Raw genomic sequence first — 72,089 nt, 5'->3', positions numbered from 1 at the left:
AAGCCGCGTCGCCATCAACGGAGAGCGCCGATTCCTTCCTGAAACTAAAGATTGACAACTTCACCCGTGAGTAAGAACAGGAGAATAAGATTACCGGGACACTAAAATTTTTTGACATTCGGCTGAAAACGGGAAAGGTATAAATCAAGGAAGTCTGCCTTCCCCATCTGCATGACTAACAAAGCAACGAAAAAGCAAGCTGTATTTAAAAGGGAAACTTTTCTCTAATCCAGCAAACCTGACATCGAACGTAGACCTCCCCCCATCCGGCAGGAGAAGGGGGGAAGATAATTGGGACATTGTTTAACCTGCATTAAATAATTTGGATGGGAAATCTTTCACTGTCAAATCCTCTGACTCGGGCTGCCTGAATAAGGCACCGGGAAAGCGATCTGTCAGACGGATCTTGGATACAAAGTGGGACTTTATCTGTAACAAAACTATGGGACTTTAGTGGATTTACACTGTTGAATTTTGAACTGAAACAAAGTAAGGATTTACAATTGGACTTTTGAACTTTTTCGTCGCTCTACGCTTTCTTGTTTCTTTGTGGCTTATTCCTATTTGGATACAAGGTGCTCCCTCTAGAGGGTTTCAAGGGAAACAGTTCCATTGAGGAAGAAGCAGTGGGATTTTCCACTTGTAAATCTTTCCTGTGAGAACGACCTTGGATATGAGCACCCCAGTGGAGGAGATATCAACTAGATCAAAAACAAAGCAAGCACAAGCACAAAAGAAAAGGGGCTCTATGTCAGGAGCAGTACCAGCTGCACAGGAAAAAGTAACAACTGCATCAATGGATTCTATGACACAGGCACTGCTTAAGATAAATCAATCGTTGGAAGCATTGACAAAGCAGTCTACTGAAAATTCTAAAAAATTGACAGAACTGACAGCGAGATTGGACTTGAACACGGCAACTGTGACAAGTAACACAGATTCCATAAATCGATTAATACAAGAAAGTTCAGAAACAAGAAAAATCGCTGAAAGTGCTAAAAGTACTGCAGAGGAGACAAGGGAAAAGTTTGTGCCAATTGCAAAAAAAGTGAATGAGCATGATGCAACTTTGGCCTTAATGGAACTGGAGAGGAAAGGGAAAAATCTGAAACTAAGACTTGTTCCTGAAAGTGAGGGGGACAACCTTGCGGAATTCCTTACAGAGAACTTTGAGGAATTTTGGCAAGACAAATTGGAGAAAGAGGAGGAGTTTGTGATAACTACAGCCTTCCGGTTGGGCAGGAGACAGGGCAAGAAACCAAGGGATTGCCTAATCACGTTGAGATCCAAGGAAGAAAGAGATAAAATATTGAATCTACATTATCAAAAGGCACTGGTGATCCAGAATTGTCAAATACAGATCTTCAAGGACATCCCTAAATACATTTTGGAGGTGAGAACCTTCTATAAAGACCTAGTCGACCTGCTGAAGGAAAATACTATCCCATTTAGGTGGGAGTTCCCACAAGGACTGTCCTTCAACTTCAAAGGTAAGAAGATAAAAATAAAAACAATTCAAGACAAAGAACAGTTCTTGGAGAGATATTTAGAAGACCTGCGGAAAGGAACGGCAGGAGAGAGAGAAACAACTGATATTGCAAACTTATCATTTGGACTTAACCCAATACCAACCGAGGAGGAACAAAAGCTTGGAGCAGTCGGTGGAAAAGGTACCCAGTAACAAGATGTCTCTGCAACTGCTGAGTTGGAATTGTAACGGTCTAAACCTTCCCCGAAAAAGAAATCAAGTTTTTCACATTTTAAAGAAAGAACAGTTAGATATAATATGCCTACAAGAAACCCATATCGCCAGGATACACAGGAAACTTTTGACAAACAAGAGATTGGGACAAGAATTTATATCATCAGACAAAGTCAAGAAAAGAGGTGTGGTGATCTATGTAAAAGAAAAATTGGTTCCAAAAATGATATTTAAAGATGAACAAGGAAGATACCTGGCAGTTGAAATTCAAATTCAAGGAGAAAAAGTTCTGATAGTAGGAGTATATGCACCAAACGAAGGGAAGGCCGAATTTTTTAAGAAGCTGCATGAGACATTAATGGACTTCTTGGACTATAAAATTTTAATGATGGGAGATATGAACGGAGTTGTCTCCACAAACATGGATAAAGCACAGAGACAAGTGATTTCTAAGGAAGGGAGACTACCAAAGACTTTTTTTGAAATGACTGAAACTATGGATTTGATTGACATCTGGAGAACAAGGAACCCTCTGGAGAGGGAGGGAACCTTCTTCTCTGAAGCAAAGATGACATGGACAAGAATTGACCAAATATGGGTTACTAGTAGCCTGGCGCCAAGAATAAAAAAAGTAGGAATCTGCCCAAAAACCTGCTCCGACCATAATGCTGTAAAGATGGAGATGAAACTAACAACAACTGGATCCTTTAGATGGAGAATGAATGACACCCTATTCAAAGATGAAGAGATTTACAAGAAGGCCCAAAAAGCAGTGAAAGATTATTTTGAGGTAAACTTGAGAACAGATGTGGAGAAAAGAATAATTTGGGACGCTAGTAAAGCCGTGATGCGAGGTTTTCTAATTCAACAGAATTCTATAAAGAGGAAAAAACAAAATGAGAGGAAAGAAAAAATCTTAGGAAAAATAAAAGAAGCAGAAAAGAAATTGAGGTCCAGACCAAAGTCTCAGGAGATTTTGAGAGAAATAAAGTATTATCAGACGCAATACATGGAACTGATGAACCAAGAAATAGAATGGAAAATAAAGCAGATGAGACAAAAGACATTTGAATCAGCAGACAAATGTGGGAAACTTCTGTCATGGCAACTGAAAGAAAGGCAGAAACTGAACACTGTGACAAGTTTAGAAATGGATGGAAAGATTATCCACAAACCCAACGAGATAAGTAATTGTTTTCAAAGCTTTTTTAGGAAACTGTATGCACAAGGGCCAGTAAATGAACAAGAAATAGAAGAATTTATTAGAAAATATGGTTTACCAAAAATTTCAGAACAAAGCAAAATGATTCTGAATGAAAAGATAACAGATCAGGAAATAGAGGGTGCCATTCAGAACATGCAATTGGGAAAATCTCCAGGACCAGACGGTTTGACTGCTAGATATTACAAAGCGTTGAAGGAATGGTTAATACAACCATTGAAGGAAGTTTGTAATGAAATTATGGAGGGGAAAAAGGCACCTGAATCGTGGAAAGAGGCTTTCATCTCACTTATACCGAAAACAGAGACTGAAAAGAACCAGGTTAAAAACTACCGCCCTATATCCTTACTTAATGTGGATTATAAAATTTTTGCAGACATTTTGGCAAAAAGACTAAAAAAAGAAATACCTATAGAAAAAGGTACACGACAGGGGTGCCCAATATCCCCTTTGCTTTTTATATCTGTCCTGGAGGTTTTGTTAAACATGATTAGAAAGGATCAGTTGGTTAAAGGAATATAGGTCGGAGCTAAACATTATAAATTAAGGGCATTTGCAGATGACTTAGTGTTAACGTTGCAACAGCCAGATACTAGTACCAAAAGAGCATTAGAATTAATTGAGATATTTGGTCAAGTAGCAGGATTTAAACTGAACAAACAGAAAACGAAAGTGTTGGAAAAAAATTTAACAATGGAAGAAAAAGAGAGATTTCAGAGTGAAACTGGTTTGGAAATAATGAAAAAAGTGAAATACCTAGGGGTGAATTTAACATCTAAGAATGTGAACTTATTTAAAGACAATTATGAAAAATGTTGGACAGAAGTTAAGAAAGATCTAGAAATATGGTCTAGGCTGAGACTTTCCTTGTTAGGCCGAATTGCTGTTATCAAGATGAACGTATTGCCTAGAATGTTATTCTTATTTCAGACCTTACAGATTCTAGACAAGATGGATTGCTTCAAGAGGTGGCAGAAAGATATATCTAAATTTGTCTGGCAGGGCAAAAAGCCCAGAATAAAATTTAAGATCTTAACTGATGCAAAAGATAGAGGGGGTTTTGCCCTGCCGGACTTAAGACTCTATTATGAATCAGCGGCTTTTTGCTGGTTGAAACACTGGCTACTCCTTGAAGACACAGACATTTTGGACTTAGAAGGGTATGATAATAACTTTGGTTGGCATGCATATCTATGGTATGACAAGGTAAAGGTGCATAAAGGCTTTAAAAACCATATTATTAGGAAAGCTTTGTATAATGTTTGGATTCGATATAAAGATTTGTTGGAAAGTAAAACCCCTAGGTGGTTGTCACCAATGGAAGCCAAGGCGGTGAAAAAATTAAACATGGAACCTAACTGGCCAAAATATTGTGAAATCCTAGAACAAGATGGTGAAAAGTTTAAACTCCAGACTCATGAGAAGCTAAAGTTTAAAGTTCGAGATTGGTTACATTACTATCAGATAAATGAGACATTTAAGCAGGACAGGAAACTAGGATTTCAGAAGGAGAGGTCAAAGTTAGAAACAGAACTGCTAGAACCCAATACTAAGAATCTATCTAGAATGTATAACTTGCTGTTGAAATGGAATACACAGGAGGAAACGGTTAAATCAGCTATGATTAAATGGGCACAGGATATCGGTCATGACATTATGTTTGCTGACTGGGAACAGTTATGGACCACCGGCATTAAGTTTACGGCATGTAGTGCCTTAAAAGAGAACATAATGAAAATGATCTATAGGTGGTACATGACCCCAGTCAAGCTTGCAAAAATCTACCATTTGCCCAATAATAAATGTTGGAAATGTAATGAATCTGAAGGTACCTTCTATCATCTTTGGTGGACCTGCCCAAAGATCAAAGCCTTTTGGGAAATGATCTATAATGAAATTAAAAAAGTCCTTAAGTGGACATTTATAAAGAAACCGGAGGCTTTTCTCTTGGGCATGGTCGGCCAGTTGGTGCCAAGGAAGGATAGGACTTTTTTTATGTATGCGACCACAGCAGCAAGGATCCTGTTGGCAAAGTATTGGAAGATGCAAGAACTACCTACTCTGGAAGAATGGCAGACAAAGGTGATTGACTTTATGGGACTGGCAGAGATGACCGGCAGAATCCGTGACCAGGGGAAAGAGACAGTGGAAGAGGACTGGAAGAAATTTAAAATATATCTTAAAAATTGTTGTAAAATTGAGGACTGACAAGATGTCTAGGGGTAAGAAATAGAGAATTACAGCTGTAAACATTAACATTAAATTTAAAGAAAACTATTAGAGAAATTGACTGAAGGGTTGCTAAAGAGTTGTAAAACAAGGATGCAGTGAAAGGGAGGTATGGGGAAGTCATGTTTTAAATGTTTTTTATATGTTTTTGTTTTGTGTTTTGTTTGTCTTTTTGTTAAAAAACCAATAAAAATTATTATTAAAAAAAATGGATATTATTTGCTTACAAGAAACACATGTGACTAGGCTCCACAGAAAAGTGTTAATAAACAAAAGACTTGGCCAGGAATTTATATCTTCGGATAGAGTAAAGAAGAGAGGCGTGGTGATATATGCAAAAGAGAGCCTGTCACCTAAACTTTTATTTAAAGATGAACATGGAAGAATTTTAGCAATTGAGATACAACATCAAGGAGAGAAGATCTTGATATTAGGAATTTATGCACCAAACGAGGGGAAATCGGAATTTTACAAGAAGTTGCATGAGACTATGCTGGATTATCTGGACTATGATAACATCATCATGATGGGAGATATGAACATGGATAAGTCACAAAGCCAAAATGTTACAAAAGATGGCAGACTACCAAAGACTTTTTTCGAAATGACAGACAATATGGACTTGATTGATATTTGGAGAACGAAGAACCCCTTGGGAAGAGAGGGAACATTCTTCTCTGAAGCCCAGCTGACTTGGACAAGAATCGACTAAATATGGATAACTAGAGGTCTGGCACCCAAGGTCAGAAAGGTGGAAATCTGCCCAAAGACCTGCTCCGACCATAATGCAGTGAAGATGGACATGACACTACTACCAACCGGCTCCTTTAGATGGAAGATGAATGACAATTTGTTTAGAGATCAGGAGATTATTGAGAAGGCCCAAAAAGTTTTGAAGGACTATTTTGAGATAAACATGAGCACCACGGTGGAAAAAAGAACTATCTGGGACGCAAGCAAGGCGGTGATGAGGGGTTTTTTGATACAACAGAATGCTGTAAAGAAAAGGATACAAAATGAGAGGAAAGACAAGATATTGGAGAAAATTAAAGAATTGGAGAAGAAGTTAAGATCAAATCCGAAGTCACAGCTGACTCTGAGAGATATCAAGCTTCATCAAGCACAATATTCTAAATTGATAAACCAGGAAATAGAGTGGAAGATTAAACTAATGAAACAAAAAACTTTTGAATCGGCAAATAAATGTGGGAAATTGCTAGCTTGGCAGTTGAAGAGGAGACAAAAACTAAATACAGTTACAAATTTAGAAATTGAAGGAAGAAATATTCAGAACCCTGTGGAGATCAGAAAGTGCTTCCAGAGATATTTCAAAAGACTATATACTCAAGGGACGCAAGATGAGGCTGAGATTAAACAATTTTTGGGAAAAAATGGACTAACAAAATTGTCACAAGAAAATAGATCAATCCTGAATTGCAAAATAACACGACAAGAGATTGAACAAGCCATTCAGAACATGCAACTGGGCAAATCTCCAGGGCCAGATGGGCTGACCTCCAAGTATTATAAGACTTTAAAAGACTATTTGATACAACCACTGATGGAGGTCAGCAATGAAATTATGGAGGGGAAGAGGGCGCCGGAATCGTGGAAGGAAGCTTTTATCACATTGATACCAAAATCGGAAGCTGAAAAGACACAACTTAAGAACTATCGTCCCATCTCTCTTTTAAATGTGGATTACAAAATATTTGCAGACATTCTGGCAAGTAGACTTAAAAAAGTATTAAATGAAGTAATTCATAAAGACCAGGCAGGCTTTCTCCCAGGTAGACACCTGTTTGCTAACACAAGGAACATCATTGACATTTTGGAACTTTTGCAAACAGACATAAATACAAAAGCAGTGTTAATTTTTATAGATGCGGAGAAGGCCTTCGACAATATCTCTTGGAAATTTATGAAGGGGAATTTAAAAGAAATGGGAGTGGGACGGGGTTTTGAAAATGGGATTGATGCAATATATTCAGAACAAAAGGCTAAATTGATAGTTAACAATGTGGTTACAGAAGAGTTTAAAATTGAAAAAGGAACACGACAAGGCTGCCCTATTTCCCCTCTGTTATTTATTTCGGTTTTGGAGGTGCTCTTGAATATGATCAGAGGGGACCGGTTGGTGGAAGGAATCCAGGTCGGAGCGAAACAATACAAACTTAAAGCTTTTGCAGATGACCTAGTTTTGACCCTGCAGGAGCCAGAATCTAGTACGAAAAGAGTATTACAACTGATTCAAGACTTTGGTCGGGTGGCGGGATTTAAATTAAACAAACAGAAAACTAAGGTGTTGGGAAAAAATTTGACAGATTCAGAGTCAGAACGGTTTCAGAGAGAGACAGAACTAACTGTGGTTAAAAAAGTAAAGTACCTAGGGGTAAACATAACAGCAAAAAATCTGAGTCTTTTAAAGGATAACTATGAAAAATGCTGGTCCGAAATTAAGAGAGACTTAGACAGTTGGACAAAATTGAAACTTTCTTTGTTAGGCCGAATTGCTGCTATTAAGATGAATGTATTGCCAAAAATGTTGTTTTTGTTTCAAACACTACAGATTGTGGACAAGACGGAGTGCTTCCGGAAGTGGCAGAGAGACATCTCTAAGTTTGTCTGGCAGGGCAAAAAGCCCAGAATTAAGTTTAAGATATTAACTGATGCGAAAGAAAGAGGGGGCTTTGCCCTGCCAGACTTAAAGCTGTACTATGAGGCCGCAGCTTTCTGCTGGCTAAAAGATTGGCTACTTCTCGAGGACACTGACGTTCTGGATCTGGAAGGTTTTAACAATGCTTTTGGTTGGCATGCATACTTATGGTATGACAAGGTTAAGATCAATAAGGCCTTTAAGAACCATATTGTCAGAAAAGCAGTGTTTAATGTCTGGACAAAATATAAAGACTTATTGGAAAATAAAACTCCAAGGTGGCTTTCACCGCTGGAAGCTAAGGCCCGAAAAAGACCCAATATGGAGGCCAAATGGCCAAAATATTGGGTAATATTAGAAAAAGATGGAGACAACTGGAAATTGCGGAGTTTGGAGAAAATGAAGGATAAAGTGCGAGACTGGTTACACTACGCTCAGATTAATGAAGTTTTTAAAAATGACAAAAAGTTAGGGTTCCAGGTGGAGAAATCGAAATTGGAAACAGAACTGTTAGAACCTAAGACTAAGGTACTTTCAAGAATGTATAACTTGCTGTTAAAATGGAATACACAAGATGAAATGGTTAAATCGGCTATGATAAAGTGGGCACAGGACATTGGGCATAATATCATGTTTGAGGATTGGGAAAGGTTGTGGACCAACGGGCTGAACTTCACTGCATGTAATGCTTTGAAGGAAAATGTAATGAAAATGATATATAGATGGTACATGACCCCAGTTAAACTTGCCAAAATATACCATTTGTCTGATAACAAATGTTGGAAATGTAAAGAAAACGATGGAACATTCTTTCACCTCTGGTGGACCTGCCCTAGAGTGAAGGCCTTCTGGGAAATGATATATAATGAGCTGAAAAAGGTATTTAAGTATACCTTCCCTAAGAAACCAGAAGCCTTCCTTTTGGGTATTGTCGGCCAGAAGGTGTTAAAGAAGGACCGAACATTCTTTATGTATGCAACAACGGCAGCAAGGATACTCATCGCTAAGCACTGGAAAACTCAAGATCTACCCACACTGGAAGAGTTGGCAGATGCAACTGATAGACTATATGGAACTAGCCGAGATGACCGGCAGAATCCGAGACCTGGGAGAAGAGAAGGTTGAAGAAGATTGGAAGAAATTTAAGATTTACTTAAAAAAGCACTGTAATTCGGTTGAATGTTAAGATGGAGGCTAGATCATAAATAATTGACCACCACTAAATTAGATGCAATTAGGATGATAAGTGAGATTGAGGAAAAATCATAAACCTTTGGGAGAATTATTAGATTATATTCTAAATGAATGGGACATAAGAATGTAAACAAGATGATAAATTGCGGGCAAGAATTGACAATGATGCAAGTGGGAGCGGGAGACGTGAGGGAGTCCAAAGAAGTTAAGAAATTATGTTGTGATATATGTTACATTGTTCATTATATATGCATTTATGTTTAAAAATCTTAATAAAAATATATATATATAAAAAAAACAAAGTTTATTTCTTCACTCCATAGAACAGAATCCCAAAACTTCTGTGTTCTATTTGTGCTATTGTGAGGGATTCTATTCAGGGGACTGAATAATAGCGAGACTGGAGAAGCCAGTATAAGTTGCAATTTCAGCTGAATTTGGGGAAACCACTTGAAGCATCCGTTGTGTGGAGCCATTTCCATTGCTTTTGATTGATTTGCTCATTGCAAATAGCTGAAATTTTGTAGATTTTGATAGTATAGTGTTGTATAGTATTGTAATTGTTAGCTCTTATAATGATATAGTATACCTTTTCTTTATTCTCCCCCCCATTCTATTTCTATTTTTTGTTGTTCAATTAAACTGTTCTAAAAAATAGAAATAAAAAATAACTCATTTTTCACATGTGTCCTTTGGTCCACCTTCACTTTCTGTAGGAATAACCTCTGAGGGACATCCGGGGGAGGAACATGGTGGACTGAACGTCTTCTGTTGGCAGGCTAACCCTAACCCTAACCCTACGGAGAGAATTACGTGGTGATGGATGATAGCCAAGACATAATCTTTGCTATTGAATTCACTCTGGAGACAAGAGTGAACAGGGGATTAACATCTGATGCTCTGAAAAAGTTGTTTTCTATGTTGGGAGACTGAGAAGCTGTCAGCTCCTGGAAGCCCAGATGGGGGTTAGCAACTTGACAACAGAGGAATCAACATGCTGCCCAAAAGCCAAGTATGAGCCCTGAAGGGCGTAAAGTCTGAAAAAGCCTCACTTTCTCTCATTATGTCTGAGATGGTTATAATTTTCAAATGAAAGATTTGCTTGTCTGCTGATTGAAATTTACATCTGGTGTGTGAGCTACTTTATGACTTTAATCATTTGATAACCCACTTTATCACTACCCAAAAGAGTCTCAAAGCGGCTAACAATCTCCTTTCCCTCCCCCCCCCCCACAACAAACACTCAGTGAGGTGAGTGGGGCTGAGAGACTTCAAAGAAGTGTGACTAGCCCAAGGCCTGTTAGAGGGGGATTTTCCACTGGTGGCAGATGACAGAAGCTATGACACCACGAGACCGGTGTAAAACCAAATTAAATAAAGGTTTATTACAAAACAACAAACAGCAAAGCTTGTAGGTGTTTTTCCTGCAGGCAGAGTTCAAACTGCAGCTTTTCTCCTTTTGTAGTCATGGCCAGCTGTACCCAATCTGCCTAGAGCTTACAGAAACTGTTCTTAAAGGTACAAACATCTTTACTGTTTCTGTGCAGAATGGTTCCCAACACCCCCCCTCATTCAAACAAACAGAAAGCAAAACAGTACTTTAAATATATACAAAACATATTTATACATCATGCACAACAATTCATAATTTTGTCACTAGTTGTGCATGTTTCTCAAAAGTTAGTGCTTTCGTAAATATATCAACCACATTTTGCATACTCTCACAATATTTTAGTATTATCAGGTTTTGTTTAACATTTTTGATTACATTTTGATACTTAATTTCTAAATGTTTGGATTTATTTTTAAACTGCTCAGACCCAGCCAAAGTTATTACAGCTTGATTGTCTTCCCATATTTGAACTGGATAATCACATTGTATATCTAAATCACTGAAGATTTGAACGTAAAATTTTATTTCATTACACAACTGCGATAAAGCACAGTATTCAGCCTCTGTTGAAGATGTGGACACCATTCCTTGCTTTTTGGACTTCCAACCTATCAAGGAATCCCCAAATTGAAACACCATGCCAGAAATTGATTTTCTGTCAGGCAGGTTGGCCCAATCGCTGTCAACGTAACACTGCAATTTTGTAGACCCTGAAGATGGTAATCTTAAACAATAATCAAGTGTATGTTTTAAATACCAGAAAATACGTTTTAAACACTTCCAGGCATTTTCTGTGGGATAGCTTACTAGTCTGCTCAGTATTCCAACTGCATAACTCAAATCTGGTCTGCTCCACAATGAAATGTGGAATAAACCTCCAACTATTGAATGGTACATTTCAGGATTTACAGGTTCTGTGCATTCTCCTTCATTCTTGAAAAACCCTATTTCCATTGGGGTTTTTACTCCCTTGCTGTTTTGCATATTGTTTCTTTCAAGTAATTCCATTATTTGATCTTTTTGACTCAACAAAAAACTTCCATCATTTGTCCTTTGAATTTCTAGACGGAGATAATTTTTCACTGGCCCCAAATCTCTTACTTTAAATTCCTTTCTTAGTTGTTTTGCCAGCTGTACCCAATCTGCCTAGAGCTTACAGAAACTGTTCTTAAAGGTACAAACATCTTTACTGTTTCTGTGCAGAATGATTCCCAACAAGGTCACCCAGCAGCTGCATGTGGAGGAGCAGAGACGCGAACCCAGTTAACCAGATTACGAGTCTACCGCTCTTAACCACTACACCACACTGGAAGGGATATATCAAGGCTATCAGAATAGTCAGCTGGCTGCTACAGTTCAAAAGCAGGCAAGAGACTTAACGGGCAACAGGGCTGTCTTTAGCATATGCGGCACTGGGGTGCAAAGATTCACCCAGTGCCCCCAAATTTAGTTCAGCCCAGCCCCGGCACCACTGAGAATGACAAGTGCCACCACTGTGTGTGTGTGTGTGTGTGTGTGTGTGTGTGTGTTTAGTGGGTGCAGGGGAGGATTGTGCTGCTCTCCCCCCTGCCTCCCCCACCCCGTGTGCCCCTCCTGCCCCCAACCAGACCGAGCAAGTATTACAAATGGATCACCATATTACAAAGTATCACCATATTACAAATGGAGGTGATGTTTCTGACAGTCACGAGTTTAAAGGTTGCAGTGATCCCACACTGCCATCTTTATGAGGTAAAAACCGGAATGGTCCTGGCTGGGGAGGGTTGAGAGGAGCAGGGAGAGGCGGCAGCGGCGGGGGGAGTGGAGAGAACCAGAAGCTCTGCCGAGGTGGGGGGGGAGGAGGAGGGGGAGGGAGGGGGAGAGAGAGAGAGAGAGAGAGAGAGATTGGCTGCTCCACCTTGGGGCTCTGCAGGATCGGAGGCTGCTTCCACCACTCCCAAACCTGTCCAGGAGCCACTGAGGGTGGCCGGGGTCTCCCTCTCAGCAGCAGCTGCACAGCATTTCTGGGGGTGATCGGCTTCTCTTGTGGGCGCGCAGCCTCCACCAGGTGAGCGGATCAGCGACGCTTGTTTCCAGCAACTGGGACAGACGCGATCTCCACCCTCCTGCTTTCCTTCCTCCTCCTCCTCCGGCGGTCAACTTTGACAACGGCCAGGGAAGGGGAGGTCAGGGTCGGGTGAGTGATGTCGCCACGAGCCATACGCCCAGGGGAGCTTTGGTGGCTTCAGCGGCAGGCGCCTGGTGCCCCCCAGAATTTGGCGTTCGGGTGAACTGTGAAAGGAGGCAGAGAAGGGCTTGAAACAAGACTGTCCCTCTGCAAAGCAGGAAACACAGGTTCTGCTTCTTCCCTATGAGAGTCAAGATGGAAAACCATGGCAAATACAACAGGAAATGGAAACAGAAGATATGCAACTGGATTCGAACTAATGAATACATAAGTAAAGCACTATGGAATATTATTTTAATATATGATCTCAGTGGAGACTTGTGTGGACAAAGATGGAAAGAAGAATTATTGTTTAATATGGAGGAATGGTTGAAGTTGTTGGAGACAAATTTAATATGTTTGATTAAATAAAATTTATTGTGGATATTTTTGTTAATAACAATTAGAGCACCCCTTTTGGACTTTTTGTGGAAAAAGAAAAATTAATCTGTTTCAGTTGGAAGATTGGGAAAATACTGGCTAACAGAAAGTAGATTAGTTGGGTGTCACTCTAGAGTGAATATTTCTTTTATGTAACTGACAGACAGATAATCTTTTTTCTCACTGTTTCTATTTTTATTTAGATTAGTTTCTTTTATCTTCTTGTATTATGAAAAAGCTTTAATAAAAAGCTCTCACCTGGAAGAGCTTCCCCATTCCTCAGACTCACATCCTGAGGAAAACCATTTTAGCCTGCCTCTCACACACGTCTCTTCCTCTTCTATTCATCACTTCTCCATACACATCTTCATTTATCCCAAATGTAAGTCTTCAGATAGTAAAACATAGCTCTCTTTTCACATTATTTATATCTATCAAGAATGAAATATCATAAAAAGCCCATATAAAAAGAAAATACAAAGATAAATGAAAAAGAAAAGAGGTACTTTCATTTCTCTATCTGCCAATTATATGTATAACAATTATTCAAAATATTTAGCATATGCACTCCAGAATACTTTCTAGCTGTAATTAATATCCATCTTTCCCCCATTCTGCTATATGGTATTTTCCCAAACTTCCCACTCAGACCTCCAGAATTCAACTTTTTGCCACCCAGAAAGTCCAATATAACTCTTCATTAATTAATATCTTCTAGTTTCCCAAATTAATATTTCTCCAGTTCTTTGTGGTGTGTTTCTCTTTAGGGGTTCCACCAAATCCCAGTAAAGTAGTAATCCATATTTATTTGCCTGTTTTCCCCCCCAATAATATTTATTCAAATTTTTAAAGGTTACCAAAAAAATCTCAAAAGCAAACAAACCGATGCATAAATCCAGAAAAAAATAGAAGAACAAAAACAGATAAGAAAAAAGAAAAAGAAAAATCAAACAAAAAAAAATAGAAATACATTAAAAATAGATACAATCAAAAAGAAAAAAGAATAAATCGAACCTTTACATATTTTTGTTTCTTTAGCTTATTTCCTTGACTTCCTCACGCCTCCCCTCTTTGTATTCTAGTTCAGGTATGTATTTCAGCAAATCCTTCATCTTTGTTTTCATCCTAATAGTTAATCTTGATATACTGTAATTTTTCATTCTCTCTTTCACCAATTATCCATCCATTTTTACTTTATTTAATCTTATTTTTCATTAAAACTAATATATTTGTACTTATTCTCTTAAGACATTTTCCCTAGGGTTATAAAAATTTCATTCCACAATTTTTCCACTACAAAAAAAGAAAAAGAAATCTCAGTATATACATTTTAAATTCCCAATTTTCTTCCACTGTCCCCCTTCCCCGGTCTCGGCCCCAACCAGCAGTTCCATCAACCTCCAACAGTCCATCAACCTGGAGATCTTAAATCCGAGGCTCTTAACTCTTCTTCCTGTCCCGTCTGTCGATCTTCTTGATAAACTTCGATATTAAAAAACAGTTCTCTCCAACCCAACGATGGTCAAATTCCTTCTTAGCAGGTCTGCCAGATTTCCATAATTAAAGGTAGGGCCCCTAAAATATTCCAAGCCTTGCTTCACACTTCTTTCCAGTCCAAAGGCCCCAAGTACTCCAATCTCCTCCTGGTTCAAATTCATATCCCCAAAGTCATTTGATCCCCACATAAGGTGATCTCTCGACCTTTCATTTTCCAGTTCAAGCCAGGCTCCCATCTCCAAAACCTGGCTTCTCTTAATTACATTCATATAAGGCCTCAACTTATAATCCTCCATTTGCCTCTGTAGGGTTAAGGCTCCCCCTTGCTTCACTTTCACAACAACTCTCTCCTTCTCTGGTTCTTCAATATGTTCCATTAAAAAGGGTTCCTGTGCCAGATTCTTTCTTTTTTTTCAAATTCTTTTTATTGAATTCTTGAAAAACTACATCGAAAAGCAAGAAAGAAACGAAAAGAAAGAAAAAGAAGGAAAACAAAAAAAAGAAAATCGGAATAACACATATCAACATAAAACAGACAAACTTACAAACATTTGACCTCCTTCCATCTCGGTTTAGGTTAGTATTACAACTAATTCAAGAGTTTGGTCGGGTGGCGGGATTTAAATTAAACAAACAGAAAACTAAGGTACTGGGGAAAAAATTGACAGTTACAGAGTCAGAACGGTTTCAGGAAGAGACAGAGTTAAATGTGGTTAAAAAAGTAAAATACCTAGGGGTAAACATAACAGCAAAAAATCTGAGTCTATTTAAGGATAATTATGAGAAATGCTGGTCAGAAATTAAGAGAGACTTAGAAAGTTGGACAAGACTGAAACTTTCCTTGTTAGGTCGAATCGCTGCTGTAAAGATGAATGTATTGCCAAAAATGCTGTTTTTGTTTCAAACATTACAGATTGTGGACAAAACAGAGTGCTTCCGGAAGTGGCAGAGAGACATTTCTAAATTTGTCTGGCAGGGCAAAAAGCCCAGAATTAAGTTTAAGATCCTAACTGATGCGAAAGAAAGAGGGGGCTTTGCCCTGCCAGACTTAAGGCTGTATTATGAATCAGCAGCTTTCTGCTGGTTAAAAGACTGGCTGCTTCTTGAGGACACTGATGTATTAGATTTGGAAGGTTTTGACAATGCGTTTGGTTGGCATGCATATTTATGGTACGACAAGGTTAAGATTCATAAGGCTTTCAAGAATCATATTGTCAGAAAAGCAGTGTTTAATGTCTGGACAAAATACAAAGACTTATTGGAAAATAAAACTCCAAGGTGGCTTTCACCTTTGGAAGCTAAGGCCCGGAAAAGGCTCAATATGGAGGCCAAATGGCCAAAGTATTGGGAAATATTAGAAAAAGATGGGGACAATTGGAAACTGCAGAGTCAGGAGAAAATGAAATACAAAGTCCGAGATTGGTTACACTACGCTCAGATTAAAGAAGTTTTCAAACTTGATAAAAAGTTAGGATTCCAGGTGGAGAAATCGAAGTTAGAAACGGAATTTTTAGAGCCTAAGACTAAGGTACTTTCAAGAATGTATAACTTGCTGTTAAAATGGAACACACAAGATGAAACGGTTAAATCGGCTATGATAAAGTGGGCACAGGACATTGGGTATAATATTATGTTTGAGGACTGGGAAAGGTTGTGGACTACTGGGCTGAACTTCACTGCATGTAATGCTTTGAAAGAAAATGTAATGAAAATGATATATAGATGGTACATGACCACAGTCAAACTTGCAAAAATATACCACTTGTCTGATAACAAATGTTGGAAATGTAAGGGAAATGAAGGAACGTTCTTTCACCTTTGGTGGACTTGTCCTAGAGTGAAGGCTTTCTGGGAAATGATATATAATGAGCTGAAAAAGGTATTTAAGTATACCTTTCCTAAGAAACCAGAGGCCTTCCTTTTGGGTATTGTCGGCCAAGGGGTGCTAAAGAAGGATCGAACATTTTTAATGTATGCAACAACAGCAGCAAGGATACTTGTAGCTAAGCACTGGAAAACCCAAGATTTACCCACACTGGAAGAATGGCAGATGCAACTGATAGACTACATGGAACTGGCCGAGATGACTGGCAGAATCCGAGATCTGGGAGAGGAGACGGTAGAAGAAGACTGGAAAAAATTCAAGATTTATTTGCAAAAATATTGTAAATTGTGTGAATGTTAAGAAGGATGCTTGATTATAAACAATTGGGCACCATTAAAACAGACGAAGTGAATTATGAAGATAAGTTAAATTTAAGAAAAAACAAATTTTTTAGATAACTATTAGGCTAAGTTTAATTTGTTAAAGAGTGAAATAAACATATCTAAAATTTGAGACATAACATTGGAAAAATAGACAGTCAGGATGGAGACAAGATGATAAATTGCTGGTCTAATTTTTATAATTTGGAACGCAGGAGCGGGAGATGTGAGGAAGTCCAAAGGAGATAAGAAAATATGTTATGATATGTAACATTTTTGTTTGCTTATTTATATTGTAATTAAAAAAATTTTTTAAATAAATATTATTTAAAAAAACAACAAAAAACAAAAATGCCACTAGGTGTCCCTTTTCAAACATTTTCCCCAATTCTCTATATTTTGATTTAAACCCCTTCTTCCTTGAGCTCCTTATCTGTATTATAGTCTCCTATTGGCTAATTCTTGTTTTTAGATCTAATATTTGTTGGTTTCTGCTTCCTTCACTGTGCAGCGAAGTGCTTGTCACAAGACAGGTGTTTACATTCCACAGTCAGCGTACTGTTGGGCTTCCCACGGGAAAGGGAGACTGGATGTGACGTACACTGGTTTCCTGTTTTTCTCTGTTCTCTCTGTGTTTCCGAAGAGAGAGGATGCTTCTCTGCTCGCAGCAGAGGCAAGATGCGTGTATGTAATCTCTCAGCTTTGAAGTGTAAATAAAGTAATGTAGAGTATGTGGCACGTACTGCTCATTATTCCACTGCGTAAAAGACTCTGCAAAAACAACATTTTTGGTTCCGGGCCCAGGACCAAACGCGATCAATCTGATGGTTATGGACTCCAGAAGTCGGATCGGAACAGCGGCAGAGGGACGGATCGCTCTGCGCGTCAAGTTGATTGATGAGAGGTATGTGCTCATGCTCCGGGCAGCCTGCCAGCTCCTAATGAATGGCTTTATGGCTGGACTTTGAACTTTTAGAGCCGTTTGCCGGGCACAGGCAAAGGCTCAAAGGCACAAGCTCCTAGGCTTGGGGGAGGCTTGGAAAATCGAAAGTACTTTTGAACTTGCCTTTGGAATGAGGTTTTGAAGCAGCTGCAGCTGTACACAGACGCAGCTTGTATAAAGCAGCTTGATTTAAAGCAGCAGAGATGCAGCAGAAGGCTAATGCCAGAGTCATGATGGCTAGCTGCAGAAGGCTGGCTGATGCAAGTGGGGAATCTGATGCCAATCAGCCACATGCTCAGCTCAGAGTAGCCTGTGATACTGCCGTGATTCAGAATGAAGCAGACCGCCGGGGTGCTAGCTGCATGGGTAAGGGGGAGTCTTCACAGACGTCGTCCCAGAGTGCAGTGGAACCACCAGATGGCGCCAAAGCTTTGAGGGCAGTGAAATGCTACTCGTGTGGACGTCTAGGCCATATGAAGAGGGAATGCAGATATCCCAGGGCCAAGACAGAGCAGCGGAGCGAAAGCTCATCGCGTGGAAAAGGCCGAGGCAAAAGCAAAGGTCCGGTGTCCAGGACAACGCAGCACAAGGCTATGGTCTCACGCTTCACTCCAAAGGTTGCAAAGGTCCAGAAGACGTCTAGATCTTTTTTCGTGGTAGATTCGGCTGCAACGCACCACATGTGCAACGATAAGCGACTGTTCGTGTCTTTTACACCGCAGGAAGGTGCGATTCACCAGGCGGATGACCACACAATCCCCAGTCAAGGCTACGGAACTGTTGTTCTTCACAGTTTGGACTTATCGATAAAAGATGTACTTTATGTACCAGATGCCAAACATAATCTACTCAGCGTTGCGCAGCTGAATGAACGGAACATTGACGTTTCCTTCAAGAACAAGAAATGCACCATCACAAAGAAAAATGATTATGTATTGCATGCTGAATATGTTGATCGTTTGTTTGTTTTGTATTATGATGTTGTTGTGCAGGATGAAACTTGTTGCATTGCAGGTTCTAACAAAAGTTTGCATGCACGATGTATTCACGATTTTCACCGGAAATTTGGTCATTTGCATTTTGAGGCAGTATCTAAAATGCCTGCCTTGGTTGAAGGTATGACTATTAAACCCTGCAGGTACCACATGAAGTGCAAGGCATGCGCAGCAAACAAGGTGAAAATGGCTGCGAAAGGTAAGGTGTCTAGTAGGCAAGCTACAGAACCATACCAGGTTGTTCATGCTGATTTGGTTGGACCACTAGCGCCCTCTTTGGGTGGAAATAGGTACTTCATGGTTCTCATTGATGCATTTTCCAGGTATATTTATGTGTACAATCTCAAGCAGAAATCAGGGGCTTTTCCAAGGTTCAAGGAATTCTGTGCTTGGTTGGAAAATGTGCATGGTAAGAAGATAAAGACTTTTTTCAGTGATCGCGGGGGAGAATTCACTTCTCAGCAGTTTGAAGCTTTTCTGACTGAGAAAGGAATTCAACACGATTTGTCTAGTCCTCGCTCGCCATGGCAGAATGGACTTTGCAAGAGGGCAAATCAAACATTGCTTCAAGGGTTAAAAACCTTGCTGCATGATGCAAATCTTCCAGAGAGTTATTGGAGCCGAATCTCTCTCGTGTTTTGTTTACAGTTATAATCGCAGGTTATCTTCAGCGATTGGTTGTACCCCCTATGAGAAGATGTTTGGCAAGAAACCATACATCAAACACATGAGAATTTTTGGTTCTGACATGTGGGTTCATACACCACAAAACTCCAAGTTAGGCAAGCATGGATTGCATGGTATCTTTCTAGGTTATCAGAAAGGTTCTTACAGAATAATGATGTCTGACTCTAAGACAATTAAGCTCACAAGAAGTGTTGAGTACAATGCCAAGTGGGGGGAGAATGTGGGAATTTTCCAATGTTATCCTGATGACAGTGATGAGACTGAGGATAGTCAAAAGCAACCGCAACAACCCACACCCACTGATGAAGGTTCTGATTCTGAGTCTGAAACTGAATCAGGTGATTCAGAGGATTTCAAGAGTGCGAAAGCCTCTATGCGACCCTCTGAAAGCTCTGATCAAGAATTGGAGGAACCATTGTTCACAATAGGTCACTTTTCTCCCAAGAAGGAAGAGGAGAGTGTTGAAGACTTAAAGCTAATTCGTAGGTCACAAAGAGCCACAAAAGGCAGACCTCCAAAGAGATTTGCTGATGAGTTTGCTAAGATAGCAGTAACAGCTGTTAAAAGCTCCAAGAAGGTATTTGAACCTTCAAGTTTCCAAGAAATCCAGGATTTGGATTCAAAGGAAGCTGAGCCATGGTTAAATGCCATGAAGGCTGAGCTTGATTCCTTAGAAAGGAACAAAACATGGGAGCTTGTTCTAGTAGTTCCAGGAATGAAACTGCTTGGAAGCAAATGGGTCTTCAAAGCAAAGACTGATCAAAATGGCAAGGTAGTCAGACACAAAGCCAGATTGGTAGCCAGAGGTTTTGCACAGGTACCAGGTGAAGACTATCACGAGACCTACTCACCCACAGTGAGGTATGAGAGCATTAGGCTTATGCTCAAGCTAGCTGCAGAGGAGAATCTACACATTAGTCACCACGATGTGAATACAGCTTTTCTGTACAGATCTCTAGGTGAATCACTTTATATGCTTCCACCTGATGGCGTACAGGTAAAACAGGGATTTGTTTGTGCTCTGAAAAAGTCCCTTTATGGTCTCAAACAAAGTGCACGGTGTTGGCACACAAAACTCACTGAAGTATTGTTTTCTCTAGGTTTTCAGCAAGGGAAAGCTGATCCATGTGTATTTGTCAAAGAGGAGGGGCAAAAGAAACTGTATTGTTTGTTTTATGTTGATGATATTTTATTCTTTTGGGAAGATGTCACAATGTACAATAACGCCCTAGCTCAACTGAAAGAGCACTTTGACATGAAAGATCTTGGTGAGGTAAACAACTACCTATCTCTGGAAATAGAGAGAGATCAAGATGGTAACATTCTAGTACACCAGTCACGGAAAATTGCTGATGTGTTAAGCAAACTAAACCTGATGGATGCTAACCCTGTAGACACACCGATGACAACAGGTTATCAGGTAGATGACACTGAAGAAGCATTTTCTGACACTACACTGTACAGAAGTGTGCTAGGCAAGCTAAACTTCATTGCCAGATGTTCAAGACCAGACATTGCTGTTAGCTGTAATTTGCTAGGCAGACAAGTCAACAATCCTACTGTTAAGGATTGGAAAGCTCTGAAACGCATAGCGCGCTATTTGAAAGGCACTATGCATTACAGACTGAGATTTAACAATCAGAAGTCTGGTGGTCTTGAGATATTTGCAGATGCAAGTTTTGGAAGTGACACTACAGACAGGAAAAGTACGTCTGGAGTTTGCTATATGTACAATCAGGGTCTATTTGATTGGTCATGCAAGAAGCAAACAACAGTTAGCTTAAGTACTTGTGAAGCTGAACTGAATGCACTGTCTTATTCACTTAAAGATTGTGAATGGTTGTTACAATTGTGCAAAGACATGAAAATTCCTGTCAAATGTCCAATCCAGGTTTACCAGGACAACAAAGCATGTTTGGCTTTGCTGAATTCTGAAGGTTGTAAGCAAAGCACGAAGCACTTGCAATTGAAGTTGCAACATGCTAGGGAACGTATTCAGAAGGGACTCGTAACGGTGCCCTACATGCCACGTAATGAAATTCCTGCTGATGTATTGTCCAAGATTGTATCAAGGGATCAACACTGTACCTATGTGCAGAAGTTGGGTTTGTACTGATATTGTACGAACACGCTGCCCAGTGATGTTCACAGAAAGGGGGAGGATGTTGGTTTCTGCTTCCTTCACTGTGCAGTGAAGTGCTTGTCACGAGACAGGTGTTTATATTCCACAGTCAGTGTACTGTTGGGCTTCCCACGGGAAAGGGAGACTGGATGTGACGTACACTGGTTTCCTGTTTTTCTCAGTTCTCTCTGTGTTTCCGAAGAGAGAGGATGCTCCTCTGCTCGCAGCAGAGGCAAGATGCGTGTATGTAATCTCTCAGCTTTGAAGTGTAAATAAAGTAATGTAGAGTATGTGGCACGTACTGCTCATTATTCCACTGCGTAAAAGACTCTGCAAAAACAACAATATTACCAATAGACCACTTTTGTTAACATGTTTCCAAAAACCCTATAAACAGTTATTCCGAAGGGACCAATACCTTAATTTAAAAGGGTTCAGTCCAAATTAGTAAACTCAGTCCAATTAATACAGTTTAGTACTCCTTCTGTCCGATTAACCCACTTAGTCTAATTAGTGCAGATGTGTCTTTCAATTTTCAATTTTCAGCCACTTGGCCGCCTAATCCAGATTGAACCAATCTATTTAAAAGTTTTTAGTAGTCCAAAAATATGTATTTATAGTCCAAGAGGTCTCTTTTGTTCTGCCTTCTTATTAAGGAGTTATGGTATTATAATCCAAATCAGAACATAGATTTCAGGAAGAAGGCAGCAATACATTACAAGAGAAAAGCAAGAAAATGGCTCCCCACTCCTGAGTCACTGTACTTCCAGAAGGTCACAAGTAAAGCACAAAAACTTGCTGCAGTGTATATCCGATATTCAGTTTATTATAAGGGAAAAAAAGGAGTCCAGAAAGAGGAGAATTTTTTATCTCTTGGAAAAACCAAAAAAGAGGGAGTGTGAGCACTTAAAGTGGAAGGACTCTCCGTATACTTGCAGCCATTAGTAGTCTAATAATCTCGTAGTAGTTTAAAAGTCCTTTAAACTCAAAAATATTGTTGTTATTTTTAGAGCTCAGTTCATAAATCTCTGCTGTTGTTACTTCCCAGGTCTTATCTTTGCTTGTCTTTTTTCTGTAAGGCTTTCTTTGGAAGACTTAAATTTATGACTTTAAACCTCACCCCTTCCAGAGAAGGGGCAGCCTTCGCATTTCTTTCTTTCTTCCAAAGCCCAAAAGATAAAATAAAGTTTCAGTTCAGCTTTTCTTGCAACTCTTTGTCCAAATTAGCCCTCAGTCTTTAAACAAAGTTGTGAAAAGCTTTCCCTCCGTACTCACTCAGCAGGATCGTTAATGTCTTTACTTTCCCTTGCTACTTCCTTTCTCTGCGCCATTTTTTCGCCGGTGCAGAAAAGGACTCCGTAAATCAATCCCTTAACATCCAAAGATCTCTCAGTGTTTTTCCCCAGATATTAAGATTAACGTTCTCTCCGAACACTGAGAAATCTATCTGTTAACTTTGGAGATTTACCGCTTTCCAGTAGAGGCAAAAAGACATCGCAAACGCGGGGGTGGTGGTGCATCCCTGTCACGTCCGCAGCTCCGTCCGCTCTCGAGCTTCTTGATAAAAAACCTGAAAAAGCAGGGGTGCTGCTTCAACGTCGCTGGGTGCCCTGTCCCTCAAGGCTTCTCCCCTTGAGGTTTGGGGGAGCGCAGTGCCCTTGCGTCGCCCCTAAACCCCCGCGCTGCTCAGAAAACCGCAGAGCGATTTTCCTCACTCCTACTGTGTCTGCGTGTAAATCGGAAGTCCCTGTTGTAAGTCCTTTCTTGACTGGCCACTAGTAGTCACTGTGTTTCTCTCTCTCCTCCTCTTCACTTCCTTTGTTCTGCTAGTTTGTTTTGCAAACTTGCTCTTTGGCATCTTTCCCTGGTTGTGTTTGCTGGCACTTCCGCTATGGCGGCACCTCACTATGCCTCACTATGCTGACTCATTCATTCCTCCACACAAAGCCCGGCAGTCTCCTGCCTTGAAGTCTCCTAAAGTAAGGCATTACGTAACCCAGGAATTTATGCCTTAATTAAAAGGTTTTTGTTTGAGGCTGTAGCTTTCAGGGGAGTACGGGAGGTCGATTGAGTTTATTTTACTGGTCGCTGAAACTTTGGTGTGCTACTCAAGTCTTTTAGGGACCCCTCGTGAAGCAATGTGACAGATACTACATGCGTTCTGGGGAGTGAACCCCTCACAGCTTTCAAAGCTTTCACAGTGTTTTTGAATCTTTTACTCTGCCCCCCCCCTTTACTCCGCTGCATCTCACTGTGTTATTTCGTTTGTATATTAAATGGGGGGGGGGGCTTCTTTGTTGTCAGTTTTAAATTAATGGAGAGTTCAGTGCTGACTTGCTGGGTTTTGAGGCACTAGCATCGTAGAGTGGTTCTGCCCGTTTGCACTGAGGTTCTCCCCCGTGCCATCTCCACTGTCTGAAGGCAGCCCTTTTTAGGGAAGTTTTTCATGTTTGATGTTTTATTCTGTTTAATATTCTGTTGGGAGCCACCCAGAGTGGCTGAGGAAGCCCAGCCAGATGGGCGGGGTATAAATAATAAATTGTTATTGTTATTTTGCCATCCACTCATTTGTGAACCAATAACCTCCTTTATAAGGGATGCAGGTGGTGTTGTGGGTTAAATCACAGAGCCTAGGGCTTGCCAATCAGAAGGTCGGCGGTTCGAGTCCCCGTGACGGGGTGAGCTCCCGTTGCTTGGTCCCTTACAAACATTACAATCAAGGTACTTGTTACAACTCTTTAAATTAACCCCATCAGCCAATTCAGACATTTTTAGTACACTTTTCCAGCCAGCATGCCCCATTTTCCTATGCAATAAGTGCACACAGTTGTCATGTATAGCTTTGTTATTCACTGCAGGCTGAGATTTACTGACTACTGCTGCAACTTGAGATCCTGCTTTAAGCCAAAACAAGCCTCCCTCTGACTTAGCAGTGCCTAAAATCTCACCAGCCTTCTTAATAATGCAACTGTCTCCTTCAAAATACACTTTAAACCCAGCTTTTAGCAAACAATCTACAGACATCAGATTGCTCCTTAATGAAGGCACACAAAGTACATTTTGCAGGCATTCACGAAGACAAGGAACAAAAACTGCACCCCCCGAAATCACTTCGGAAGTACTTCCGTCTGCTAGAGCCACTTGGCTGCGCTGTGCTGAGTTCTTGGAAACAAACAATTCATCTGAATTTACGATGTGCCGAGACGCTCCCGAATCAACCACCCAGACAGCTTGTTTCTCATCAGCAATCTTGACCTTGGGGGTCACCAGCTGAGCCGACTGTTTTCGTTTGAAGAATTTCTTTTTTCGCTGCTGCTGCTGATCTCGTCTCTGCTCCTGCACAGGCAACTGAGACTTGACCAACTCTGGACATTGTCGTTTTAGATGCGCTGAAGACCCACATCGGAAACAACGCCTAACAGCAAACGCTGACTCCTCACAGGTACGCTGCTTTTGCTTCACCTCTGGCACGGCATGAGAACTCCTTCCAAACCGCCCGCCTGTAGAAGCCTCTGTGTGATGGCCTGGGATTCCGATTCAGAGGATGAACCAGAGGAATCCCAGCCTGCACAGGAGTCCCCGCCTCCAGGGCCGGCTGAACTGGGGCAAGGCCTAGATTCGGAAGAGCCTGCACCTGTGGCAGAGCACCAGGAGCTGGCCCCAGGTGAAACCCTTCTGGCCCCAGAGGTGCTTGAGGACTCAGTGGCGTCAGGTGAGCCTCCTCCAGGGCCCAGTAACCCTTCGGCCTCTCCTGATCTGCAGAGGCTTAGGGCAGAGAGGCGAAGGGAACTGGTTGCTCCCAGGAGGAGTGCTCGCCTTAAGCCCAGAGGAGGCGGGACTCCTGGGGGCCGGGACCGCCCCCGGCCTTAGAAGAGGATAAAAGCCTAGTCAGCCCGGTCCCAGGTTGCGGGAGCAACGTTGTTGTTGGCTTCGGACCTTCCTGTGTTCCTGACCCCTGCTCGGCCTCCTGTTCCTGACCATCCGGTACTCCTGTTCCCTGCCCGGCCTCCTGTTCCTGATCATCCGGTGTTCCTGTTCCCCGCTCGGCTCTCCGCCTCGGACCTCGCCCCTCTTCGTGTGGACTCTGCTTACGCCCACGGTACCTTACCCCCGGGACCAGCACACTCTGCAGCAAACGACCTTTCTTGCCTCTTCTGCCATTCTTCAATCAAACGCCCAGTAACATAACTGACTGATAAATCACGCTCCTGTATGCCTTCTAGAGACAAAACTAAATTATCCCAGCTTTCCGGGAGAGAACTCAAAATAATAGCCACCTTCTCCTGCTGGTCTAACGCACAGTCTCTTTCCTGTAGCGCAGTAAACTTTAACTGTAAACTGTGTAGGTGTTCCTGCATTGTAACCCCAGGCTGCAACATTGCCTTGTACAATGCCTTGCGAATGAACAGCTTGGAAACCGCTGTCTCACGCACATGGAGTTCTTTAAGTGCTTGCCACACACCTCTAGCTGTCTTGATTCCCCTCACATACGGCAACTGGGAATCTTCCAGCCCCAAGACAATTGTGGCCCTTGCTCTTTGGTCTTTATCAAGGTCTTCATCATCAGGCTTCACAGGAAACTTACTCACCACTTGCCAGAGACGATCCCTCTGCAGCACTGCCTGCCTGCGTTCCGACCACAGCAAGTAATTGGAGTCATTCAGACGCTCAAAAGCCATCTGAACTGGTTGTGAGGCCAGCTTGAGAGCGATGTCCCTGGAACCCGGAACCAGCTACTCACGACCACCGAGAGAGAAAACAGGAACCACAGCACCCAGCACAAGCACGCTGCAGCTGTTGTCTTTGTGTCCACTGCGTCACCAGCTCACAGCAGTCAGGAACCAGCCAGTGTCCATCTGCTGCACCAACAGGAACAACAACTTCTGGAACTACTGGAACCAACACCGTTGATGCTGACACCACCACAACTCAGGCTGGCAGCACAATACCCATAACCTCATGGAACTTTGAAGTGCCAGGCATAGCTCTAATGGCTTTAGCCCAAGCGTAGCAGTGTTTTCCTGCACAGCGAAGAAGCTAGTTGAGGTGGAAATGACTAGTCAGCTAAACTCAGAATAACTATTTACAGGATTTATTAAAAGGAAAATAAAACCAGCAGAGTTTCTGCATACAAAACAAAGCAAAATAAATCCTTTCTTTCTCTCTCTCTCTCTCTCTCTCTTAACCATACACAGCACTTCTACTCCTAACACACCCTGCACAAACTGTGCTAGCATTCCTAGATAACAGAGTTGAGTGCTGGTCGTTAACCAATCAGAGTAAGTAGTTTCTAGGTCAAGCAGACCTTGGCTTTCTGCCAAGAGTAAATTGACACTGCCTTGAGTTAATTGTGTGAAGCCAGAATCTGTAAGTTTTCATGAGAATCAATTAACAGAAACTGAACAGTTTTGATGTTTGTGGACGCGGAGAAAGCCTTCAATAATATTTCTTTGAGTTTTATGAAGAAGAATTTACAGGGGATGGGGGTAGGTCAAGGTTTTGAAAATGGTATAGGTGCAATTTATTCAGAACAAAAGGCAAAATTAATTGTGAACAATGTAGTGACAGAAGAATTTAAGATTGAGAAAGGAACACGGCAAGGTTGCCCAATCTCTCTATTACTTTTTATATCGGTCCTGGAGGTTCTGCTAAATATTATTAGAAAGGACCAATTGGTTAAAGGCATACAAGTGGGAGCTAAACAGTACAAACTGAAAGCTTTTGCTGACGATTTGGTATTGACTTTACAGGAACCAGAATCTAGCACTAAAAGGGTATTGGAATTGATTCAAGAATTTGGTCAGGTAGCAGGTTTTAAGTTGAACAAGATGAAAACTAAGGTTTTAGAGAAAAATCTAACTGTGATTGAGAGAGATAAGTTTCAGAAGGAGACAGGATTAACATTGGTTAAGAAAGTGAAATACTTAGGGGTAAACATGACTTCCAAGAATGTGAATCTATTTAAGGATAACTATGAAAAATGTTGGATTGAAGTGAAAAAGGATTTAGAAATATGGTCAAATTTGAAGTTATCATTGTTAGGCGGAATTGCAGTGATAAAAATGAATGTATTGCCAAGGATGCTGTTTTTGTTTCAAACATTGCAAATTCTAGACAAAATGGACTGTTTCAAGAGGTGGCAGAGAGACATTTCTAGATTTGTCTGGCAGGTCAAGAAGCCTCGAATAAAATGTAAGATATTAACTGATGCTAAAGAAAGAGGTGGATTTGCCCTGCCAGACCTTAAAATTTATTATGAATCAGCTGCATTTTGCTGGCTGAAAGAATGGCTGCTTCTTGAAAACACTGATGTGCTGGATTTGGAAGGTTTTAACAATGTATTTTGTTGGCATGCATATTTGTGGTATGACAAGGTTAAAGCACACAAAGCATTTAAAAACCATATTGTTAGAAAAGCACTGTTTAATGTTTGGATGAGATACAAGGATTTGTTAGAAATTAAAACCCCAAGATGGTTGTCACCAATGGAAGCGAAGGCTCAGAAAAAACTCAATATGGAGGACAAATGGCCGAAATATTGGGAAATTTTGGAACAAGATGGAGACAGAATAAAATTGCAGAGTTTTGAAAAATTAAAAAATAGAGTGTGAGACTGGCTCCATTACTATCAAATAATGGAGGCATATAATATGGATAAAAAACTGGGCTTCCAGGTGGAAAAATCAAAATTGGAAATAGAATTGTTAGATCCCCAAACTAAGAATTTGTCAAGAATGTATAACTTGCTGTTGAAATGGAACACTCAGGATGAAACGGTGAAATCTACTATGATTAAATGGGCACATGATGTTGGACATAATATTATGATGGCTGACTGGGAACAGTTATGGACCACAGGTATGAAATTTACGGCATGTAATGCCCTAAGAGAGAATTTAATGAAAATGATTTACAGGTGGTACATGACACCAGTCAAGCTGGCAAAAATTTACCATTTGCCCGAAAATAAATGTTGGAAATGTAATAAGACTGAAGGTACATTCTTTCACCTTTGGTGGACATGTCCAAGGATTAAGACATTCTGGGAGATGATTTTTAATGAAATGAAAAAGTTATTTAAATATACCTTCCTGAAGAAACCAGAGGCCTTTCTCCTTGGCATGGTTGGCCAATTGGTGCCAAAGAAGGATAGAACTTTCTTTATGTATGCAACAACAGCAGCAAGAATACTCATCGCAAAGTACAGGAACAAGAGGAAGAGCTCATATTACACTCTGAGCTAATTCCGGTGCTTCGCACTGTGAATTGACTGTCCCTCTGTTTCCCACGGAACAGTCCCAACATTCCATCATGTGATGTTTTCAAGCTAGCAGCTCGCAGCTGCATTACTTCTATATCGTAACATACTCCCCCATATGAATCAATGTGAGCTGCGAACAAAGCCTGATCCAGAGAAGAAAACAAACAGTTGTTATACATATAACACTCCCCTGTTGTTTCAGTTCCACCCTTGGAACTACCCGCCACTGGTTTCCCCAGTGTACCTCTCTGGTTGCCTGACTTCCAAGGAATGAGTGCATCTGCATTACCTTGGCTAGAGAATGTAGTGTGACACTTAGCAACTCCCTGTTGTTGTTGGGATACTGCCAGGGAGACAAAGGCCACCACTGCCTCCACGTCGACTCCAGACATCCATCGATCTCCCGTAGATACAGTATCAGCGATTAGCGACACCAGCTCCAGAAACAGATTGCCACATTCCTGGGCTGATGCACACTCTGTCAGCAGAATTCACACACAGCAAAAGTTGCACTCAGGAGGGTATCATTTAGAATGTTTATTCAGCGTTGGTCAGAACAAAGAACAAACATGACCGCCTGCTAGCGTGTTCTGGCGCAGAGAGAGAGAAAATGAAAGCAATAGCAAACATAAACATCCTGTGAACAGGAAATACGCAGACTCTGTGACTCACAAGCCTGCTCCCTTTTAAGGTGGAACGGAAATATCCTAACATCCTCCCCCTTTCCGTGTAACCTGTAGTACCTGTGGTTCAACTCAATTGCAACTTCTGTACGTAAACCTTAAGTTGTTCTCTGTTAACAACCTTAGTCAACAGATCAGCAGGAATTTCATTTCCTGCCATGTAGGACACCTGAATCAGTCCTTTCTGAATACACTCTCTTGCACGATGTAGCTTAATCTGCAAGTACTTGGTTCTTTGCTTGCAACTCTCTGAGTTCAGCAAAGCCAAACAGGATCTATTGTCTTGATACACTTGTATAGGACATTTCACAGAAACTCTGATGTCCTTAAACAGTTGCATCAACCATTCACAATCCATGAGTGAAAATGACAGAGCATTGAGTTCTGCTTCACAGGAACTTAGGCTCACTGTCGTCTGCTTTTTGCACAACCAGTCAAACAGACAGTGGTTGTACATGTAGCATACTCCAGAAGTGCTTGTACCTGTTAGGGTGTGAAACCTAAGACGCTGGCAAGTTAGCAATGTCATGTGACTTTAAGTAGTCAAGCTCGTTAAGTTGTTAAGTTGCTCAGTATATAAAGAGTGTTTGTTTTCTCTGCCTACAGGGCGTGAAGCAAAAATGTCTGAAAGCTCCGGAGGTGTTTCTGTTATCTGTCTGCAATAAACCTGTCTTTGGAAAGACAGGCTTCCCTGTGTTGTTATTTCTTTGCTGCTGAGACTCTGAAGCTTGTACTGCAACAAGAATCTCTGCACTGGACTTAATTAATACTCTGCAAAGAGAACTGTTGCTGGTTGCGCAGCGGAAGCGTTTACTGGACCAGTACACAGACTCTCTTAGGTTATGGCTCCTTCTACGTTTCTACAGCTGTATTGTGTGCAGAGAAAGTGAAAGCAGCTTTCGGATGAGAGAAGACCGGCTTGGTCGTAAATCCAGCTCTTAAAGGAACTGAGAGGCTGCAGAAAGTTGAGAGAGCTGCGTAAGTGAAGATTTACAGCTTCATTAGCTGCAAAAGGCTAGCTTGACCTCCCGTTCTGTTTTTGTTTTGTTAATAAAAACAGAGGATGGTGGTAGGTTGCTAGTGAAGAGACGGAGGGAAAAAAAGTTTAAAAGGCTTCAGAGGAGGCTGGAGGCGTCTGAAAAGTGAGTAAAACAAATCCCAAGGGGAAAGAGAAGCAAGGGCACACAGAGGGAGTAGCAGCAGACCCCAAGAATGGCAGTGGAAAATTTCCAGGTTCCCTTTACAAAGTTGAACTCTGCTAATTACGTGCAGTGGTCTAAGAGGGCTCAAGTCTGGTTGGAAGCCAAAGAAAAGTGGGCTGACTATGTCCAGAGGCGAAAGCCGTTTGTGGCTGTTGCAGCAGATGCCACAGCAGAGCAAGAGGCTGCTGCACATGCTCAGAACAGGGAACATGATAAAATGGACACTAAAGCTAGATGCATGTTGATGGTATCGATAGACGATTCCCAATTACCTCATGTGGAAAATTTAAGGTCTGCATTTGAAATTTGGGAAGCTCTTAGGCGAATTCACCATAGAGCCACCATAGAGCGTGGGGGAACTAGCAGGCAGAGCTGTAAGGAAGCCTCATAAGTGTCTGCTATGGCCAGCAAGTCATGTTTTCGATGTGGCAGCAGGTTTCATTTGATAGCAAAGTGTCCTGAAAAGCAACAGGAATTTCAACAGTCCAAGGTCAGTTTCCGGAGCTACAGGGGAAGACGAAGTGAGAGCTACAAGAATCAACGATCCAGAGGGGGAGCAGGTGCTGATAAGGGACTATCTGCAATGGCAGCACAACAGAGTCCTAAAAGGAGCCAACAAACCTTGAAATGGATAATTGACCGTGGAGCCAGTCACAGTTTAGTTCCAGCGACATCTAGTGGCAGCTTGAAGAACTGCAAGACATTGCCAGTTGCAAAAACTGTGACTATAGCAGACAATAGTAAACGAGAAATGAGCCTTAAAGGCACAATTTATGTTAATTGTTTGCAAACTAACCTTCCTGTTTTTGTTCTTCCAGGAATGAAGAATGGACTTTTGAGTGTGTCATGCCTGGTAAAAAGTGGTTTTAAGGTTGAGTTTGAAAATGATGTGTGCACCATTTCGAAACAGGGGAAGGAGCTAGTTAAAATTCCCTGTGAGGATGGGCTTTTTGTTTTGGATGAAGAGCAGTTAGCAGCAGGTAGATGTTCAACAGGTGAAGCGCAAGCTAAGTGTGTAAATAAGGCTCCTCATACAGGTTGTGCACATCTACTACACAGAAGGTTAGCTCATATATGCTTTAAGTATGTAAGCAAGATGCCAGATTTAGCTGAGGAGTGTAACATTAAACCCTGTCCAAATTTTCTGGATTGTTGTGCTTGTAAACATGCTAAGGTTAAGACATGTAACTATCCTAGATCTGACAGAGTAAGCAAGAAACCCTTTGAACTTGTGCACACAGACGTGTGTGGCCCTATGCCAGTCAAATCGCTTGGAGGTGCGAGATTTATGCAAATTTTGGTGGATGATTTTTCAAGGGCTAGTTGGGTTTTCTTTCTGAAAGAAAAATCGCAAGCAGCTTCCATCCTGATGGATTGGATTGAAGAAGTCGAATGTAAATTTGACACCAGGGTGCGTAAAATACAATCAGATCGTGGTGGGGAATATGTGAACCACACGCTGGAGACGTGGTTAAAAAGGAAAGGTATAGTTCATAGACTTACCAATCCCTATTCACCACAGGAGAATGCAGTTGCTGAAAGAAAATTTCGAACATTACAGGAAGCCATTGCTGCTTTGCTGTTTGATTCTGGACTTCCACAGCGGTTTTGGGCTGAGGCTGCACTGTATGCGAATTATACTTTTAACAGAGTATACAATAGCACAGTAGGCAACACTCCTTACTTCATGCTATTTGGGAAAAAACCAAAAATTGATCATCTAAGAGTTTTTGGATGTCGTGCTTATGTGCTGGTGCCTAGGGCACAACGTAGGAAAGGCGATCCTAGATCTAAAGAAATGCTTTTCTGTGGTTATCAAGCAAACACAAAAGGTTGGAGATTTGTGAATGTAGAAGGCAATCAAACGAAAATCACAATCAGCAGAAGTGCAGAATTTTGTGAACAGGATGGTTGGAATAAAATTCATGGAAATCCTGACATACTATTTGACGTGGTGAACAGTAACAATGAAACTCAGGCCCCAGGGCAGGTATTAGTTCCAGAACAGGCTGAGGAATTTGAGTCTAAGGACGAGGGTGAGAAATCGTCTAGTTCACCCAAGTCTGTAAAGTCAGAATCTTCTAGCTCTAAAAGTTCACCTGTACAGCAAGAGAGACGTGTAAAGTCAGAATCTTCTAGCTCTAAAAGTTCACCTGTACAGCAAGAGAGTGTAAAGTCAGAATCAGAAAGTTCTTCAACTACTAGTGACAAACAGGTGACGACTAGTGATTCTGGGTCAGAGGAGGAAACTGAAGGAACATCACAGGAACTGTTAAGGCGTTCCAAGCGTGCCAACAAAGGTATACCTCCTGAAAGGTACCAAGCTATTAGTGTTTGGGCTGGTTTGGCAAATTGCGAACCTGAAAGTTTTGAGGAGGTTGAGCAATTACCCCAGGAGGAGGCCAGTAGGTGGCGTGAGGCCATGCAAAAAGAGTTGAATTCTATGAAAGAACTGGGTGTGTTTTCCATCACCAAACTGCCAGAAGGTACCAAGGCAGTAAGTTGTAGGTGGGTGTACAGGATAAAGACAACAGCGATGGGGAAACCAGAGTACAAAGCAAGGCTTGTAGCTCGAGGTTTTACGCAAAGAAAGGGGTTACATTATTCTGAAGTCTATGCGCCCACTTCAAGGAGTGAAACCCTACGGGCACTATTAGCAGTTGCTGCTCAGAAAGGGTTCAAAGTGAATCAATTTGATGTCTCTACAGCTTATCTTCATTCAGACTTGGCTGAAGAGCTCTATATGGAGCTACCGCCAGGGTTGAAAGTTGGTAAATCAAATCAGGTATGGAAACTACATAAATCTATTTATGGACTCAAGCAATCTGCTCATAATTGGAATGAGTGTTTGAATGACGTTTTGGTAGGCATTGGTTTTAGCAGGAGCAAGGCTGACAATTGCTTATATTTCAGAGGTTCAGGAGATGCTCAAGAATCTTTGCTTGTTTATGTAGATGACCTGATTTATACTTCAAAAACACAAGAACAAGTAAAAAAACTAGCCAAAGAGTTAAATAAACACTTCAAAGTTACGAATCTTGCTGATGTGAAGGTCTATCTTGGTGTTCAGATAGATAGGACCAAAAATGGCAGTTTTCTACTGAATCAAAAAGGCAAGATATTGCAAATGTTGAAAAAGTTTGGCATGATGGAGTGTGCAGGTGTTAGAACACCAATGGAAATGGGTTTTGTAAAAGACAAAGAGTTCAAGGATAGTGCTGAATTCAAGAGTGCTGAAATCTTTCAGTCAGCACTGGGAAGCTTACTTCATCTTTCGCAATGGAGTAGACCAGACATTGCTTACGCTGTTAACTTACTCAGCAGAGCAGCTTCAAAACCTAGTGTAAATGCATGGAAAGGAATTCAAAGAGTGTTAAGATATTTACAATACACCAAAGATTTTTGCCTTGAATTATCTTCTGAAGGACAAGCACAGATTACTTGTTGGGCAGATAGTGATTGGGGAAATTTAAAGGATAGAAAATCAGTGTCTGGCTGTGTAATAAAATTTGGTAACTCTCTGATTGGGTGGAGATCCAAGAAACAGAACCTGATTGCTTTGTCGTCAACAGAAGCTGAGTTCTGTGCCTTATCTGAGTTATGTAGAGTTCTAGAATATTACAAATGCTTGGCACAAGAGATGTATGAAAAGGCCATCACTCCAATCACTGTATGGGGTGATAATCAACCGTGTCTTAAGTTAGCACAAAATGGGCAGTTTAAAGGTCGTACAAAACATTTGGATATCCGCTTTCAAAATGTTTGTCAAACGGTAAAAGCAGAAATTGTTAAATTAAATTACTGTCCCAGTCATGAAAATCAAGCTGATGGTTTTACAAAAAGGCTTGGGTTTCAGCGGCATGAAAACTTTTGTGAAGAAATGGGTCTGAAGTAATTTTGTTTTTGTATTGCCAGCGAGAGGGGGTGTTAGGGTGTGAAACCTAAGACGCTGGCAAGTTAGCAATGTCATGTGACTTTAAGTAGTCAAGCTCGTTAAGTTGTTAAGTTGCTCAGTATATAAAGAGTGTTTGTTTTCTCTGCCTACGGGGCGTGAAGCAAAAATGTCTGAAAGCTCCGGAGGTGTTTCTGTTATCTGTCTGCAATAAACCTGTCTTTGGAAAGACAGGCTTCCCTGTGTTGTTATTTCTTTGCTGCTGAGACTCTGAAGCTTGTACTGCAACAAGAATCTCTGCACTGGACTTAATTAATACTCTGCAAAGAGAACTGTTGCTGGTTGCGCAGCGGAAGCGTTTACTGGACCAGTACACAGACTCTCTTAGTACCATCCGTGATGTCACTTCCAAAACTTGCATCTGCAAAGATTTCAAGACCTCCAGTCTTCTGACTGGTGAACCTCAGCCTGCAGTGCATAGTCCCTTTCAAATAGCGGGCTATGCGCTTCAGAGCTTTCCAATCCTGAACAGTAGGATTGTTGGCATGTCTGCTAAGCAGGTTGGTGCTTACAGCAATGTCAGGTCTTGAGCATCGAGCAATGAAATTCAACTTGCCTAGAATGCATCTGTACAGCGTAGTGTCAGAAAACGCTTCAGCAGTACTATCTACCTGGTAACCTGTCACCATCGGTGTGTCTGCTGGGTTTGCATCAACCAAATTCAACCTGGTTAATACATCAGCAATTTTCTGTGTTTGGTGTACCAGAAAATTACCTGCTTGGTCCCTCTCCACCTGCAGAGAAAGATAGTTGGATACCTCACCAAGATCCTTCATGTCAAAGTGCTCCTTCAGCTGAGCAAGGGTGCTTTGGTAAAAAGCCTGATTCTTCCAAAACATCAGAAGATCATCAACAAAACATAAACAATACAGTTTGTTTTGCCCCTCCTCCTTGACAAACACACACGGATCAGCTTTGCCCTGGTGAAAACCTAGAGAAAGCAATGTCTCAGTGAGTTTTGTGTTCCAACACCTGGCACTCTGCTTGAGACCATATAAGGATTTCCGCAGTTTACAGACCATTCCCTTCTGTATCTGCATTCCATCAGGTGGAAGCATGTACAGCTCCTCCCCCAAAATCCCATACAAAAAAGCTGTATTAATGTCATGATGGGAAACATGCAGTTTCTCCTCTGCAGCGATCTTGAGCATCAGCCGAATGCTCTCATATTTGACAGTGGGCGAGTAGGTCTCGTGGTAATCCTGTCCTGGTACCTGTGAAAAACCTCTGGCAACCAATCTGGCTTTGTGTCTGACAACCTTGCCATTCTGGTCTGTCTTGGCCTTGAAGACCCATTTGCTGCCAACCAGTCTCATTCCTGGGACTACCGGTACCAGCTCCCAAGTTTGGTTCCTATTCAAGGAATCAACTTCAGCCTTCATGGCATTTAGCCAAGGCTCAGCATCTTTAGAGGTTAACTCCTGAACCTCTTTGAAGCTTGAAGGTTCCCACACCTTCTCTGAGCTACTAAGAACAGCAGTTGCCGTCTTAGCAAACTCATCAGCAAATCTCTTCGGAGGTCTGCCTTTGGTCGCTCTTTCAGACCTGCGAACCAGACGCAAGTCTTCTGGACTCATCTCCTCCTTCTTAGGAGAAAAGTGACCAATGGTGAACAGTGGTTCTTCCAGTTCATTGTCAGACGCATCAGATGGTCTGACTGAGGCCTTTGCGCTCTTGTAGTCTGCTGTGTCATCGCTGTCACTGACACCAGCAGCAGCGCCACCCACTGAACTGGAATCCGAACTCTGATCATCATCATCAGCTTTCTCAACATTATCTGGTTTGTGCACATCACCTTCATCCTCCTCTGGGTAACTGGGTAACTCTGGAAAATTCCCACATTTCCCCCCCACTTAAGATTGTACTCAACACTTTTGGTGAACTTAATGGACTTAGAGTTAGTCTGTGCAACACAACAAGAATCAACATTAGACACAACAGCATTGTCATCATAAGTTATACAGAATAAACCATCCATAAACTTTGCATGCAAAATGTCCTCTTTGCCTTTCCTGATGACACAGACGCTCCTCTTGAAGGAAATCTCAAAACCACGCCCAGTCAGCTGTGGGACACTGAGCAAATTGTCCGCAGCTCCTGGAACATAAAGTACATCTCTGATGGTTGTATGCAAACTTGCAAGTTTAACAGTCCCTTCTCCTGCAATTTGCAACGTCTTTCCATCAGCCAAGTGGATCTCTCCGTCTTGAGGTGTGAAGGAAATAAACAGGTGTCTATCCTTTGATAAATGGCGCCTGGCGCCTGAGTCCACAATAAAGCAAAACCTTGTTTTCCACCGGCGTGGGCTTTTGCAGCTTGCCCCCCTGCTCCTGGCCATCAAACTTGCCTTTAGCCTTTGGTGAAGGAGTGCCTAAAAAACATAGCCTTGTTTTCCACTGGCGTGGGCTCTTCACCCCCCCTCTGCTCCGGGCCATCTGCAGGCATCTTGCTCTGTTTACCTCTGGCCTTCCGGCGTCTGCAAAGGCGATGACCTTGGTTCCCACAAGAAACAGAGCTCTCAGCTGCCGACTCCTTGGCTCCCCCTGGTGGCTGGAATGCTGCCTGGGCTGACATCACAGTCTGCTCCCCCTGCAGCTTGCAACTGGTGCCCTCAGCATCCCTGCATTCGTTCGCATTCTGGGAAACAGCCAGGACCTCCGATACATTCAGACTCTGGGCATTCAGACTCTGAGCTGGGATGACTGGCAGATGAGCTCTCTTCAAAGCATTCCACATCTTACGTGCAGTCGTGTTTCCAGCTAGCGTTTTTATTTCCTCCAGAGAGACGGATAAGACGATTAGGTCAATGGCCTTCGAATTCTGGGCCTCCCATTTCTCTGTCAGAGGAACTGGAGGGGCTTGAGACACAGTATGCCATACTCCATACTGACGCAGCAAACTCTCACACCATTTCACCCAGGTCTGATAATTTTCCCCATTTAACTTTGGGCATTCAGCAGCTTCAGACGCTTGGAAAAACTCCATTTCAGGTTTTTCCTTGAGCCCGAGTCTCTCTCTTTACCTCAAAGACTCATTATCTTGGCTCCCATTAATCACGAAGCCTTCTTGGCTCAGCTCCCAGACCAACTTAGGCCAGCCGGAGTTCAAAGACTTTTTGCTGCGGCATTCAGAAAAGCCTCTGCTTTCGAGTTTCCAACACATACCTCAGCAGTCTGTCGCAGTCTTACTCTCCTGTAAGTGCTGTGATTCTGGGCCCATAACCTGTTGTTGGGATACTGCCAGGGAGACAAAGGCCACCACTGCCTCCACGTCGACTCCGGACGTCCATCGATCTCCCGTAGATACAGTATCGGCGATTAGCGACACCAGCTCCAGAAATAGATTGCCACATTCCTGGGCTGATGCACACTCTGTCAGCAGAATTCACACACAGCAAAAGTTGCACTCAGGAGGGTATCATTTAGAATGTTTATTCAGCGTTGGTCAGAACAAAGAACAAACATGACCGCCTGCTAGCGTGTTCTGGCGCAGAGAGAGAGAAAACGAAAGCAATAGCAAACATAAACATCCTGTGAACAGGAAATACGCAGACTCTGTGACTCACAAGCCTGCTCCCTTTTAAGGTGGTACGGAAATATCCTAACAGTTGTGTCTTTGTCTCTGACTTAGACACAGCTTCAACCTGTGTTGAGTTGTCAACAATAGTAACACATGCAACAGTTGAGTTAGCAAACTCTTTAGAATACCTCTTGGGTGGTACGCCCTTTGTGACTCTCTCAGACCTGCGTATGAGGTGCTGATCCTCCTTGCTGACTGGTTCAGTCTCAGGACTCTCTGGAGAACCAGTTCCAATAGTAAACAGTGGTTCATCCTTCACTTGTGAAGGTCTAGCCATTGTGTGAGATTTCCTCTCAATGACTGTGTCAACTGAGCTCTTTGAGCTATCACTGTCACTCTCAGTACCACTGTAATCAGTAAAATCATCAGCATCATCTGAATTGTCCTCAGTGGGAAATGTGTGAACAATTACTCTCCTCTGTTCAGGAGCACTCTCTAGAAATTTTGTGAGAATCACCTGACCAGATTCAGACAAAATTACTCTGTAGAGACCCTTTTCATAACCCACAAAAATGCCTCTGGCATTCTTTACTCCACCTGGAGCATCAGATTTCACATGAGACCCAAAAACCTTAAAATGGGCAACAGAAGGTTTTCTATGGAACAGCTTCTCAAAAGGAGAACTTCCCAAATCTTTTGAAACCTTTCTCAGCCAAGTGTAACAATAACACAACAAAGATTCAGCCCAATACCCATGTGGAAAATGTGAACTCAGCAATTGCGCCTTCATCCCATTTTGCAATTCTTTGTTCACTTGCACACAGACACTTTTGTTCCATGCTCCTGCAGAAACAGCAGTCTTGTGCCTTATGCCTTGCTTATCCAGGAAATCCTGAAAATCATGCAGAAGAAAAAATGGCTTTTCATCTGTGAAAAGACAATGTTAGCATCATGAACATTTTTAACCTTGTCACAAAACTCTTTAAACCTTTCTAAGGCTTCTTTTGGTCTCTGCAATATGTATATTCATACATAATGAGAGAAATAATCCACACACACAAGATAATATCTTGCATTGCCTCTAGATGGTGCTAGAGGACCAATCACATCAGCATACACTCGCTGAAATGCACTGTTAACTTTCGTCGCCTTCTGGACGTTTTTCTTCACACCTGCAAGAGAAATCATGTTAGACTCAAATGCATTACAACTATTGCAATCATTTTGATCAAAAGTCAATAAATATAGTCCATCTTTCTCTCTGGCAGAAAGATACAGCTCTCCATCTTTGAAGATTTTGCAGCTTTCTCTATCATAGGACAAAGTCAGTCCTTTCTTTGTGATCTGTGAAACACTCAGCAGATTGAACTTCAAATCAGGAACCAAATATACATTGTTAATAGTCAAGTTCAGACTCTCTAGATACACAGTTCCAAACCCGGTCGCTTCCAGCTCTGCTTCTTAAACGTAGAAAACAGCTCTCGGCGCGACGTCATGTGTTGCGTGCAACCCATGTCCAAAACAAAAGCGTTTTCCACTTCTGGTGTGGCTTTTAGTGACATCAAAGCCATAGCTGGTTCCATCTGGGACTTAGTATGAGTCTTGCCTGACGCCTCAAGCTTTGCAGAGCTCCCCTTAGCTCCTTTCTGCTGACGTGGCCTCTTACAGTTCCTCTGAACATGCCCAGGCTGGCCACAATTGCGACAACAAACAACGTTCAGAGCTTCTGTTTGCTCTTCTCTTGCAATAGCAGAGGGGGCACTACAACTCCGAGCCTCACTCCCCCTGTCAGCAACATCCATTGCATCAAGAACAGGAACATCAACAGCAACAGTTCCTTCACTCCCCCTTTTGGGGTCAAAGCTCTTCTCAGCTTTCAATGAGCTTTCAAGAATCTGGCTATCGCTTTCTTGGCTCTCTCTCTCTGGTCGTGCAGCCAACTCTTGGCCCTTGCTTCCCATCTCAGCTTGACAAGCTTTTCGGAGGGATTGCCAAGCGATTTGTGGCTGCACAGCATCCGACAGAATAGGCTCAAGATCAGCTTCCACATTCTCAGCCAGAATTCTGATCAAATGCTGCTTAAGCTCATTTTGAACTTCAGCCTTTTTCCCATGTGCATGTCCAGCATCAGGTAGTGGGGATTGCACTAAGTGCCAAAGTTGCTCTCCCACTAGCAAATATTCCATTGCAAAACTCCACTGTTCCCAGTTTTGCCCACTCAGCTTCTGACTGAATAAGGCCATCTTCACTCTCAGTCACACGCTGGTAAAATCCAATAGCTGGTTGTTTACTGCCTTGGACCTGGCAGCTAAACTCAGGCTGTCTTGAAAGTCCCTCCAAGAGCAGTGAGATAACAGACAAAACAAACGCTGGATTTTTTTCACCAGTGTTTTTCCAGCCTCTCACAGTCCCAGCCTCACTTCCGTTGGCTAGTAATTTTCCACTTTCTTTTCAAGCTAACTGGCTCAGAAGTAGCTGAAAAGCATACACGTCTCGTTGCTTAGCAACTGGACTTGGCAGGCTTGAGCAGCAAACCTTATCAGTCCCAGGAATGTGAAATATGCGGGCTGTTTCTCCATGCTGTTTTTATCCAAAAGCAGACACTCTGTGAACCGAAGAATGCTTCAATTCGCGTTCACTCTCACAGCCATAAAATCACCATACCTTGAGGGAATCCGTTGCTTCTGGCCATCCTTTGTAGCCTCCATCCGCCCGCTACCATATCTTCCTTTATCTCCTTGCAGAGGATGAATACGATCCATCGACCTCTTTTGCTACTGCATGTAGCAAAAACATCGGAGCTGCTACCAGATGTCGGAATTCAAGCCTATATCAGTAGTAACTGGCAACTCTCCAGGCACCCGGCTTGATCTCCTGTTGACCTCCCTGTCTGCATTCCCCAGCAAGATTCAGGCTAGGTCGCGATAGGCGATTCTTCTCAGTGTGAGAAGAACACCCCCCCTCTTTCCTGCTCCCCCGGCAGGGGAAAGAGATAGACAGAAACGTATTTACATGCCTTTATTTCTGTCTTTGCAGCGTTACAAAAAACATGACTGCTCTCTTCAAGCTCCAGCAGTCGAGTGACAAACACATCCTGTACTTCCTGTAGAGGAACAAGAGGAAGAGCTCATATTACACTCTGAGCTAATTCCGGTGCTTCGCACTGTGAATTGACTGTCCCTCTGTTTCCCACGGAACAGTCCCAACATTCCATCATGTGATGTTTTCAAGCTAGCAGCTCGCAGCTGCATTGCTTCTATATTGTAACACATTGTGTATGAACCCTTCTCAATGACTGTGTCAGCAGAACTCTCCGAGCTCTCTGTGTCACTCTCAGTATCAGAATACTCATCTGTATTGACATCAGTGGGAAATGTGTGGAGAACCTTTCTCTCCTGTCTTGCAGTGCTCTCTACAAACTTTGTGAGAATCACTTGATCAGATTGAGGCAATACTACTCTGTAGAAACCCTTTTCATAACCCACAAAAATGCCCTTGGCACCCTTAATTCCCTGTGGTGTATCCACACGCACATGAGACCCAAAGACCCTAAAGTGTTTAACTGAAGGTTTTCTGTGGAACAGCCTCTCAAATGGAGAACTTTCCATACCTGCTGAAACCTGTCTTACCCACATGTAAGAATATGCGTTCAGCGATTCAGCCCAGAACTCTTGGGGCAAATGTGAACTTAGCAGTTGGGCTTTCATGCCTTTCTGCAATTCTGTGTTCACCTTCACACACACACTCTTGTTCCATGAAGCTTCAGAGACAGCAATCTTATGATCTATCTCACGTTTCTCAAGGAAATCTTGAAAATCCTGTGAAACAAAAATTGGCTTTTCATCTGTGAAAAGACTTTCAACATTAGCATCATGAACAAATTTAACCTTGTCACAAAACTCTCTGAACTTTGCTAAGGTTTCCTGTGGTGTCTGCAGCACGTGAATCCACACATACTGAGAAAAATGATCAACAATTACAAGATAGAACTTTGCCTCTAGAGGGCGGTAGAGGACCAATTATGTCAGCATACACCCGCTGAAATATCTTGGTAACCTTCGTGGATTTCTTCTCCTTGGAACCTGTGGTAGAACCTGTAAAAGAAGACATCTTAGTTTCACAAGCATTACAATCATTGCAATCAAAACACAACAGATACAAGCCATCTTTCTCTTTGGCAGAAAGATACAGCTTTCCGTCCTTGAAGATCTTGCATCTCTTCTCATCATAGGATATCACCAATCCTTTCTTTGTCATCTGAGATACGCTCAGCAAGTTGAATTTTAAACCTGGGACAAAGTAAACGTTGTTTATAGTCAAATTCAGACTCTCCAGAAATACAGTCCCGAATCCAGTTGCTTCCATCTCCTGACCATTGGCCTGTTTCACAGTGAAGTGTTGATCCTGAAATGTAGAGAATAAACTCTGCTATCCTGTCAGGTGCTCTGTGGCTCCAGCGTCTATTACAAACGCATTCTCAACCGATGATGAAGCCTTTGGCGACATCAATGCCTTGGCTGGTCTCGCCTGTGACTTGGCACGCCCCTTGCTTGTAGCCTCTTTGTACATGCCCAGCCTGACCACAATTGTAGTATCGAGTGACGTTTAGGGCTACAGCCTGCTCCTCTTGAGCAACAACAGTGGGTGAAGTACTGGCAGATGCAGCTTCACTCACCCCATCAGCAACAGCCATTGCAGCCAGTCTGTCATTCTCATTAAGCAAAACAGCACAAATGTGTTGCACCGTCAGATCTGCAGCAGGTAGTGATCCCAGCTGACTCACAACCATCTTGAATCTCTGATCCAAGCTGTTTATGATCATAAAACAAAAAATTGACTCATCAAGTGGAAAATTCCTCTGCGCCATCTGCTGGCGAAGATATTGCATCCGCGTCAGATGTGCTTGAATATCCCCATCAGGCTTCAGTCTCAAGTTTGTGAGCTTATCAAAATGCAGCAGCGCAGTCCCAGCTGCCTCACGCAAATGAATACGTCGTAAAGCAAGCCACATGTCCCTTGCGTATTCCAAACCTGAAATATGCACCAGTTGATCGTCCCCTACATACAAGACGATTGCAGACCTTGCCTGCATGTTAGAGTCATTCCAGGCCCTTGTTGGTGCAGCAGGAATGGGATTTCAAATTACTCCAAATATTCTCTGTCTCTCGAGCAGGGCTTGCAGTTTCAGAGACCAGGAAGAATAATTGCCATCTGCTAACGGCGGAGGGTAGGGCAGCCCAGTCCCCGGTTTGGCATCCATCTTGAGGCCAATTAACAGCTATCAACCACTAGCTGTAAATCCTTGGCAGCAAGCAAGCTGTAAATTCCAACAGCCTTTGAGCCTTAACTGCTCAACTCCGGCTTGCGTCATCTGCCTTTGATGCTTAACGAGCCCATAAATCAGCACAGAGTACTCACAGTTCCTTGGCTGTTATCGGCTCTCCCCCGGAATGCAGGAACTTTACTTTCGCTGTGTTTTAATCCAAAAAACAAACAGCAGGAAAACAGCTGAACTTCGATGAACCGGAGAATCCTTCAATCCGCGTTCAACAGGCAGCAATCCATCAGGAACTGTCAGAGGTCGATGGATCGAAACCATCCTCTGCTGCCACTTGTTGGAAACTGGCCCCCTCGGGAAAGGCTGACTCCTCTTCCCAGGCACTGGGGCCTGTTTTCGGCAGGTATCCCATCAGGTCCACTGGCTTTGTTGTTTTTCATTTGGTTAATAGCTGTACACAACTCTCCCAGATTTGGAGATACTGCAAGCTCATCTCTAACTTGTTTTTGTGGAATTTGTGAGAGGACCTCAGCAGCTACGGAAGAGTTGTGGTTAAGGAGATGTTGTTAATGTTCTTTCCAGCACAGTGCAATAGCTTCCTTATCTTTTAGAAGTGTGATACTGTCTGCTGAGCGTAGGGGGCATATGCCATGATTTATTGCCCCATAGACGGTCTTTGTGGCTTTAAAGAAACTCTGTGAATCATGAGTGTCGGCTAATTGCTGGATCTCTTGCGCTTTTTTTACCCACCAGGTTTTTTTAGTTCTCTGGTTCTTCTTTGAACCTCAGCCTTAGCGTTGGCATAGGTTTTTTTCTTCGTGGCACAGTGTCTATCTCTTTGCCAGATCTGAAAGGCCTTCCTTTTCTTTTCAGTCATGCGTTTGATCTCACTGTCATTCTCATCAAACCAGTCCTGGTGTTTCTTGGTTTGGTATCCAATAGTTTGTTCACAGTCTGCAATAATGGATGTTTTTAGCTTGGTCCAGTGTTCCTCGATGTTATCAGGGAATTCTGAAAGCAGATGGTCCTTAAGAGTCATTTGGAAGCAATCCCGCTTAATGGGATCTTGAAGGGCTTGAGTGTTCATTTTGCGCCTTGGTTTCCTTCCTTGAAGCCTGCATTGAGGTATAATCTGTTGGTTTCTGCTTCCTTCACTGTGCAGCGAAGTGCTTGTCACGGGACAATGTTTTGCATTCCACAGTCAATGTGCTGTTGGTTTTCCCACGGGAATAGGAGACTGGATGTGACGTACACTGGTTTCCTGTTTTTCACTGTCTCTCTCGGTGTTCTTTGTTTCCGAGGAGAAGGAGTTGCTCTTCTGCTCTCGCAGAAGCAAGATGCCTGTCTGTGATCTCTCAGCATTGAAGTGTAAATAAACTAAAGTTAAGCATGTGGCATGTACTGCTCATCCTTCCGCTGTGTACAGGAGTCTGCAATTACAACATTTTTGGTTATGGGCCCAGAAAAACGCGATCAAATTGATGCAAGGACTCCAGAAGCCGAGTCGGGATGCCGGTCGGGTCAACAGAGAAACGGATCGGATGTTATCTTCTCTGCGTCAAGATGATTGATGAGAGGTATGTGCTCATGCTCCGGGCAGCCTGCCAGCTCCTAGTTGATGGCTTTAAGGCTGGACTTTGAACTTTTAAGGCCGTTTGCCACAGCACCAGGCAAAGGCTTCAAAGGCTTGGGGGTGGCTGGAAAACCGAAAGTATTTTTGAACTTGCCTTTGGAATGAGGTTTGAAGCAGCAGTGACGCAGCTTGATTTAAAGCAGCAGAGATGGCTAGCTGCAGAAGGCTGGCTGATGCTTTTGGGATTCCTAAGCTCAATAAGAAAAACTACTATACCAGGCTGCATGGTATGGCTCTTGCTGAAGGTGGAGATGTGCGTACACATCTGATGGAGATGCAGAATCTGAGACATGAGCTGCAACAGAGAGGACTCACCTTTCCAGAGGCTGTGTATTCCTTCATGATACTACATTCTTTGGGTTCAAGTTGGGAGTCTGTTGCCACTCAGATTGCTGTACAGCCAACTGCTCAGCTCACAGTAGACTATGTTACTGCTGTGATTCTGAATGAAGCAGACCACCGGGGTGCTAGCTGCATGGGTAAGGGGGAGTCTTCACAGACGTCATCCCAGAGTGCAGTGGAACCACCAGATGGCGCCAAAGCTTTGAAGGCAGTGAAATGCTACTCGTGTGGACATCCAGGCCATATGAAGAGGGAATGCAGATATCCCAGGGCCAAGACAGAGCAGCGCAGCGAAAGCTCATCGCGTGGAAAAGGCCAGAGCAAAGGCAAAGGTCCGGTGTCCAGGACAACGCAGCACAAGGCAATGGTCTCACGCTTCACTCCAAAGGTTGCAAAGGTCCAGAAGACGTCTAGATCTTTCTTCGTTGTTGATTCAGCAGCGACCCACCACATGTGCAACGATAAGCGACTGTTCGTGTCTTTTACACCGCAGGAAGGTGCGATTCACCGAGCGGATGACCACACGATCCCCAGTCAAGGCTATGGAACTGTTGTTCTTCACAGTTTGGACTTATCGATACAAGATGTACTTTACGTACCGGATGCCACACACAATCTACTCAGTGTTGCGCAGCTGAATGAACGGAAAATTGACGTTTCCTTCAAGAACAAGAAATGCACCATCACAAAGAAAAATGATTATGTATTGCATGCTGAATATGTTGATCGTTTGTTTGTTTTGTATTATGATGATGTTGTGCAGGATGAAACTTGTTGCATTGCAGGTTCTAACAAAAGTTTGCATGCAGAATGTATTCATGATTTTCACCGGAAATTTGGTTATTTGCATTTTGAGGCAGTATCTAAAATGCCTGCCTTGGTTGAAGGTATGACTATTAAACCCTGCAAGTACCACATGAAGTGCAAAGCATGCGCAGCAAACAAGGTAAAAATGGCTGCGAAAGGTAAGGTGTCTAGTAGGCAAGCTACAGAACCATACCAGGTTGTTCATGCTGATTTGGTTGGTCCACTATCGCCCTCTTTGGGTGGAAACAGGTACTTCATGGTTTTCATTGATGCATTTTCCAGGTATATTTATGTGTACAATCTCAAGCAGAAATCAGAGGCTTTTCCAAGGTTCAAGGAATTCTGTGCTTGGTTGGAAAATGTGCATGGTAAGAAGATAAAGACTCTTTTCACTGATCACGGGGGGGGGGGATTCACTTCTCAGCAGTTTGAAGCTTTTCTGACTGAGAAAGGAATTCAACACGATTTGTCTACTCCTCGCTCGCCATGGCAGAATGGACTTTGCAAGAGGGCAAATCAAACATTGCTTCAAGGGTTAAAAACCTTGCTGCATGATGCAAATCTTCCAGAGAGTTATTGGAGCCGAATCTCTCTCTCGTTTTGTTTACAGTTATAATCGCAGGTTATCTTCAGCGATTGGTTGTACCCCCTATGAGAAGATGTTTGGCAAGAAACCATACATCAAACACATGAGAACTTTTGGTTCTGACATGTGGGTTCATACACCACAAAACTCCAAGTTAGGCAAACGTGGATTGCATGGTATCTTTCTAGGTTATCAGAAAGGTTCTTACAGAATAATGATGTCTGACTCTAAGACAATTAAGCTCACAAGAAGTGTTGAGTACAATGCAAAGTGGGGGGAGAATGTGGGAATTTTCCAATGTTATCCTGATGACAGTGATGAGACTGATGATAAGCAAAAGCAACCGCAACAACCCACACCCACTGATGAAGGTTCTGATTCTGAGTCTGAAACTGAATCGGATGATTCAGAGGATTTCAAGAGTGCGAAAGCCTCTATGCGACCCTCTGAAAGCTCTGATCAAGAATTGGAAGAACCATTGTTCACAATAGGTCACTTTTCTCCTAAGAAGGAAGAGGAGAGTGTAGAGGACTTAAGGCTAATTCGCAGGTCACAAAGAGCCACAAAAGGCAGACCTCCAAAGAGATTTGCTGATGAATTTGCTAAGACAGCAGTAGCAGCTGTTAAAAGCTCCAAGAAAGTATTTGAACCTTCAAGTTTCCAAGGAATCCAGGATTTGGATTCAAAGGAAGCTGAGCCATGGTTAAATGCCATGAAGGCTGAGCTTGATTCCTTAGAAAGGAACAAAACATGGGAGCTAGTTCCAGTAGTTCCAGGAATGAAACTGCTTGGAAGCAAATGGGTCTCCAAAGCGAAGACTGATCAAAATGGCAAGGTAGTCAGACACAAAGCCAGATTGGTAGCCAGAGGTTTTGCACAGGTACCAGGTGAAGACTATCACGAGACCTACTCACCCACAGTGAGGTATGAGAGCATTAGGCTTATGCTCAAGTTAGCTGCAGAGGAAAATCTACACGTTAGTCACCACGATGTGAATACAGCGTTTTTGTACGGATCTCTAGGTGAATCACTTTATATGCTTCCACCTGATGGCGTACAGGTAAAACAGGGATTTGTTTGTGCTCTAAAGAAGTCCCTTTATGGTCTCAAACAAAGTGCACGGTGTTGGCACACAAAACTCACTGAAGTATTGTTTTCTCTAGGTTTTCAGCAAGGGAAAGCTGATCCATGTGTATTTGTCAAAGAGGAGGGGCAAAAGAAGCTGTATTGTTTGTTTTATGTTGATGATATATTATTCTTTTGGAAAGATGTCACAATGTACAATAACGCCCTAGCTCAACTGAAAGAGCACTTTGACATGAAAGATCTTGGTGAGGTAAACAACTACCTATCTCTGGAAATAGAGAGAGATCAAGATGGTAACATTCTAGTACACCAGTCACAGAAAATTGCTGATGTGTTAAGCAAACTAAACCTGATGGATGCTAACCCTGTAGACACACCGATGACAACAGGTTATCAGGTAGATGACACTGAAGAAGCATTTTCTGACACTACACTATACAGAAGTGTGCTAGGCAAGCTAAACTTCATTGCCAGATGTTCAAGACCTGACATTGCTGTTAGCTGTAATTTGCTAAGCAGACAAGTCAACAATCCTAGTGTTAAGGATTGGAAAGCTCTGAAACGCATAGCGCGCTATTTGAAAGGCACTATGCACTACAGACTGAGATTTAACAATCAGAAATCTGGTGGTCTTGAGATATTTGCAGATGCAAGTTTTGGAAGTGACACTACAGACAGGAAAAGTACATCTGGAGTTTGCTACATGTACAATCAGGGTCTATTTGATTGGTCATGCAAGAAGCAAACTACAATTAGCTTAAGTACTTGTGAAGCTGAACTGAATGCACTGTCTTATTCACTTAAAGATTGTGAATGGTTGTTACAATTGTGCAAAGACATGAAAATTCCTGTCAAATGTCCAATCCAGGTTTACCAGGACAACAAAGCATGTTTGGCTTTGCTGAATTCTGAAGGTTGTAAGCAAAGCACTAAGCACTTGCAATTGAAGTTGCAACATGCTAGGGAATGTATTCAGAAGGGACTCGTAACGGTGTCCTATATGCCAGGTAATGAAATTCCTGCTGATGTATTGTCCAAGATTGTATCAAGGGATCAACACTGTACCTATGTGCAGAAGTTGGGTTTGTACTGATATTGTACGAACACGCTGCCCAGTGATGTTCACAGAAAGGGGGAGGATGTTGGTTTCTGCTTCCTTCACTGTGCAGCGAAGTGCTTGTCACGAGACAGGTGTTTATATTCCACAGTCAGTGTACTGTTGGGCTTCCCACGGGAAAGGGAGACTGGATGTGACGTACACTGGTTTCCTGTTTTTCTCAGTTCTCTCTGTGTTTCCGAAGAGAGAGGATGCTCCTCTGCTCGCAGCAGAGGCAAGATGCGTGTATGTAATCTCTCAGCTTTGAAGTGTAAATAAAGTAATGTAGAGTATGTGGCACGTACTGCTCATTATTCCACTGCGTAAAAGACTCTGCAAAAGCAACAATATTACCAATAGACCACTTTTGTTAACATGTTTCCAAAATGTTTTGCATTCCACAGTCAATGTGCTGTTGGTTTTCCCACGGGAATAGGAGACTGGATGTGACGTACACTGGTTTCCTGTTTTTCACTGTCTCTCTCGGTGTTCTTTGTTTCCGAGGAGAAGGAAGATGCCTGTCTGTGATCTCTCAGCATTGAAGTGTAAATAAACTAAAGTTAAGCATGTGGCATGTACTGCTCATCCTTCCGCTGTGTACAGGAGTCTGCAATTACAACATAATCTTGATAGCCATCGTGGAGTGTATTAGTCGGTGATTTGTCCAGCAGTCGTCAGCGCTCATCATAGCTCTGGTAAGGAGCACTTCACATCGATCTTTAGCACGGACAATAACATAGTCTTAGAGGTGCCAATGGTTTGACCAAGGATGCCTCCATGAAATTTAAAATTTATTTTTCTGTCGAAAGAGGTTGTGCACTGCACATATCATCAAAAGTAAGATTCCTTTGTGGTTGCTGTTGCCAATTCCTTCTTTCCCAATAGTCCCAGGCCACAGATTCCTGCCCAACTCTTGCATTAAAATCACCCAGCAGGATAATTTTCGGCGTCTCTGATAGGATGGTATCCAGCTGAAAGTAAAAAAATTCTTTATTGTCTTCATCTGCATCCAGTGTTGGTGCATAAGCACTTATAATAGTAGCCTGTTGGTTTTTGGTGAGCTTTATTTGAAAGGTTGAGAGTCACTCATCAATGCCGGTAGGGACTTCTGACAGGAGCTTCACAAGATCGTTTTTGATAACGAAGCCTACCCCATGTATTCAATGTTCTTGTTCAGATAGACCTTTCCAGAAGAAAGTGTAGCCTCCTTTTTCTTCCTTCACTTGTCCCTTGCCTTCTCTTTGAATCTCTTGAAGCGCTGCAATATTGATATTAAAACGTTGCAGCTTTCTTGCAATGATGGCAGTTCTGCGTTCAGGATGCTCACTGTCTGTGTTATCTGACAAAGTCCATATATTCCATGTTCCAAAGTTCAATTGTCTTTTACGACCTCTAGGTGGTGACCCCACTGGGTGTGGTAATCCAGTCAGGGAAAAGGGGAGGCAGACTATGTTTAGGGCACCTTTTCTAGCCCCTCCCTGTTTTTGGGGTGAGCAGAGTGGATCCTAAAAAGGGCTGCTCAGTCATGGATACAGCTGCTAACCTGCTCAACTGCCTCTTTCCTTGAGTCAGAATGACTGAATCTGTATCCACCGCCCATTTGCTGGTTCATGACTAGGGGCTTCCAGATTTCACGATCCTGTCCCCATTACCATTTGCTGATCGCCATGGGACTTTGGGGGTTTGGGTTGGGTTTTTGGAAGATGCCTGTGTATGAATTTGTTTTATGTGTGTGGATCAGTGCACACTGACCAATGCACAGTCTTCGTAGTAGGGCTCTGTTCTGATGGCATGAGGTAGTCACGACAAACTGGTAGATTCCTATCTGCTGCAGCCTTCATCTGCCTTCACAGTCGTTGTAAAGACTCTCCTCCCTGGAAGAGAGAGGAATGGTTGTGGGCGGGAACCCGAGCTCCGCCCCTAGCAGGGGGCATTAGCCCCCTGCCTCCTCCTCTCACCTGGCTGGCGCCCATGCCCCTCGGCAGGCACCCAACCAGGTGCCTCCAAGGGGGCGTTTACAGCAGCCTTTTGCTGCGGCGCCAGCTCCTCCTCGGCCTCATTCTTCTCTCTGTCGTCTCGTCGTGAGTCACCCACCCTCCACTCCCTTTGAGCTCAGGGTCTTAGTTCATTGGCCTTGCTATGGACCTTAGGTTGGTCGCCCTGGTTGAGGACTTCTTGGAGCATTCTTTGTCTAGCTCCTTCCCTTTGACCTTAGCACCTTGGGTGAGGTGACCCTGCTGGGAGTACGAGATTCCCGACGGCTTCACTCACAAGGGTCATAGGAACATGCAAGCCCACTCACAACAACAAGGTGATGATCCAGCGAGTGGGGGACAGGTTTAAGGTCTCTTTGAGCCTGAAATAACTCACACATTTGTGAGAATAGTTAAAATTGTACACTCTTATGTTACAATGTCATCTGAAATAATTAAAAAATTAAGTTTTATTGATTATTTGATAAAAACAAAATACGTCTCAGAGCCCTTTTTCATTTTATTTTGTAAAACACTTCTGCAATTATATGGTCAAAGCTATTTTGTTTCCCATACATGAAATATGGTCAATGATGCTGTCTATATATGGGAAATGTTCAAGATGGCCAAGGGTCCCTGTAACACCCCTGTAAACCTGGTGGCCATGCAGCCACTTGGCTAGGTCAATCCAGTTTACATAGGACCCTCAAATTTTCAGGGTTCATTCTGACACCACAATCACCTTTAAACTTTGAGAAATTACACATCATACACTCTAGAGGACTCTTCTGCCCTTTGGAAGAAGTCCCACCCATAATGCCTGCCACCCGTGTCTTTCTGTGTTTCCACAGAGGCTCTCAGTCCTTATGACTATTTAGGTGAGAGACAGCTGCCCAAAACCTCCCAGTGATATAATTCCTGCCTAAGGGATGCCTGGGTTGCTACCTGCCCACTGCAGTTTTTGAGACTCCCTTTAGGGGGTGATCAGGCCTCTCTTCTCTACCAAGAAGGTCCTTACTCCCTTTTATCAAAACAGAAGTATTTCCTACCTGTTCCAATGTTTTCCCACCAGCTGGCTGATCCCTCTTGGGGTCTCTCCTCACCAGGGTTCCGTTGAACACAGTTTTGCTTCACCGCCCACCCTCGCACAAGGAGTCCTCTCCGGAAAATCACTGGTGCACCCTGAGATGTCCGTGATGCTGGCCCTCGGCTGACCAGAGTTCTCTGGTCCAAGAGAGTTCAAGACTTCTCAAGCCCCACGTTGGGCGCCAAGAAATGTTGCAGGCATGCCTGCTAGCCTCGCATACCACCAGTAGACATACACATGAGACTGGGTGAGGAGTGAGTCCAAAGTCTTTTATTTCACTGCACAGTGAAATGGTTCCAGCAGAATCGCTCCCAAAGACTGGACCCCGGGCATTGCCCCCGGGGATCCTTTATAGAGTTTACACACAAAGCATTGCAATTTCAGCCAATCATATTCCCAAGAGCCCTTTCATTACCTTATTTAGAAGGCAAGCAAGCTGTTGCTGGCAGAAGCTCATTGGATACATTTTGTTGCAGTGCTGTGCCTGAACTTTAGCATGCTATTGGTTAATTCTGCTGAAAAAGCTTTTCTAACTTGTTTACTTCTAACTATTACTGCCTGAGTGACCTTTGGCTTATGTGCCATTATCAGCATGGCTGTTTGTGCCTACGTGACGGGGGGGGGGGGTGATTGATCTCCATTACCTCACCATGAGTACTACCTACACCAACCTCTTCTTCCCCACCTCCAGCTTGCTCCTGTGTGACCTACTCCCAGCTGTACCCCTCACCAAGATCCTCTTCCTCCTCCCTGAAGTCCTGCCAGTCCATGACATCACCCCTCCTCCTCAAAATCCACACCCGTCTCCCCTCCACCAGCTCTGGGCCTGTTGGGCATGAAACTGGCACTGCAAGTGGGGAGCATGTACATTTTCTGTAGACACCCAGGATCTCTCCTCCAGTCCATGCCCCTTCCAATGAACCAGGTAACAGAACTTGCCTCGACACCATTTGGCGTCAAGGAGCTGCTCCACTTCAAACTCCTCCTCACTGTCTACTATCACCGGAGGGGGAGTTTGCTGTGGGCAGTTGTAGGGATGTGGAGGCTCAGCGATTGACAACACTGACAGGTGGAAAACAGGGTGGATTTTCATTGAGGGTGGCAGCTTTAGGTGAAAAGCGGTGGGGTTCACCTGAGCCATTACTGGAAAAGGACTGATACGACAGGGTGTCAATTTTTTGCACTGTCCCTTCAAAGGCAAGTCTCATGTGCTTACCCACACTAGGATAACTGGCCCTGGCTGCCATATTGCATCTGCCCCTTTCTTGTATCGCTCTTTTGCATTGCCCAGTCTCTCCTTTAATGACTGCTGCATGACATGCATCTCTTCCGCCATGTCCCTTGCTGCAGGCACTGGTACAGTATAGGGGCTTTGGGTGCTGGGAAAGCTTGCGGATGCCTAACATAGGTAGCAAAGAAAGGTGTTTGTTGTGTTGACGTATGAATGGCATTATTATAAGTGAATTCCTTTCCTCTTGGTTTCAGTGTCAATTTTACCATTCCAGCATATTGCATTAATTTAACTTGCCAATCTTCTTTAGCTGGGACACCTTATTTTTTCCAGTACTGTGCTAGCAGTATTCGTGCAACCGTAGTAGCATATTTAATAATTCTTTTTGTGGTCCTGGTATATCCAGTCCTGTAATGCCTAGTAGGAAAGCTTCTGGTTTTTTAACAAAAGTTATTTTAAACATCTTCTTCATTTCGTTATAGATCATTTCCCAATACAGTGGTACCTCGGGTTACATACGCTTCAGGTTACAGATGCCGCTAACCCAGAAATAATGCCTCAGGTTAAGAGTTAAGCTGTATATTATATACAAAGTCTTTTGTCCAATGCATCATTACCGATTTCACTTCGTCTTTCAAATGCAATTCCAACAGTATTTTATACATTTTAGACATTGTTTTACATTCATTGTTTAATATTTCGATTTCAAATTTTGATTTTTTACCATCAAATCCTTTCCCCTTTAAATCCTCTTTATATATTTCATTGACTTGGCACTAGTGCAACCAATCATTTACATATTCTTTAACCTCTTCATATGGTTTCATTTTCCATTTATTTCCTCCTCCCCCCAACAATTTCTCATAGGTAACCCAATTTTTACTCATATTTATCTTTTTCACACTCATAGCTTCTAACGGAGATAACCACCACGGTGTTTTACATTCTAATAAGTTTTTATACCTGTCCCATACTTCATATAAAGATCTTCGAAATATGTGATTACCAAATCCTTTATGAATTTTTGCTTTATTATACCATAAATATGCGTGCCAACCAAATCTATTGTCATAACCTTACAAATCCAACAAATCTGTATTTCTTAACAGCATCCATTCCTTTAACCAACAGAGGCAAACCGCTTCATAATACAACTTCAAGTCTGGCAGGGCAAAGCCCCCTCTGTCTTTAACATCTGTTAACAATTTATATTGTATTCTCGGTTTCTTCCCCTGCCAGACATATCTTGAAATTGCTTCCCCCCCTAATAATATTTATTATTTTCCATACATAGATATAACAAAATAAAAGGTTGACAGTAATAAAGAAAAAAGAATAACACAGAAAAAAGAAAAAGAATATAAAACATAAAATACAACAAATCACCACCACACTAACACTTAATTAATTAAAATCCATCTTCATAAACATATTATTTGACTTCCTCAAATCTCTTCCATCTGAATTTCTTAGTAATTATATATAGCTGTTTCCTGTATCATTATTATGGTTTTGCTCTTGTTTAATTTAAAACCAGCCAGCTGCCCGTACTCCTGTATCATCTCCAGTGCTTTCACTGCACTGGTCTCTGGATCCTGTAAAGTTAGAACCCAATCATCAGCAAAGGCTTTTAATTTATATTGCTTAGTACCCACTACAATGCCATTGACTTTCTCTTCTTTTCTCAAACTATTCAGCAATACCTCCAGGACCAAAATAAATAATAAAGGGGAAAGTGGGCACCCTTGCCTGATTCCTTTCTCAATTTTAATTTCTTCTGATACCACATTATTAATAATTATTTTAGCTTTTTGTTCAAAATAGATCGCTTTGATACTATTTAAAAATTGTTGACCAACCTCAATACTTTCCAAAACATTATCCATAAAAAGCCAAGAAATATTATCAAAGGCTTTCTCTGCATCAATAAACATTAATAATGCTTTAGTGTTTCTTTTAGCCTCTAATCTTTCCAAAATATCCACTATATTTCTGATATTATCTTTCATATGTCTTCCAGGCGGAAAACCTGCCTGGTCTTTATGTATATATTCTGATAAGACTTTTTTCAATCTATTAGCCAAAATGTTTGCAAATATTTTATAATCCACATTAAGTAGTGAGATTGGTCTGTAATGCTTTACATCTGACCTATCTTGCTCAGATTTCAGTATCAGAGTTATAAATGCGCCTCTCCAGGTTTCAGGTGCCCCCTCCCCTTTCAATATCTTATTACAAACCTCTGCCAAAGGTTGAATTAGCCAGTCTTTAAAGGTTTTATAATATTTAGCAGATAATCCATCCGGTCCTGGAGCCTTGCCCAATTGCATCTGGTTTATTGCTGTCTCAACCTCCTGTCTTGTAATTATGCCATTAAGTAGTGGTCTTTTATCTCCGGGAATTTTCTGCAATTCATTTGTCCTAAGAAATTGCTCAATTTTATCTTTATCCTCTTTACCTTTTTTATACAATTGTTTATAATATTTCTGAAAACATTTTCTAATATCCCCAGGGTTTTCCACCGATTTCCCTCCGATACAATATTTGTAATCGTATTTTGTTTCTATCTCTTTTTTAATAGCCAAGCCAACAATTTTCCACATTTGTTTGCAGATTCAAAGTTTCATTAATTTTATTTTCCATTCTATTTCTTGATTTATAATTTGAGAAAATTGAGTCTGCAACGCTTTAATTTCTTTTTGTATCTGTTGGCTTTTCGGCTTTGATCTTAAACTTTTTTCTTTCTCTTTAATTTCAGATAAAATTGTTTCCTTTTTTTCATTTTGTATCTTTTTCTTTATAGCATTCTGTTGTATGAGGAATCCTCTCATCACAGCTTTACTAGCGTCCCAAATGACTCTTGTTTCTACCTCTGTATTTATATTTAGTTCAAAATAGTATTTTAGAGTCTTTTGGGCCTTTCCCACTACATGTTCATTCCTCAACAACCCATCATTCATCCTCCATCTGAATGAACCCTGCAGATACAATTTCATTTCCAATAACACTGTTATGATCAGAGCATGTTCTAGGACATATTTGAATTTTTGTTACCCTTGGAGCTAAACCCCTGGTAATCCATTGGTAATTGATTCTTGAAAATGTTTGGGACGAATTTGAAAAAAAAAATGGAATCTTTCTATATAGGATTTCATAGTCTCCATATATCTGACAGATCATATTTGTCTGCCATATCAAAAAACAATTTTGGGAGTCTGCCTGCATTTTGTGCTTTCTGCTCTTGTGATTTATCCATAAGTGTAGAGACTACTCCATTCAAATCTCCCATTAATGTTATTTTGTAATCCAGGTAGTCATTAAGCTTTAAATCCAGATTTCTAAAAAATTCCACTTTTCCATCATTTGGTGCATAAATTCCCAATAAAAGATATTTATCGCCTTGTGCTGTAATTTCCACAGCAATGTATCTCCCTTCCTCATCCTTAAACAACAACTTGGGGTTCCATTTTTCTTTGACATAAAAAACCACTCCTCTTTTTTTAACCTTGTCTGATGAAATAAAGTCCTGACCAAGTTTTTTATTCTGTAAAATTTCTCTATGCAGTCTTGCAACATATGTTTCTTGCAGGCAAATTATATCCAAATTATGTCTCGCCAAAGTATGAAAGACTTGGCCTCTTTTTTCGGAGAGTTTAAACCATTAACATTCCAGGAGTAAATTTTTAAAGACATCTTAGTTTTTTAGAAGCCTTCGGCCCCAGCACCCAAAGGAGGGGAACTTTCCAAACCAAGTTTTCTTGTGTTTTTCTCCAGAAATCTCTCTTTCTCTCCTACAGTTCTGATTTTTTTCTTTCCTCCCTTGGAATTTGAAGGAGAGACCCTCTGGGAATTCCCACCTGAAGAAAATATTTTTCTTCCTTAGAGCAGTTGCCAGATCTGTGTAGTTGTTTCTCAAAGATAAAAAATGTCTTGGGACTTCCTTGAACAAAATCACCGCTCTTCCCTCTATTTTTAAACTTTTTTCTATAATGGTGTCCTCATATAATGTCTCTTTGTTCTTTTGTTTTAAAAATCACCATACAAACATGTGTGATTTTAGAATCCTTTTTAGGGCCAAATTTGTATGCTTTATCGATCCACAAATTTAATTCTTCTTTTGAGATCTCCCAGTAAGTTGAAAATTCTTCAATAAGCCAACCCCTCAGGTTGTCCTGCTCCTTCTGGACTACCCCTCTCAATCTCAAATGAGCCTCCTTCTCCTTCAATTGAAGAAACGCAATCAAATTTTGTACTTCCTGCTGTACAGTTTCTAAGTCCCTGACCCTTACCATTTCCAATTTTGTAATTCTTGCCGCATGTGAAGTAATATCTGACTTCACTGTCTTCAGGTCCTGCTTCAGTTCAACAAAGTCGTTCCTCAAGTCTTGAATAGTTGTTTGGTTCCCTCTTACTTCTGTTTTAATTTCCTGAAGAAGATGCATTACAGATTCTTCAAATGTTGGTGTTCTAGAGTCTCTTCTTGGTTTAATTTTTGCTCTCTCTGGTCTCTCTGGCTTCTGTGTCTTGTCTCCTTTGTCTCCCCCATCCATTCTTTCTCTCCCCCCCCCCCAAGGTCAACTGCAGTCACAAGGGGGAGATAGTGAGGTAAACAGACTGAGTTCCCAGCTTTCAATAGCCCCCACTCCAAAATAAGAGTCTTTCCTCCCCACAATCTTTCAATCTGTACAAACCTTTTTATTTACTCCAACCAAGTCCCCAAAAGTTTATTTCAAGCCTTTAACTTAGTAACCAGAGGATAGAGATACAGTTCCAGATATTTTTTGAGTTCTGGCAGCTGTGATTACTTTGTATTCCCCAAAGCGGAAAACGAAAGTTGAAAGTATCTGATTCCTTTGTTACATCACAATGGAGTCTAGCCTTCCCTCTCCCGGGAGGTCTGCTTCCACAAAGAAGATGTAACAGTTCAAACAATTCCCAAGTTCTTCTGCAGGGATATTACTTTTTGTCTTTCCCCCCCTTCCCCCTGCTAGAGAGGGGGTAATTGTTACACTTGAAAGTTTCTAAAAGAATAAAGTTGAAGTTGCGGCTTTTGGTAACGTTAGCTGCTTTCACTTTTGCTTCAGCGGAAGGGATCAACCTCCGTTTTTAAATCCCTTTCCTTCCCAATTTTTAAATCCAATTTGAGTTACTTTACTCAAGATTTTCAGAAGGGTTAAGTCCAATTTTTCTTTGGAGGAATTGGCTGCTCACGATCGCTGGACTCAGAGCTTCGCACTTTGAAGGAAGCGAGTTGATTCCCCAGTGCCACCGTCTCCAACCCCGCTCGCACTCGGCGCTCTTTTTAGAGCTTACCGGGGAGCGGGGGAGTCATTCCCGGCACCCGCAGGAACTCTAAGTCCTCAGAACCCTCGATCTGAGGGTTTTTCGGGGTGCCGCTGCGCTCTAGCGGCTCTCCCCTGTCTTCAAAGCGCCGGTGCTCTTTCCACGAAAGAACTCCTGTCCGCCATAATCGGGCGAGCCAACCGGAAGTTATCTTGAAATTGCTTTTTGCCATTCTTTAAAAATTACTGCCCCCTTGATTATAGGAATTGATTAAAACAAAAATAACATCTTTGGTAGCACATTCATTTTTATAGTTGAAATCCTTCCCCAAAATGATAATTTCATTCTTCCCCATATTTCCATGTCTCTCTTAATTCCATTCCACACCGGTGTATAGTTGTTTTGAAATAAATCTATGTTCATTGTGGTTAACCAAATTCCTAAATACTTAACTTTTTTGACTACTTCTATATCAATTTCCTGCTGCAACATATCAACCAAGTCTTGTTTCATATTTTTAACTAATATTTTAGTCTTGCTTTTGTTTAATTTAAAACCTGCTACTTGTCCAAATTGTTCTATTTCTTTAATAACATCTTTGGCATTATTTAATGGTTCTTCTATAGTTAGTACCAAGTCGTCTGCAAAGGCTTTCACTTTGCCGCCCTGAGTCTGGCTTCGGCTGGGGAGGGCGGGATATAAATAAAAAATGATTATTATTATTATTATTATTATTATTATTATTATTATTATTATTATTATTATTATTATTATTTTCTTTCCGGCCAACTGACATTCCTTTTATTTTTATTTTCTCATTTTGTCTTATTGTCCTTAAAAAGACTTCCAGTATCGATATGAATAATAGTGGTCTTGTACCTTTCGTAATTTCAATATTTTCAGTTATTATGTTATTTGCTATCAATTTTGCTTTTTGAGCAGAATATATAGCTTTTATACCTTTTATAAACATTTGCCCAATGCCCATTAATTCAATATTCTTTATCATAAATTCCCAAGATATATTAACAAAGGCCTTTTCCGCATCTACAAACATTAACATTGCTTGTTTATCATTCCTGCCCGTCAGGTATTCAGTTATGTTCACAATATTCCTTATGTTATCTTTCATCTGGCGACCAGGAAGAAAACCTGCTTGATCTTCATGTATTATCTCATTCATTACTTTTTTCAGTCTGTTTGCTAAGATACTAGCAAATAGCTTATAATCATTATTCAACAGCGAAATTGGCCTATAATTTTTCACTTGTAGTAAGTCAGAATCTGGTTTTGGTATTAATGTAATATATATGCTTCTTTCCATGTTTCTAGTATTTCTCCATTGTTTAATATATTATTCATCACTTTTTTCAATGGTACAAGTAGGGTGTGCTTTAATTCCTTTCTCGGTATCTTTTTTTTAAATAAATATTTATTAAAGATTTTCTTAATACAATAAAAAAGACAAAGAAAATAACATATAATTTTACAATGACCATATTTTCTTCACTTCTTTGGACTTCCTCGCATCTCTCGTTCCTGCGTTCCAAATTTTTTATCTTTACCCAGCAATTTATCACCTTGTTTCAATTCTTATATTATAATTTTCCAATATTATCCCTAATTTTAGATAGTATAACCCCCAGCTTAGAAGCTTAATTTTAACATAATACTTATCCAAAATTTATCTTTTCTTATATTTTCATTTATCTTCATACTCCTTTTAACTAGCTTATTGGTGCCATATTGTTAATAATCTTACATCTTTCTTAACATTCATACAATTTACAATGTTTTTGTAAATAGTCTTTGAATTTCTTCCAGTCCTCCTCCACAGCCTCTTCTCCCAGGTCTCGGATTCTGCCAGTCATTTCTGCTAACTCCATATAGTCTATCAGTTGCATCTGCCATTCTTCCAGTGTGGGCAAATCTTGGGTTTTCCAGTGCTTGGCGACAAGTATCCTTGCTGCTGTTGTTGCATACATGAAAAATGTTCGGTCCTTCTTTAACACCCTCTGGCCGGCGATGCCCAAAAGAAAGGCCTCTGGTTTCTTAGGGAAGGTAAGGCCTCTGGTTTCTTAAATACCTTTTTCAACTCATTATATATCATTTCCCAGAAAGCCTTAACTCTAGGGCAGGTCCACCAGAGGTGAAAGAACGTTCCTTCAGTTTCCTTACATTTCCAACATTTATTATCAGACAAATGGTATATTTTTGCAAGCTTGACTGTGGTCATGTACCACCTATATATCATTTTCATAATATTTTCTTTCAAGGCATTACATGCCGTAAATTTCAAACCGGTGGTCCATAACCTTTCCCAGTCAACAAACATGATATTGTACCCAATGTCCTGTGCCCATTTTATCATAGCCGATTTGACCGTTTCATCTTGTGTATTCCATTTTAACAGCAAGTTGTACATTCTTGAAAGTACCTTAGTCTTAGGTTCTAACAGTTCTGTTTCCAACTTCGATTTTTCCACCTGGAATCCTATCTTTTTATCCATCTTAAAAACCTCTTTAATCTGAGCGTAGTGTACCAATCTCGCACTTTATCTTTTAGTTTCTCCAAACTCTGCAACCTCCAATTATCTCCATCTTTTTCTATTATTTCCCAATATTTCGGCCATTTGGCCTCCATATTGAGTCTTTTCCGGGCCTTAGCTTCCATTGGGGTCTTATTTTCCAATAAGTCTTTATATTTTATCCAGACATTGAACACTGCTTTCCTGACAATATGGTTCTTGAAAGCCTTATGAATTTTAACCTTGTCATACCACAAATATGCATGCCATCCAAAAACGTTGTTAAATCCTTCCAAATCTAAAACATCAGTGTTTTCAAGAAGCAGCCAATCTTTCAACCAGCAGAAAGCTGCTGATTCATAGTACAGCTTTAAGTCTGGCAGGGCAAAGCCCCCTCTTTCTTTAGCATCAGTATCTTAAATTTGATTCTGGGCTTTTTGCCCTGCCAGACAAATTTAGAGATATCTCTTTGCCACCTCCCCAAACACTCCATTTTGTCCACAATCTGTAAAGTCTGAAACAAAAACAGCATCTTTGGCAATACATTCATCTTTATAACAGCAATTCGTCCTGACAAGGAAAGTTTCAATCTTGACCAAACTTCTAAATCCCTTTTAATTTCAGACCAGCACTTTTCATAGTTATCCTTAAATAGACTCAGATTCTTCGCTGTTATGTTTACCCCTAGGTATTTTACTTTTTTAACCACATTTAACTCTGTCTCTTTCTGAAACCTTTCTGATTCTAAAGGTGTCAAATTCTTTTCCAAAACCTTGGTTTTCTGCTTGTTAAGTTTAAATCCCGCCACCCGACCAAACTCATGAATCAATTGTAATACCCTTTTTGTACTAGACTCTGGCTCCTGTAGGGTCAAAACTAGGTCATCTGCGAATGCTTTAAGTTTATACTGTTTCGCTCCGACCTTTCCTTTCTCGGTATCTTATCCTCTTTCCATTGCTGGATGAGCAGCATCCTTGCAGCTGTAGTTGCGTACATGAACGGTCTTCTCAAATATTTCGGTATATCTGCACCTAAAATTCCTAACCTTTATGGTTTTCGTGAACCCATCTGCTAGGATCTTCTGACTTGGACAGTACTTCAACTTCGCTAAGCCTGTCTGGACACTCTGACATACATTCTGGAACCGTATGTCCAAATGTTTGGTTCTGGACTTGAACTGTCCAGACTCTGCCAACTTCAAACAGGGTTGATTGTCTTCCCAAACGGTGATGGGCAAGCATCACTCTCCACAGATGTCTTGGACCAAACACTTGTAGAACTCCAGTTCCCTACAAAGCTCTGACAACACACTAAATTCAGGAAAGCGCAATGAAACTTTGCTTTTGGGACTTCCTCCCAACTAGAGATTCTCCAAACTTCACTACCAACCCAGACACTGATTTCCTGTCCTTAAGATTTGCCCAATCACTGTCAGTCCAGCATGTGAGCTGTGCTTCACCCTTAGCTGACAGTTTGAGGCAGAAATCTTTGGTATCCTGTAAATACCTTAGCACTTTCCTGATACCATTCCAGGCACTCACACTTGGCTGTGTAGCCTCTCTGCTGAGCAGGTTTATAGAAAATGCTATGTCTGGTCTGCTGCATTGGGAAAGATACAACAAAATCCCTAGAGCTGACTGAAAAGCCTCAGGGTTCTTGAACTCAGAAAGTTCCCCGAGCTGACTGTCTTTCAAGAAGCTCGTCTCCATGGGTGTCCTAACTCCTGCACACTCAGCCATTCTGAACTTCTCAAGCAACTGCTCAATCTTGCCTTTCTGACTGTGCAAGAAACTGCCGTCCTCGGTTCTATCCACCTGGACGCCTAGGTACACCTTTACCGGTCCTAGGTTCTTGAGCTTAAAATGCTTCCCAAGCTCTTTGGCAAAACCTTGCACCTGTTTCCCTGTCTTTGTCACATGTTGCTGAGATATGATGGCGCCCGGCACACTTCCCCTGTGCCAATGGACGCCTGTGCCGATAGGAAAAACTTGAGCTCTCTTCACAGCTCTTAGCAGAGTTCCACAGCGGCAGAAAGTGTTGCCTTGTGTGTGGATAATAAATCAGCCAAAAATGAAAGTAACTCACACACAAAGAAAGATTCCCGTATGTGAACATAACCATGCCTCAGAATGTGAGACGTCACACAGAACTGTTTAACCCTGTAAGTTCTGATTCTCCTCACACCCCCTCTCGTCTCGCATCCTGAGGGAAACTGTGAGTATAACTCACCCCAAACACAACCCTTCAAAGAACTCCCCATGTTGCTGGAAGGTCAAGGGTTTAGTAAACCCATCAGCTAGGTTCTCCCGGCTCGAACAATACTTGAGCCGTATCCAACCTGGACACTTGGACACTCTGACATACATTCTGGAAACGTATGTCCAAATGCTTGGTTCTGGACTTGAACTGTCCAGATTCTGCCAACCTAAGACAAGGTTGATTGTCTCCCCAAACAGTTATGGGCAAGCAACAATCCCCACAGATCTCTTGGATCAAGCACCGGTAGAAGTCCAACTCCCTGCACAAATCCGACAACGCACTGAACTCAGCTTCAGTGGAAGAAAGTGCAATAAGACTTTGTTTCCGGGACTTCCACCCAACCAGAGATCCCCCAAACTTTTCCACCAGCCCAGACACAGACTTCCTGTCCCCAAGAGATGCCCAATCGCTGTCACTCCAGCACGTAAGCTGTGCGTCACCTTCAGCTGACAACGTGAGGCAAAAATCTTTGGTATCCTGCAAAAACCTCAACACTCTCTTGATGCCTTGCCAGGCATTCACACTGGGCTTTGTAGCCTCCCTGCTGAGCAGATTCACAGCAAACACTATGTCTGGTCTGCTCCACTGAGAAAGATACAACAGACTCCCTAGCGCTGACTGAAACACCTCAGGGTTTTGGAACTCAGAACGCTCCCCAAGCTGACTGTCCTTCACGAAGTTGGTCTCCATGGGCGTTCTGACCCCTGCACAGTCAGACATCCGGAACTTCTCAAGCAACTGCTCAATCTTGCCTTTCTGACTGAGCAAGAAACTCCCATTCTCTTTTTTTCTTTTTTTTTGTGCATAATTTTTATTGGTTTACAAAATCAAAATACAAACAAACATAACAATTCTCTACATATTCTATAAGAAGATGACTTCCTTCAGTCTTACCACGAATCGTCCATACTACTAATAAACATTATTTCTGCGTTTCTTTGTTTGTAATGCCATAAGTCATTTCCATTTGTACATTTCCTTTTGGACATTACCCTTTACCTCTTACAGAGCATCTTTGAAACCCACCAGAGTTATCTGATCATCAATTAGATTTTCCAGATATTTTGTGAAACTTTCCCAGTCTTTGACAAACCTCTGATCCTTTATGTATCTGATTTTTCCTGTCAACCTGTCCATCTCCGCATATTCTAATAATTTCGATCTCCAATCCTCCAATGACGGTATACCCTCTAATTTCCAATTTTTGGCTATTAAGACCCTTGCTGCTGTTGTTGCATATTGGAATAGCTTATGATCTTTCTTCTTGATCTCCCTTCCCACCAGACCCAGCAGGAACGCCTCCGGTCTTTTAACAAAGGTATATTTTAACATTTTCTTCATTTCATTATATATACTCTCCCAAAACCCTTTAACCTTTTGGCATTCCCACCACATATGGTAGAAAGTTCCCTCCTTTTCCCTGCACTTCCAACATTTATTGCTAGATCCGTACATTCTTGCTAGTTTTGCAGGGGTCAGATACCAGCGATAGAACATTTTCATTAGGTTCTCTTTTAATAACACACAGGCCGTGAATTTAAGGTGTTGGTTCCAGAGTTTTTCCCACTCTTCGAAATAGATATTGCGACCCAGATCTCTAGCCCAATGTATCATTACTGCCTTAACTTCCTCGTCAACTAGGTTCCAATCCAATAATTGTTTATACATTTTGGACAGAATTTTTGTATTATTTTCCAAAATCTCGGTTTGAAATCTAGAACTCTTGTCAGCATAACCTTTATCTTTAACATCTTTCCTAAACATTCCGTTTATCTGATGGTAATGCAGCCAGTCATACACTTGGGACTTAACCTGGTCGTACGGCCTCATTTTCCACTTTCCTTCCTCCTTCATTAATAGTTGTTCGTAAGTTACCCATTTGGCTCTCCTATCGCTCTTTTTAACCGCCATAGCTTCTAGTGGTGACAGCCATTGTGGCGTTTTAGGTTCCAAAACATCTCTGTACCTTTCCCACACTTCCATTAGAGGGCCCCTGAAGATGTGATTTCCAAATTCTTTGTGCACTTTCTTCCTCTCATGCCACAAGTATGCGTGCCACCCGAATCGATTATCGTGGCCTTCTAGGTCTAGCACTTCCGCCTCTTCTAGTTTTATCCATGTTTTGACCCAGCACAGGCATGATGCCTCAAAATATAATTTCAAGTCTGGCAGGGCGAAGCCTCCTCTTTCTTTAATATCCGTTAATAGTTTAAATTTTATTCTCGGCTTCCTTCCCTGCCAGATAAATTTGGAAATCTCCCTGTGCCAGGTTTTGAATATTTTTGAAGAAACTCCCATTCTCAGACCTGTCTATCCTAATGCCTAGATAAACCTGAATGGGACTAAGGTTTTTGAGCTTAAACTTCTTACTAAGCTCTTTGGCAAAACCTTGCACTTGTCTACCTGTCTGTGCCACGTACAGAATATCATCTACAAACACCAGAATCTCCTCCTGTGTCTCTCCTGACCCCTTCAGGTACAGGCAACTGTCTGCAAGATTCTTCTGGAAACCCAAACTTTCCAGAGCTTCATTCAGGCACATATTCCAATTTCTGGCTGACTGTTTCAAACCATAAATTGACTTGTGTAGCTTCCACACAACACCTGGCTCATTGCCCTCAAACCCTGGAGGAGGTAACATGTACAGATCCTCCTTCAGATCCGAGTTCAAATAAGCCACATCCACATCAAAGTGGTGCACTTGGTGCCCTCTTTGAGCAGCTACTGCTAAAAGCACGCACAGAGTTTCACTCCGGGAAGTAGGAGCATACACTTTGGTGTAATGCAGCCCCCTTCTCTGCGTGAACCCTCTGGCTACAAGCCTCGCCTTATACTGTGGTTCTCCAGACACTGTGGGCTTAATCCTGTAAACCCAACGACAGCTCACGGCCTGCTTGCCCTCTGGCAGCTTCGTTGTGGAGAACACACCTAAGGACCTCATTGAGTTCAACTCCTTTCCTCTTGCCACTTCCTGGCTTCTGCTTCAGGCAACTGTTGAACCTCCTCAAAACTCTCTGGTTCGCACTGCGCTAAACCAACCCACACGCTGGTGACCTCAAACCTCTCAGGTGGTACCCCCTTTGTAGTGCATGTGGAACATCTGAGCACTGTCTCAGGTGCTCCCTTTGACCCACTGGGGCCAGCAAATGTGTCCTTGTTATCAGAAGACTCCCCCTCTGACTTACTGTGTCTTCTGGCCTTCTGCACTTGACTAACAGTAGACGAAGGCTCACTTTTGGGCTCTCTTTTAACAACCTGTGGAGATGTCTCTCCCTGTTCTTGACCCTGGTCAGAGACCTGATCCTCATCAACAGGTTCAGCTTCTAACTCTCCCTCCTCAGCAGAATCAGACAGACTCTCTGAGAGAACATCAGGATTCGCATGGATCCTTGACCACCCATTCTGCTCTCAGAACTCAGCACTTCTGCTGATTAGAATCCTGGACTGATCGCCTTCTGGATAGGCAAACCTCCACCCTTTTGTCCCAGGCTCGTACCCACAAAAGATCATTTTCCGGGACCTTGGGTCACCTTTCTTGCGTTGAGCTTTTGGCACAAGCACCCAAGCTTCGCAACCAAACACACGGAAGAAATGCACCATGGGCCTCTTGCCATGCAGCAGAAAATAGGGTGTGTCCCCTACAACAGAGCTATAGGACCTGTTCAACGTGAAGCTGGCAGCTTTCCAATCTTCGGCCCAAAAGCGCTGAGGCATACCAGCGTCAAACAGTAGAGCGTCAGCTGCCTCAGCTAGCGTTCTGTTCTACATCATTCTCCTGAGGAGAAAAAGCAACCGTCAACCTGTGACTTATCCCCTTCTGGCGGAAGAAACTCTGCAGAGCAGACCCGGTGAACACTCCGCCTCGGTCGCTCTGAAAGCTCTGCACCTTGGTGGAAAACTGTAGTTCCACCGCCGCAACCCAGTCTTTGATCAGTTGCGCCACCTCGCTTTTCTGTTTCAGCAAGAAGATCCAGCCGTTCCTCGAAAAATCATCTGTCAGCGTGAGCGCATACCTGGCTCCGCCCAGACTCGGCACTGGCATGGGTCCACAAAGGTTTGTATGCACTAGCTCAAAAGGCCTTGTGGTTACCCTCTCCGATCTGGGATAACTGCACCTTTTTATCTTTGCTCTTTTGCATGCCCTACAATCCAATAATTTATCGCATGCTTTCATCTTACAACCCTCAGTGCATTCTGGCAACTTCTGGATATATTTCCAACAGCTATGCGACATTCTTCTGTGCCACAAGTGAGCACACGCATCATGTGTGGGAACGTTAGTACACTGCGCCTGTGCTGTCTCGTCGTCCACCTTACCCTCCAGAGGTGTCTCCAGAACAAAGAGGTTGTTCTGACATGCAACATTGACCAGTTGTTTCCCACCTCTGGAAATAGAACAGACATCATTTTCAAAGCAAACCTTATAACCCTCCTTTACAAGAGCAGATACAGATAAAAGACAACACTTCATTCCTGGCACAACGTAGACTTCCAGCTCTGCCTGTAAAAAAGAAACAAACACATTGCCAACAGTGGTTAATTGTCTCTGTGTCCCATCAGCAAGAGTGACTGTTTTCCCAGTTGAAACAGCCCTGCAGTTCCACATTTCGCAACTAGATGGCATCAGGTGATGGCTGGCTCCTGAGTCGATGACCCAACGCAGCATGCTGCCCTCACTGGAGTTGTCCTTCAGCGTTGCCATGGAGGCAGCTAGGTGATAAGAAGAACCGTCCTTCTCACTTCCTCTGTCACGTCCTCCCTTTGCATTCCCACGCTGGACTCCTCTCCTAGACTGGCTGCCATGGAAACCTGGCTGGCTGCCACGAGGACTTGGCTGACTGCCATGGGAAGCGACCTTGGAGACATCCTGCCCGGCCTCTCTGGCTCTCCTCAGACAGGACCGACGCAGGTGTTCAACAGACCCGCAGACAAAACAACGACGAGTGGAAAAAGCCTGAACTGTGCCTTCTGGCTTGGCCCCCCCTCTGCTACTGGCAGGGCACCCTGAGCCAGCTCGGCCCTCTCTGAGATGGCGTTCTTCCTTGTCACACAAACGACCAGTGGAAAACTTTGCAAACTTGCCTTTGGTCTTCTCTGCCCCCCCCCCAACCTTGCCAGCAGCTCTCCTCGAGGCTGTACTGCATCTGGAGACGTGGCTTTTGGCTTCCGCTGTGGTTTCTCGGCAAACCCTCTCCAGCTCCTGCCAAACAGCCTGGGCATTGTCAAGACCCTCCACCAAAGGTAGCTGTGAGCCCTCCAAACTGAGCACGATAGCTCCCAGGGCTTCCTAGTCCTTCCTCTGTGAGGCATGGGCAGCTGCAACAACCGCTGCTGCAGCTCCAGCTGGAGCGTGCTGTGGGGGCCCTTGGGTCGCCTCCCACAGACCCTTGGCTACCAGCCAGGCCTTCAGCTTCCTAGACCACTCTTGCCAGTTGCTCCCATTTAGCTTTGCAAAAGGGACAGTTTCCTGGCCCTCTGCCATCTTCTCCCCTGGGGCTGAGCCTACTCACGTAACCAGCAGCTCCTCTTGGCACATGGTCCTGAAGATGAGCTCTTCCCAGCAAGCTTCGCTGCCTTAAACGTTAGGCAGGAGCTCCAGCTGGCTTCTCCCACACACACAGGCACGACGTGGCAGCAGCTTCCAAAGCTTGGCTGGCTTCCATAACCTGCTGAGATATGATGGCGCCCAGCACACTTCCCCTGTGCCAATGGACGCCTGTGCCGATAGGGAAAACTTGAGCTCTCTTCACAGCTCTTAGCAGAGTTTCGCAGTGGCAGAAAGTGTTGCCTTGTGTGTGGATAATAAATCAGACTGTACGCAGACTTCTTGCTAATCTCTAACAGTCTTTAATGAGTAGAAAAACATCATAAATCAGTCCGGGCGAGAGAGCAGGCATTCTTTCGTCTCTCAGCCAAAAACGAAAGTAACTCACACACAAAGAAAGATTCCCGTATGTGAACATAACCACGCCTCAGAATGTGAGACGTCACACAGAACTGTTTAACGCTGGAAGTTCTGATTCTCCTCACACATGTATGGTGTCATCAACGAACACCAACACTAGCTCTTGTGTCTCTCCTGACCCTTTAAGGTACAGGCAGCTATCTGCAAGACTTTTCCGGAAACCCATGCTTTCCAAAGCTTCATTCAGGTACATGTTCCAATTTCTGGCCGATTGCTTTAGGCCATAGATGGACTTGTGTAACTTCCACACTACATCCTGCTTATTGCCTTTGAACCCTGGAGGAGGTAGCATGTACAGATCCTCCTTCAGATCGGAGTTCAAATAAGCAACATCCACATCAAAGTGGTGCACTTGGTGCCCTCTTTGAGCAGCTACTGCTAAAAGCACGCACAGAGTTTCACTCCGGGAATGATGTACCTGAAAACCCCTTTGGGCAGCAACTGCTAATAACACACATAGAGTTTCACTTCTAGAAGTAGGCACATACACTTCAGTATAGTGCAGCCCTTTTCTCTGTGTGAAACCTCTAGCTACTAGCCTAGCCTTGTACTGTGATTCTCCAGTTGCTGTGGGCTTAATCCTGTACACCCAACGACAGCTCACGGCCTGCTTGCCTTCTGGCAGCATTGTGGTGGAGAACACACCTAGAGACCTCATTGAGTTCAACTCCTTCTCCATTGCCACATGTCATTTCCTGGCTTCTGCCTGAGGTAACTGTTGAACCTCCTCAAAACTCTCTGGTTCGCATTGAGCCAAACCAACCCACACACTAGTGACTGAAAACCTTTCAGGTGGTTTTCCTTTTGTGGTGAGCACAGAGCGCCTTAGCACCACGTCAGTGTTAGGATATTTCCGTTCCACCTTAAGAAGGGAGCAGGTTGTTGTGTCACAGCCTGCGTATTTCCTGTTCACAGGATGTTTCTGTTTTGTCTATAGCTGTTGTTTTCTCTCTCCGTGCTGGAGACATCGAAGCAGGCAGTCATGTTTTCTTTGTTCTGACCAACGCTGAATAAAGTTGTAAATAATGCTCTCCTGAGTGCATCTTTCGCTGTGCGAACTCTGCTGAAAGAGCGTGCACCAGCCTTGGAATGTGGCACGTTATTTCTGAGGCTCGTGTCACTAATTGACTGATACTGTATCTACGGGAGATCGATGGATCGTCCGGAGACGGCATGGGGGCATGATGGCCTTTGTCTCCCTGGCAGTATCCCAACAACAAGTTATGGGCCCAGATTCACGGCACTTACAGGAGAGTAAGACTATGAAAGACTGCGTTGAGGTATGTGGGGAAAAGCGAAAGTAATGCTTTTCTGTTGCCGCGGCAGAGAGACTTTGATGTCCGGCCGGCTAATTGGCCTGGGAGTCGAGCCAAGCAGGCCTCAAGATTTATGAGCTGCCGAGATAAGGAGGCATAAAGACTCAAGGCTCAAGTAAAAGCCTGGAATGGAGTTTTTCCAAGCCTCTGAAGGCACTGAGTGCCCAAAGTTGAATGCCCACAATTATGAGACCTAGGCAAGTTGCTGTGAGAGCTTGCTGTGACAGTTTGGAGTGTGGCATACTGTGTGTGAAGCCCCTCCAGTTCCTCTGACAGATAGATGGAGGGCCCAAGATTCAAGGGCCATAGACGAAATAGTCTTATCCGTCTCTCTGGAGGAAACATCTACACTGGCTGGCAACATGACAGCCCAGAGCTTGACTGCATCGGAGGTCCTGGCTGTTTCCCAGAATGAGAGTGATTGCAGGGATGCCGAGGGCACCGGTTGCAAGCTGCAGGGGGAGCTGACTGTGATGTCATCCCAGGCAGCATTCCAGACTCCAGGGGGAGCCAAGGAGTCGGCACCTGAGAGCTCTGTGTCCTGTGAGAACCAAGGTCATCCTCACAGATACCGGAAGACCAGAAGTAAACAGAGACAGAACCCTGCAGATGGCCCGAAGCAGAAGGGGGGTGGAAAGCCCATGCCGGTGGAAAACAAGGCTTTGTTAGTTGGCACTGCTTCACTGAAGGCCCAAGGCAAATTTGAAGGCCAGGAGCAGGGGGGCAAGCAGCAGCCCAAGCCAGTGGAAGACAAGGTTTTGCTTGCTGGAAAAGCTGCTCCAAAGGCCAAAGCCAGATTTGTTGTGGATTCTGGCGCATCAAGGCACATTGCCAACAACAAGCGTCTCTTTATCTCCTTCACGCCTCAAGATGGAGAGATCCACCAGGCTGATGGAAAGGCGTTGCGAATCGCAGGAAAGGGGACTGTGAAACTGGCAAGTCTGCACACAACCATCAAAGATGTACTTTATGTTCCAGGAGCAGCGGACAATTTGCTCAGTGTCCCACAGCTGACTGGGCATGGTTTTGAGATTTCCTTCAAGAGGAGCGTCTGTGTCATCAGGAAAGGCAAAGAGGACATTTTGCATGCAAATTTTATAGATGGTTTATTCTGTATAACTTATGATGACAATGCTGTTGTGTCTAATGTTGATTCTTGTTGTGTTGCACAAACTAACAAAGTTCTTCATGCAGGATGTATTCACAAGGCGCACAGAAGATTTGGACACATGTCTTGGCAGGCACTGGCCAAGATGCCTGAGTTGGTTCAGGGTTTGAACATCAAGCCCTGTAAATTTCACATGAAATGTGTATCTTGTGCAGAGAACAAGGTGAAGGTTGCTCCAAAAGGCAAGGAGTCTAGCAGGCAGGCTTCCAAACCCTACCAGCTAGTCCACGCAGACCTGGTTGGTCCACTTGCGCCCTCTTTCGGTGGAGCAAGGTACTTCATGGTTCTAATTGATTCTTTTTCCAGGTACATTCATGTGTTTATGCTCGAGCAGAAATCGCAAGCGTTTCCTAGGTTCAAGGCATTCTGTGCTTGGTTTGAGAATGCTCACAGTAAACTTATC

Source organism: Podarcis gaigeae (genome assembly GCF_964106915.1).
Source record: "Podarcis gaigeae genome assembly, chromosome: W".
Lineage (NCBI taxonomy): Eukaryota > Metazoa > Chordata > Lepidosauria > Squamata > Lacertidae > Podarcis > Podarcis gaigeae.
The sequence above is the reverse complement of the archived record's forward strand: the minus strand, read 5'-3'. Positions refer to the sequence as shown.